The 62,935-nt window shown below is 38.4% G+C and overlaps 2 protein-coding genes across 2 annotated transcripts; both read left to right on the top strand.

The window, feature by feature from the left end:
* The first annotated feature begins 13,697 nt into the window (after positions 1–13,697).
* Positions 13,698–36,314, top strand: LOC136262293 (neogenin-like). Its single transcript, XM_066056518.1, has 5 exons — positions 13,698–13,791; positions 20,710–21,006; positions 26,337–26,470; positions 26,779–26,935; positions 35,943–36,314. Exons 1-5 carry the CDS (start codon positions 13,698–13,700, stop codon positions 36,275–36,277), a joined length of 1,017 nt encoding a protein of 338 aa, XP_065912590.1. The 3' UTR covers positions 36,278–36,314.
* Positions 36,315–36,324: 10 nt separating this feature from the next.
* On the top strand, positions 36,325–44,612 carry LOC136262287 (serine-rich adhesin for platelets-like). The gene is made up of 8 exons (XM_066056507.1): positions 36,325–36,666; positions 36,747–36,916; positions 36,970–37,123; positions 37,298–37,441; positions 38,917–39,018; positions 39,162–39,267; positions 41,076–41,130; positions 42,717–44,612. The coding sequence occupies exons 1-8, from the start codon at positions 36,363–36,365 to the stop codon at positions 44,472–44,474; spliced, it is 2,793 nt and encodes a 930-aa protein (XP_065912579.1). The 5' UTR covers positions 36,325–36,362; the 3' UTR covers positions 44,475–44,612.
* The last annotated feature ends 18,323 nt before the right edge of the window (positions 44,613–62,935 follow it).

Below are 62,935 nucleotides of genomic sequence, written 5' to 3'. Positions count from 1 at the left end.
TTTTACGTATGAGTCGTTTTAAAGCAGAAGACAGCCAGGGAAGGTGAATTCTTGTACTTAATTTCTTGGTAGGAGTATGAGTGTTTATTATTTCTTGTAAATTTTGTAAGAAGAAGGACCAATTTTCATCTAAGCTATGGGAAGATGCCTTGATTTATTTCAAAGTAATTATGTGACAAGTCTGATACTTCCTCTCTTATTTTCCAGTCAGCTAGCTTGTAAAGGTAAACAGTTCTGGGATGCTGTTTAATTACACATTTAGGAATTTTGATGGATACTAAAACAGCGTCATGGGCACTCAAGCCTGGAAGTGGTTCACATGATATAGGATTAGTAGTAAAGTATAAGTCTAAGACATTTCGAGCTCTTGTAGGGAAGGTGACTAGCTGAGACAGTTGGTAGTTGGGCGATAAGTCAATAAGTTTTTCACGAAAGAGACATGATACATATGAATTTATTAGAGTACTATTTCCCAGTTGATACCTGGACAATTAAAGTCACCTCCAAGAATGATTTGAGTGTGAGGGTACTTTTGCTTAATGTGTCTATGGAAGACTGTAAGTCATCAAGTATTGTATCACTTGAGTGAGGAGGACAATAAAAGGAGCCAGCAATAAAGTCATTGTTCTTGTCAAGATGAACGTGAGTCCACACTATTTCAATAGTTGAATTGTCATTAATTTGGGTACACAGTATAGAGCTCTGTATGGAAATAAACACACCACCACTGTCTTTTCTGTATGTTTGATAATTACTTGGAAAAACCTCAGAGTTTAGAATAGATTCATTCAAATGTGATTCTGTCCCTATAAAGATGTCAATTGTATGGGTAACCAGAAAAATAGTTATCAAGAGTATACAAATAGCCAATTACTAGCATCATTGCATTAAGCCAATTACAAAATCCCGACTAAGTAAACCATGTAAGCTAGCCCATACAATGCTGCAAATATTTATATGCAAAGTTTAAGAAAAAATGCATGCAATTGCCTATATACACATATAAAAATGATTTATTTATCCCAATTAAATGAGATAATCTATCAATCATCAGATAATCCATCAATCATCAGATAATCCACCATGTCATCGGATTCTGTATGTCAGTAAATTTCTCAGGGCTGAAATTCAGAATGATGCCGGCTTAATCTATGGCCAGTGACAAAAAAAAATTAAAGCTACAACTAGCCCTAATCTGAGATGGAGGAAGGGGGGGTACATGTATAATGTGTGATGTAAGTACATTTTGCGCTGTACATTGCCATGATTGTCCAAACAGCTAGAGTAAAGGGAGGGCTTGTGTGACAAAGTGCCATAGTAAAGAGGAAAACTGTATGGATTTCTGACTAATCAGTTGGGTCTGGGGCACACTCAGACATAAGTGTGCCAAGATTAAATCTGGAAGCAATTTTAGGGAATTGATTGAGGTCTGGAAGTAAATTAAGAAAATAGCAAGCTGACTGGCTGAAGTGACAAAATTTAAAAATAGGAACTACATTTATCATTACACATATGCAAGCTTTGCTTTATTGGATTTTAAAGCAATTTAATGTTTGAAGTGGTTATTTAGCTGATCACCAGTCACGGTACAAAAATATTTGTTTAGCTGGTCATTTGTACAGTGCTCCTAAGATTAGGAAAAGCACTCCTAGGCTGGGATTAGGAACAACGCTTCTAGGATTAAGAACAGTTCTCTTAGGATTACAAAGACATGCAGCTAGGATTAGGGCACACTTTTAGCCATTAGGTTAGGATTAGGGTATGGATTAGACTATTATAGTATTTGTAATATTTAAATAGTACAAAACAACAAGCATACCCAGTAAGCACCAGTGGTATAGTGGTAGGGCATGGGTATTCTAAACCTGGTTGTCCAGATTTGAATCTCAATTGTGTCAATCTTTTTTTCTTCATTTCTTATACTTTTCATGTCACAAGCTTTTTAAAATAGCAATGATCAGCTAAATCAGGGCCGGAGCCCAGAGATTCTGAGTGGTCAGGCCATGGACTGCAATGGAGGTCATAGTCATGCACACTACATTTTATTGATTTGAAATTTAAATCAGATTATCTACTGTAATTTTGTTTGTGTGTGCTAGCTACAGCATGCATTAACATGCTAAGCTAAGGAAGTCTGGGGGCATGCTCCCTGGGAAAAATTTTGAAAATACATGTTCTGGAATGGCATCTGGAAGCTATTTTACATACATGGTCTCTTTCTGCTTTTAACACCAAGAATATATCCAGGTAATTTTGTGCTACTGTATACCAATTTGTTCAATTTAATATATAGCTAGTAGCTAATTTTACTTTCATGATACAAAGTGAGTTTAGTTCTTGAGATACTGAAGCAATTTTGATTGTAATTGTTAATACATAACATGCATTATCAATTAGCCTATTGTGCAATTCTATGCAGATGGTTCACTGGAAAGTAATTTAAAGACAATTAAAATGGATATAATGGCTTAGATCAACCAGACTGAACCAGTGTAATAAGAGTATTGATGAATGCTCTATTAGACTATCACGATGACTGTTCTATTAGAGTATAATGTGATGACTGCTCTATTAGAGTATCTCGATCTTTTTGCAAATTTAAGTGACTGAAAAGTGGTCCGGCCAATGCCGGACCGGCCGGACCGTGGGCTCCGGCCCTGAGCTAAATATCCACAACTTTTAATTTTTTTAATTTTACTGTGGACTCTGTAAGAAAGAAAAATTAAAACTAGTTGGATAAATTGGATTGCAAGACAATTTTCAATTAAATAGTATATAGACCATGTAATAAAAATCTAATCAAAAACAGCCAAGTGGTAAAAAAAGGTGCGGCCCCCAAAAAGGCCATGGTGAAAAAAGATGTAAAATCCAAGGTGGCGGCCAAGAAATGGCTGTGATGGTAGGTTAATGGTTACATTTTAATAACGACAATTCAGGTGAATTTGGTGCCAAGACCAAGCGGCACAAAATTCACTTGAATTGTCGTTATTAAAATGTAACCATTAACCTACCATCACAGCCATTTCTTGGCCGCCACCTTGGATTTCACATCTTTTTTCACCATGGCCTTTTTGGGGGCCACACCTTTTTTTTACAGCTTGGCTGTTTTTGATTAGATATCACTTCTTTTTGTATTTGTATACTGCAAAGCTGGCCTATGGCTGGCTTTGGAGCTTTTTTAACCCATGTGTTTTTTTCTTTACCACAGGAAGAAGAAAAGAACTTAAAGAAGATTTGTAATACTTCAATTATTTTTGATTTTATTAGTAATTATACAAATTATATACATATATTTATTACATGCCCATTATTCCCCACAGGATATTTTTTGCAGCTGATCTCTCTACTGGGTGACTTGAAATGTAGCTGAACTATATACAGGATGGTTTCTTTGTAGCTGAACTCTCTACAAGGTGACCTCTTCTAACTGGTCTCTCTACAGGGTGATTTGTTTGTAGCTTAAACTCTCCACATGGTGGTTTCTTTGTAGCTGAACTCTCTACATGATGGTTTCTTTGTAGCTGAACTCTCTATAAGGTGACTTCGTCTAGCTGAACTCTCTACAAGGTGACTTCGTCCAGCTGATCTCTCTACGGGGTGATTTGTTTCTAGCTGAACTCTCTACAAGTTGATTTGTTTGCAGCTAAACTCTCTACATGGTGGTTTCTTTGTAGCTGAACTCCCTACATGATGGTTTCTTTGTAGCTGAACTCTCTACAAGGTAACTTCTTCTCTACAGGGTGATTTGTTGCAGTTGAATTCTCTACAAGGTGGTTTGTTTGAGGCTGAACTCTCTACATGGCGGTTTCTTTGTAGCTGAACTCTCTACAGAGTGATTTGTTTGCAGCTGAACTCTCTACATAATGGTTTCTTTGTAACTGAACACTCTACAAGGTGACTTCTTCTAGCTGAACTTTCTACAGGGTGAATTGTTGTAGCTGAACTATCTACAAGGTAACTTCTTCTAGCTGATCTCTCTACAAGTGATTTATTTGCAGCTGAACTCTTTATGTGGTGGTTTCTTTGTAGCTGAACTCTCTACAAGGTGACGTCTTCTAGCTGATCTCTCTACAGGGTGATTTGTTTCTAGCTGAACTCTCTACAGGTGATTTTTTGCAGCTAAACACTCTACATGGTGGTTTCTTTGTAGCTGAACTCTGTACATGATGGTTTCTTTGTAGCTGAACTCTTTACAAGGTGACTTCTTCTAGCTGATCTTTCTACTGGGTGATTTGTTTGCAGCTGAACTCTCTACATGGTGGTTTCTTTGTTGCTGAACTCTCTACAAGGTGAATTCTTTTACTTAATCTCTCTACAGGGTAATTTGTTTGTAACTGAACTCTGTACAAGGTGCGTTTTTGTGGGTGATCTCACTGCAGGTTGATTTGTTTGTAGCTGAACTCACTAAAGGGTGATTTGCTTGTAGCTGAACTCCTTGCATTGTGTCTAGTTTCTAGCTGATCTCTCTACAGGGTGATTTGTTTGTAGCTGATCTCTCTACAAGTTGATTTGTGTGTAGCTGATCTTTCTACAGGTTGATTTGTTTGTAGCCGATCTCTCTACAGGGTAATTTGTTTGTAGCTGAACTCTGTACAAGGTGCTTTTTTGTAGGTGATCTCACTGCAGGTTGATTTGTTTGTAGCTGAACTCACTAAAGGGTGATTTGCCAGTAGCTGAACTCCTTACATTGTGTCTAGTTTCTAGCTGATGTCTCTACGGGGTGATTTTTTTATAGCTGATCTCTCTATAAGTTGATTTGTGTGTAGCTGATCTCTCTGCAGGTTGATTTGTTTTAGCTGAACTCTCTACAGGCTGATTTACTTGTAGCTGAACTTACATTGTGTCTAGTTTTTAGCTGATTTCTCTACAGGTTGATTTGTTTGTAGCCGATCTCTCTACAGGATAATTTGTTTGTAGCTGAACTCTCTATATGGTGATTTGTTTGCAGCTGAACTCTCTACATGGTGGTTACTTTGTTGCTGAACTCTCTACAGGGTGTTTTGCTTGTAACTGAACTCTCTGCAGGGTGATTTATTTCTAGCTTATCTCTCTACAGGTTGATTTGTGTGTAACTGGTCTCTCTACAAGCTGATTTGTTTGTAGCTGATCTCTCTGCAGGTTGATTTGTTTGTAGCTGATCTCTCTACAAGTTGATTTGTTTGTTGCTGATCACTCTAAAAGTTGATTTGTTTGTAACTGAACTCTCTGCAAAGTGATTTGTTTGTAGCTGAACTCTCTACAGGGTGATTTGTTTCTAGCTTATCTCTCTACAGGTAGATTTGTGTTGATTTGTTCATTGCTGATCGCTCTAAAGGTTGATTTTTTGTAGCTGAACACTCTGCAAAGTGTTTTATTTGTAGCTGATCTCTCTAAAGGGTAATTTGTTTGTAGCTGAACTCTCTCCACAGTGACTTGTGTGTAGCTGAATTCTGTGTAGCTGAATTCTCTAGAGAGTGACTTAATTGTAGCTGAATTCTCTACACAGTGCATGACTTCTTTATAGCTGAACTTTCTTCAGTGTGACTTGTAATGTTCTGAATCTCTATAGTGATATATTTGCTTAACTCTCCACATGGTGACTGTCTTCTTGCTGAACTGTCTATAAGATTAACTGTTTGCAGCTGAACTCCCTACAGAATAACTTGTGATGTAATAAAATTCTATAACGGAGTAAATAAATTAGCCGAATGCTCTATTAGGGTGACTGTTCTATTAGAGTATCTCGATCTCGCATTTGCTACACGGAGTTGGCTTTAGAATCATAACTCAGTGGTTTGTAGTCCGATTCTTCTGTACTACTGTAAGGACTTTCTATGAAGATTATTCCAGCTATACACCGATTTTCAGCTCATTGCTCTAAGCGGTTTGCCTAGTAGGCGTGAAAACTAATACTTTTTTATTCATAAAAATCGATCGCGTAATTGTGACACAGGTTGGGTTTTGTGTCATATCTCCGTGGTCTTTATCTCGATTCCTTTCAAACCACCAAAAGGCACTCCTACGATGGTTACTCCATCTACATAGCAATTTTCAACTCATTCCATGAAGCGGTTTACCCTGTAGGCGTGACAACAAATCGATCTTGTTTTACGCGAATAATCGGTCATAACTCCTGAACCATTCATCGGATTTGTACCAAATTTGATGCTATGATTCGCCGTTGGACTCCCTTTCTGTGTACCAAATTTCATGGCGATCGGAGTACGCGTTTGCTTGTTATAGCAATTTTTGCAAGTGTGCGAAAAGACGAAGAAGAAAAAAAACGAAACTTTGGCAGCTCGTATCTCGGAAATGGCTGGAGCGATTTCCTTTAAATTTGGAATGTAGACTCCCCTGGCTGGCGGACAACTGTGTAGCAAATTTGGTTGCAATCGGATAAGTGATCACTGAGATACAAAGGTGTGAAAATGACGTTTTCATTCTTCCTGTCAATATACTCACGGGTGTGGCGCGCCGGCTTCTTGGGCCGCACGACACACTACCGTGTGTCTTGATATGTGAAAATGGCTATCCTCAACATTGGATCTTGAATTACTTTTAGTAGAGATTTCCAACTAAATTAAATAATTAACATTCCATGCATTCATTGGTATGACAAATATTGTGCTATTTTTCAGGGTCATTTTAGTACAAACCTCACCTCAATTGGTGGTTCCTATCAAAAGATATGAGCAAAAGAAGTTGACAGTGTGATGATTTTTGTGTACAGAATTTTCAATGCTTTTTATGTATATTGCATGGCACCAAACACAATATTCAAAGTGTCATAAATCTAGATAGGAAACTAATTACGACATGAAATTTTCACCACATATCTATTTTATGAAAAACAGCATATGAACTAGGTAAAACCTCTCAAAAGTGACCACTTCTTTGTAGACTGACCACTCAGAATATTACATGAATAAAGCAAGTGATTCACAAGTAAAACTGTGTGTAATGTGTAACACTAAGTATACCCAGGTACCTAATGCATTTTCAGGGATAACTAACTAGAAAAATCAGTATTATTATATAACATGATAAGTAATGGCATCACAAGTCACAATTAACAAATACTTTGGTAACATGACAATCAGATAACAAAATATTAGACCAATATTATTATTAAAATAGATTTGTTTAGACACTGTTCGACTTTATTTGTCACACTGTAAGCACTAAGGATAATAATTATTATATAACACAATGACATCGCTATACAACAAAGAGAAATTATAAATAGTTTCTGACCAAAATTACAATCACTGAAGCTGCTATAAAATGGATCAAAACAGCAGTAAATACACCAGAATATAACATCAGGTAAGTGTGAAACCATGTAAGGTTGGTATCACATGCCAGTCTCCACTTTTGAAAAGATGATGCTCAACTTTGAACCTTATATTGCAATTCCGCGCAAGACAACAAACTGCTCACCTTCAAACTATACTTGCATCGATGCAGAGGGATGCCTTGAAGTCCAGGGTGATTGTAATGCTGAATTCTGAGCAGTGTTAGATGGCGATTTACCTTTAAAAGGGCCATATTTTCGTCGTAATCCAACATCAATCGTCCTCCAATCAAAAAACACACGGAAAAATCGAAATCAGCATATACAGTTTGCCCAGGAACACTTTCTTCGTCCTCATCTGCCACAGATTCACGCGGAAACACTCAGAAACTTTCTCTATCACCGGTGCCGTATTCCTCCAATTAGAATTACGTACGCAATTATTTGTATGGGATTCCTATGGGGATTTTTATTTCTCAAACTTTGATTTGACATATTTCAATAAATACCGCATGGATTTTAATCCAGTAAGGTGCATTACGAAGTACGAAGCACTGGCTACCATTATCTGGAACGGCAGCTTGTGAAACATTTTATTGAAGGTGTGTAATTTAAGTAGCAACAATATGTGTGAAAAATTGGTTGGTTGGAAATCGCTACTTTTAGTCAAACCCCTGCAGCAAATTGTAAAAGAGTAAAATGTACAACACCAGGAGCTTATAAGCGCCAAAGTGCGCCTTCGGCGCTTATGAACTCCTGACAACACATAAATACGTGTATATATAACTTTACTTTTGTGTGGTGCAGCTGGCTAATTTTGTCTGAGTTTTACAACTAGCCAAATCACCAAGTAGCCAAAAGTCATTTACAATTAACTTTTTGGCCACAACTAGCCCTTTTTTAGCCCCTAGCTTAATCCCTAATTCAGTCATGGGTAGACTGAATTAGGGATTAACTGTCCACTGGTAGCTATATCTGCAGGTGTATAGGTAACTTTTTTGCTACATTTTATAGTGATGATCCCAAATCAAACCTATTGTATTACTTGTATTCTTAAATTCAAAGATGGAAGAGGTGCAATGCACAAAGAGTTTGCAAAGCAGCGGTGGAATACTGTGAATATTGTTGTTGGTAATGTGGAGCTGTTACCTTAGTTAAATGAGGATAAATTTTTTGTCAAAATATTTTCATCACTGAATTAAAATGGCATGAAAAGTTTCTACGCTGAAATTTAAGCATTTTGCTGGATTGATAGTTAGGTCCTCGAGCCTATGAATATATACGTGTAGCACTACAAAAAAACTAGTCGTGGGAGGCAAATAGTTACTGCAATGTATTTCAGACTTACTGACAAAGAAGTAGCATTAATCGTAAATGGTAAACATAGCAATGTAATGTAGCAATGTGTTGTATTTGAAGATAGTATGTATATACAAATACACACAGCTATTCTCCAAAGATATTTTCCTAGTATCACTACATCAGACCAAGTAAATCATGTAGCTATGCCCATGCATACAATGCTAAAAATATTCACATGCAAAGTTTAAGTATGCACATACAAAAATGCCAAATCTTTTTTTCTTGGGCCAAGTACAGAGTTGGTAGATTGGTAAAATTATTAATATTTACTAGATGAAGAGTGATTTTTGCAAGTCAAACAGTAGCTAAGCTGCATTATGATTGCCGCACCACTAGTCGGTAAGCAGATAGCTATATGGTGAAATATTGAGTATTCCTTACTTTGTGATGAGTTAAAAAGGTAACTTGCAACTTCTTCATGTCGTATCTCTGATCAAGTGTGAAGGTAAATATCATGTTTTGTACTGAAACTATCAGTCAGGACCGAGAAACAAAAGATTTGGTTGAATTTTCCTAACTGAACAAATCCCAGTTAAATGAGACAATCCATCAATCATCACCATGTATGTCACCAGGATTCTGTAAGTAAGTCAATTCCTCAAGGATAGTTGGTGTTTCATCCCTAATTCAGTCATCAGTATAGACTTAATTAGGGATTGAATATCCACTAGTAGCTTTATCTGTAGGTATATCTGACCTCTCTTAATTGTTTCACTACTTTTTATGGTTACTATCCCTATTACTTGTATTCTTAAATTCAAAGATGGAAGAGGCTCAATGCACAATGATTACTTTTGTCTCATGCCTTACTTCATATAGTAGATGCGGGTTGTTTGAAGTATATAATTATGTTAACTATGGCTTCTTTTCCAGGGGAAACTATAGAAAGGTTTAAGGAAAGTACAAGGAAATTACCTGATAGCTATATACTAGCTATACTTCATGAATATATTTAGATATCACTTTACACTTAACAACAAACATACTACTCACCATCCAGCCTTGAGGAATTGACTTACTTACAGAATCCCAATTACATGTTGGATTACATGTATCTTATGCTGATTGTCTTATTTAACTGGAATATTTGTTCAGTTGTCATGTATGTGGCAATTGCGCATGCATGTTTTCTTGAACTTTGCATATGAATTAGTATCAGCATGTGTGGGCTTTACTTAATTGGAATTTTTGGTTTGATGTAATGACAGTAGCAAAAATTAATACCAATTATTGATTTATTTTGATAATAGCTTTGTATATTTACATGTACGTGGATATCGGTATTACATAGTATTCAACTAATACCAACGTATAGCATTGCTATGCACTACTACCATCCACCATTTACAGTCAGTGTTACTTCTTTGTCAACATCATTACAAGTCTGGCAATAACCATTTGCCTCCCACAGCTAGTTCTTTGTAGTGGTATATATATACATTCATATAGGCTTGAGGGCCCGACTATGAATCTGGTAATAGCAAAGTAACCATTTACTTAACTTAATGATATTACGGTATAACCCACACTACCAATAACAATATTCACAGCATTCCTTAGCATTATTGTTGGAGCACTGCTTTGCAAACTCTTCTAGGCACAGTGTAGCTACTTGTCTAGCCTACTTAGGTTAAGTAACATTGCAACCATGGATCAAGTAAATAACTATACTGCTATAGTGTCTTACACATCAATCACTTTAGGACATGTTTACCGCTATTGGTATGAATACAGTTTTCTCTTATACAAGCTGTGTCATGTGTATATCCAGTGTTCCTGGACCCAGCAGAATGTCATTTAGGCTGAAAAATAAAAATTAAGTGTTTTGACTGCGGTATGTTGAATGCTATAGATTAGAGTGATCACATAATTAGTTCATTATGTGTGAGTGATTAAGGTCATGATTTGCATGCTTTCTGCCTTTAAGTATAAACTTGTATAGTAGGGCCTGCATGTTCTTACTTTGTGTGATATGTTGATAAGTACCCCAAATATAGTTTTTAAAACTCTAGCAGATGGTTTTGTAGGCAGTGCAGACAGCCTATATTATTGGTAACAATAATATTAATTTTGGTGCTCAATATACAGTAGGTATCATGATGCACTTATTGGCCGAGTACATATGAGATGTGATCATCTGGTACAGTATAATCTAACCCATATAAACAAAAAAAATCACTATTATAGTCAGTACGCGTTCACCTGATCCCTGCCAAATACAGTAATATTAAAGAGGTGAACATGTGTTCACTCCCAATGGTTTTGTACTGGAATAAGCATGTTTTCATGTTGTAAACATGTTTGTACACCTGAATCGTAATGTATGGGATATTTTTAAGCTTCATAACTCACTTTTTCTTGCCTATATCAAAGCACTTTTTTGATAAACAGTTCCAGTGTTTGTATGGCTTCACAGCGTACTAAATATTTGGGCAGCTGGCCAATGTAACAACAAAATACGAGAGCTCAGGTGAATGCAAACAGACTACAGCTGCACATGCACTGTACATTTCAGAACTCAGGCCGGGGTACCATTACCTTACCCCTGTGGATGTTGGTCACATCTCTCATGCTCAAGGTCAGTCACCAGACCAACTGAACATGTCCACCAAGTTCAGTGTCAATAGACCAAAAGCGTATGTGTAGGAACTGTGGCTTGCACAGACACATGTACGCACATGCAAACACACTATTACTCAAGATAGCTGATAGCACTGGCATACAAAGGAATAAGGATTTTATCAAGGGTGTAAGTTTGCATTTGTAGCACCATGTCGCTTGCTTGAAAGAATTGTAAATTCTTTTATTACAGTGCATGTTGCAAGCAGTGACTACTCTATTTGAGTGTCTGACTGCTAAGTGTTGGCTAAGTGTTGGCTTGTAATCCTTTGATTTGAATGATGAGGGGACCAGTACATGTACGTACTCTCAGTTTGTTCCACTCTTGGTAGCACTATTGAACATCAATGTGATATGTATTAGTTAAAACTGATAAGTGATGTGAATTTCTGAAGCAAGACAACCCTCCCCCCAGATCTACATCAGAGTACCAATGCAAGTACACCATATACGTATATAACATAACAGGCAATGTGGAGACACTACAGCAGAGCCAACACAAGATAATAGCGTAAGTGCTTCTCCACTTGATAGATCCAATTCAGTGCAAGCATTTATACAAATGCATGCAGTGTCAATTGGTATAAAAGAGATACATAATTAACTCTACTAAACTATACAAAACAAAGACCAATGTGTATGCTGAAATCGAACCTCTTTTTTTTGACCTGTGCACTGCTATATCTCACCATTGTAAACTGGCATCTATAAAGTTAACAGGGCTACAGTATCAAGGGGTGTACCTTTACTTGATCAAATTACCCAATTTAAGTAGCTTTAGAACAAACAAAATGTGATCACTGTATATACATATCACTTGTACTTTTATCATTTTACATTTCAAAATATGATCACTGTTTGTACATAACATGTGTACAATGTCATGCAGACTACAGAGACTTATTAGAGAGGTTTCACTGTATACAGAGCTATGTGTCAGATTGCTGAATTGCAGCTCTGTTTGTACAACAGTGAGATTTCTGGTGCCGTCATTGGGCCATAGTACCCTTTACCAAACAGAAGACTCTGAGAAGAGCATAGTATACATGCATGGCTATACTGAAAAAGCAGCACAATTCCGGTCATTTATGGTCAACTTTTCAGTAACACAATAGCTATCCATACCAAGACAGAACCATATATAATGACTAGCTAGCTAGTTTTCGGTCATCTTAAGCACAAGCTGCAGCATGGTGAAGGGAGTGATATATACATTACAAGTTGCATACACTCCCATGCAGTACAAGATGGTTAGTTCAGCTAAACCAAGACCACCTCAGCGAGCTGGAAGAGACTACAACAGAGCTTGCAAACCAATTAAAAAATATGCAGACACTGACCTGTAGCAGGGGCGGATCCAGACTTTTTAAAAAGGGGGGTTCTCTACTCTGGAATTGCAACTTCAGCCTAGCTGTAAGGCGAGGACAAAAATAAAGGTCATCATCACCTGCTGACAATAGCTGCCACCATATATACCCTCACCAACTATATTTCCTTATTTATAACTCCACATGTAGCTTGCTACACTGTTCCTCTTAAGAATACTGTGACTGCTCTATTAGAGTATCTCGATTTTGATAGAGTATCTCGAGTAAGAGAGGCTCTTTCAAAAAGAGGGTTCTATCATCTATGGTTCTGTGGAACCCTTTGAACTCCACTGGATCCGCCCCTGTGTAGAGTGAGATTGTGATCCAGTGGTTGAGACAGGAGGACACATGCATAAAGAGTGTGCAATGATAGTTTTCTTCTGAACGTTTTGACTATACAATTACACTGGAATGCATTACCATCATCTGTAACTGACTGTATTAATTCTCCATTTTATGAGTATGTGGATGTCCTTAAGCGGCACCGTGACTCACTCCTTTGATAACATTAATATGATTGTAACTACAGGCTTGTCCTTTTGTGTGTGTGTGTGTGCGTGCGTGCGTGCGCGCGTGCGTGCGTGCGCGCGTGCGTGCGTGCGTGCGTGCGTGTGTATGTGTGTGTGGTAAGTTGTTCACCTTGGTTGTCTTTGTATCGGTTATACCTTGCTTTGTTTAGTTTTGTGTGTATTATATATGTATTGTAATGTGTCCCTCCGAGCAAGGAAGAACGGCTGTAGCCGATTGCTTGGAGGTTAAATATATAAATCAAATCAACTGAATTACAAAAGCATCAGCAGGCCTAACACGCAGGGGCTTCTTCAGTGACCCCAGATCAGTTGCTCCAGTCTAGATTACAGCTAGTCACTAGCAGTCATATTAATTAGTCTGTCGGCGCCCGCTACTTTGTAGTGGCGGGCGCCGCCAGACTAGTCACAAATGGCATAGATCAAAGGTATACATACAGCTTGGTATACGGAAACGTCGTCACTCAAAACCTGCCGGTTGTTCAGCGGGAAGTCAGTCGGTTCTAGCTCGTGTTTCAGACTGTAACTGCTACACAGACTCGGATTATTATGAGTGCCAATTTCTGTTCCATGGCGGCACACAAACTGTCGTTAGTGAGAATTTTGTTAGTGATGGAGCTAGCTACCTTTCTCCACGGATTCAGTAAGTGTTCTCGATTGTCACAAGCGATCGCTTAATTGCATGCTGTTGTATATAGCGACTCCATTGTATAGTACTAAAGCTAAGCTTTAGCTTAGTACTAGCTAAGACCTCAATTTAAATTTTATTACTGTGCAGGCCTCCCTGGGGGAGCATGTATGCACAAAGTAATTACATTACAAAAATTATGAATTAAAACTTTATTCAAAGTGATATCAAGATTGCTAAATCTTCCTGCGGACACATTTTTGACTTGGCTGCCGCTGCTTCAATCTCTTCTTCAAGAAGAATATTTTTGGCAAGAGGTTGCCCAGAATGGTTGGGAGAATCTTGAACGCTGACCACTTTAGTTCTTTTTTTTTACTTAAGTTTTTTGTGTTGTTATCCTTGCCACACCCACTTGTGAGGCATTTTATTGCCTTTTCCGTGGTCATGTGTGTCCAAGGACTTACTCACTAGTCAGTTATTTATTTTGTAACATAACTTTGTTATTCATCAATATTGATTGTTTCTCTCTGATAACAGTCTTGTTATTCCTTGTTTGAAATGATTGAGGTCTGAAACAATCACAACATCATCTGGTAAAGAGTTTCACAGCTTGATACTGCTTGGAAAAAAGAGTTTGAGTAGGCATTAATTTTTGCTGGTAATTGTAAGAATCTCATTGAGTGTCCACGTATAGAGGGCGAGGTGGGAGTAAAAGTCAGCATTAATGTCTTCAAGGTAATGAATTATTTTGAATAGCATTATTAATCTACGTTCATTTCGCCTATCAGCAAGTGAACTCAAGCCAAGATTAGTAAGCATGTTGGATACACTGTCATAACGTGAGTAGTTGTTGAATACAGACCTCTTTTGCACAGACTCTAGGGTTTGAATGTTTTTCTGCGTGTATGGTGATCAAATGATTGATGCGTAGTCAAGAATTGATCTTACCGTACTTTGGTCTTTGGTAACAGGTGACTTTGATGTTGACAAGGCATGACCTATACATAGAAAAGTGGTAGCTTTTGACTGCTGCTATGCCAGAAGCTAGAATTATTGATGCAGGCATAAATAGTATTACTTAAAGTTGCGGAAGAACAATTGTGCATTAGTATCCGATTCAGTGCATGAGCCATTTTTGACATTTTGACTTGGTCTAATGATAATAAGACCCTTAATAGCAAGCTAGATATAATGTAATTCATCTGTTGTACTTAGTCTCGCGTGCCAGACGGTTTGTGTGGGGGCGGCAAATAAACCGTCTGGTCACTGTTGCACACTTTCCGTGAACTCACTGGAATGCAATTAGATTACATCACGGCATTGTTTTGTGCCAAGGATGATGCAATAATCTTTCCAATCACCTCTTTGAGCAGACTAAGACAATAATTGTACTGGTAATGTCCTGGTGACGTATTCGAAACATTGCTGAACGTATTCCTCGACAATTCTGTCGTTTCACAAATCCGTAGCGAACCACGATCGTTCTTATACGAACGCTTTTAAGAGCCCTGTACTAGGGAAACAAAGATCCTAAGCTCATGGCGTTGTTAAACTTCCGAAAAAGTGATCTGTAGCCGAGATTCAGTTCTTTATTACACTAAGAATTTGAATTATTAGTGGTTGTTTCGTCACAGAGTGCGAAGCGATCTGATTGGCTCTGCCAACATTCCGGCAGTGGTCCAGGAATGTGTGCAACAGTAACCAGACGGTTTATTTGCCGCCCCCACACAAACCGTCTGGCACGCGAGACTATGTTGTACTATGCAATGACATTGGCAAGTGGCAAGACACTTGCTAGCTAGCTAGCTAGCTAGCTAACAGTGAAATGCTGAGAAGTTTTGTGTTTTTATATAGGAGTTTTGTTTACCTAAATGTTTCCTTGTGGCTATATGTGTGTGGGTATGAAGCCACGGAATATTAATTGGATAATAAATTAGCTATTGCATAATCACTGGAGTACTATGGCGGATGGATTACCTCTTGAAAAATGCTATTATTTGGCCTATGCTTTGCCACAAGTCTATGAAACTAGTTTCATTGGGGCGAGCCTGAGCGAGCCCCACACTAGTGAGTCAGCGGTGTAATGGACACGTTTACAATAAATTACGATATAACGCGGATACCTTACACGTGCTTCCAGACATTCTCCTTATACGGTGTGCGTAGTCCATACAAGTGCGTGTAATCGTCCATTCCATGGAGGACTTAACGCGTAGATTACTGCTTAGCCATATTTGGTATGTGTAATGGTTCATTTCACGGAGGAGTTAACGGCGTAGATTACTACTTGCCATATTTTTTTTTTTACAATTACAAACAACTATTGCAACTACATAAACTACAGCTAGCTACAGGGGGAAAACTATTACTAGGGGAAAAAGGGATTGTCATCATCATCCGAGCCCTGAAGGGCCCAGTACCTCAAGATCATCTTAGCATTGTTGGACACAGTTGCACAGACGGTTGTTGTAGCAAGTTCTTTCTAGCAACTTTCCGAGGGACACCGCTGCGAGGAGTGGTACGGTCAGCTATATTCTGTAAAGTTTTTAGAGCAAAAAGTGTCCAAACTCCAAATGTTTCCACAGCTAAAGGAATGAAATCTGACCCCACCTTCTCCACAGCTGCCAAATACTTCTTATCCTTGGCAACCTCTCCAGCAGCAGCAGCCACCCCAGCACATGAAGCACAGGAGGAGATAAAAGCAGGCTGAATGGTGCAGCATATGGAGACATCGAAGTAAGCTGGACGACCATGCTGGAAGTCAGGATGAAAAACATTGCCAGGGCGCAACCCATCATCATACGAAGCTCTCTGTTCCTTAAGAACCCCAGGGTGATCCTGTGAAAGGGCATTATAAATGATGTTTACCAGAGCATCATGTCGACGAATTCTCATTGGGCCTTGAGAGCAACCTAACAGATGGTCACCATAGTTATCGATGGTAGAAAGACAGGTACACGAAGGAGAGAGCGGAAACAAAGAAACACCCAACCATATACGTAATCCAATAACAAATTCAGGCCCAGGGATAGCCAAACCCAGACTGACTAGAGGAATAGCTTTGAGCCAGCCACTACTTGTGCCAGAAGGGTGTGACAAAGCAGTCAAACGAGCTTGATCGTGAATGCCAAAGGATGCAAATAAGTCATCAAATAAATGTTTGTATAATGTAGCTTGCAGGTCCTTCTGAGAGGCTGAGAAAAGCAAATGACCACTGGAAATACCTGATTCAGAAAGTAAGGTAGCAGCATCCTCCTCATTAAGGAAACTGAGCTGATTAATATCAACAGAAAGAAGGGTGGAGGCTAATTCACAAACACTGTTACATGAACCCAAAAATGCAGGTGAAGCAGAAAAAGCAGATTCACGTAACCCCAGGCCTCCTAATCGAAAAGGCAAAGATGCATGTCTCCAAGAAGTGTCAAAAAGACTGCACTGCATAATCCTACCAAGGTAAGAACGAAGATTATGATCAAATTGAAGAAGAAAGGGCTTCAGGATGATGAAAGGCACAGTGCGAAGGAGGTGAATAATTTTACAACTACTGAGGCAACTACGTAAAAGATGGAGCTCTACCTGAGGGTCATCTAACAGAGAAAATTTCTCCTGAGTTAATGCTACTTTGTCCATTCGAGAAGAAGCTTGCCATATTTGGTATGTGTACTCTCTAAGAAACATGGCACACCTTACATCAAGACACTTTCACTAATGCGATGTTCCATCTCTTTTTCTTTACTCCGTTCTGCCATCTTGGCTATCCGGGGCAGTAGGACCATGAGACATGTACATGTGGAGCGCCCCACTACCTCTGCTGAACTGCGCCTGGCAGAGGTTCAGCTTGACTCATCTGTTTAATGTGTTTATTTCTGTTTAATGTGTTCGTGTACGATTACCATTGTGGGATTGAGTTTAAAAAAATAATAATAATTTGGTATGTGTAATGGTTCATTCACGGAGGAGTTAACGGTGTAGATTACTGCTTAGCCATATTTGGTATGTGTAATGGTTCATTTCACGAGAGCTATCGGTGTAGATTACTGTTATGCCATGTGAGTGATGTCTGGCCACGTGTAATTATTCAGTGGATACGGAGAAACGTCTTCGACGTAGGAGGAAGCAGTACAGGCTCAGAAGGGATGCAGAAACTCCTGAAGAGGCAGAAAGGAGAAGGCATAGAAACCGTGAATATATGTGGCGTCGAAGAGCTGCAATGACGTGAAAAGAGGTGGTTAAAGTAGCAGATCAAAGACTTGACCTTATCAACACCTATCATACCATCAATGAAAGGTTTGCAGATGTGTACATAGTGATTTTGCACAGGCTATATTGATTCTTAGACACTCTCCGCCATAAACTCTTTATGCAATTCCAGAATTCCTCACATTGTTTCAGTAGCCATCAGTACTTCAAAAATATACACTCAGGCTCGCCCCACAATGCTGTTAGCATCTGTCTAGTTAATGCAGTTATGGTCTAGGGATAACTGACAAGGTCAATCAGAGCCTTGCTCATTATTTGTATGGGTGCACACAGTGGTAATAATTTGTAGCATGGTAATAAACACTCCTTTATCACCCTGTTAAAGCATTCTGAAGCATTGCAAATGCCATTTTACATCAGTAAGGGAAACCACTGAACACATAACTGCAGTGTAGTCATAATGCTTGCTGTACTATGCTCATTTTGATATGAAAACTAGTTGTCGAGTACCTATAGTTCATCTTACACTATGACTTTTGATAAAATTCAACTTTATTACTACCGACACTCACATTAGCATTGCCTCAGACCACACAGGATAGCAGTTTAAACCAAAATCAATTATAACAGTAAGTTACAGACCCCAGCAAGGCATCTAGTAACAAGACAAAGTATCTAGTACACAATGGGAGTATAGCATTATTTGACCTTTACTGCACTGTCATTAAGGATTGATTATGGCTTGTAGGACTGACATTAGGATCTTTTCAGCAAGTGTTTCTGTCTTATCTTCACCACAACATGTACTACATTCTTGAAGCCATATCTTTACCTATGAACATGTTATTTTCACTCTGTTTGCGCCAGTTGGTAGTTCTATAGGTGGTAAACCCTGTGTCCAAGTTTCATTTTAATCCAAAGTCTTACACAAATTTGTATGGGAACCAATGTGTAGTTTAGAAAATATGTACTCCAGACATTACCAACCCTTAATTAAATTCCTTATTCCTTTGGTCTCGCGTTTACTGTATGCCATTTGCTTTTATTATTGTTTACTATATAAACAAAAATAGTATGTATTAATGATAATCCAGAAACTTGAGCAAGTGATAAGGTCATTGGGTAAATTATTTCAGATTTTTCTAGTCGATAGGAAGAAAGAAAATATGAATCTGTTCTTGTGTGCGATTGTAGCAACTTCATTGAGTGTACCTTGTAAACAATAGTTGGATAGAATAAGTTATACCCAGTTATGAGAGTTATATTGCATGAATCAATCTGAGACAGAGGAAGGGACAAATATGTTAACAATGATATCATCTGAGTATATGGGATATGACACCTGGTGCACAGAAGTTTATGGATATTAAATAAGTTTCCATATTTGCCAGCTGTTTACTCCATTGGTAAACAATACTATTTGCAGTTGTTATGATGTCACGAATCGGTTACAACTTATTACACTGCAGTAGCAGAGCCACTCTCTCTATTAGTTACCACCCAGCGCAGCATTTTGACACTCCGCGTATCAGTCAGTATTATCTATTATTTGGTGTATAAACTTTAACATCATGATAGCTATCATAGTTTTAAGCTGGTTTCTGCAGTGAGCTAGAGGTGGCCATGCAATTTATATATCATATTTGTGATACTATGCATTTAGAAGTGTTGACATTGTTGGAAATCAATGAAAAACTCAGTTTAGATTTCTTCAGCAGTATATAGTGTAGACTGTTTTACATGTGGATAAGTTCTGATACTACACATGTTGCTATTTATGTGGCCAAGGAGTGTGAGTTGTGAATTACCAATTGTTTAGTATTTATAAATGGTATGTATTAAAGCATGTATTAAAGCAAGAGTTCATAATAAATATATTTAGGAAAGTATCCAACGCTGTATCAAGAGTACATGGCTGTATTATGGCTGTATTGCCCCTTCAAAAATGCACTGTGTAATAATAATGTTATGCAATAGTCATCATCACCAAAGGTGTTAAGTTGCTTCAAGAACTACAAGGGCCTTGAAGTGCTTGCAGGTCTTCACTTTGGTATATCAACACCTATCAACAAGTCTTTCATGGCGAAGCCATGTGTTGGAATTTACTGAAATTATACTACAATATTTGGATATGTTACACAATGTTGCACAATTATTTTTGCAGTGCAATTTTGAAGGGGCAATACATGCAGCAATACATGAGTGGATACTCTCCTAAATATATATATTATGAACTCTTGATATAAGGCGTTCATTGTTTCAAGTGTAATCAAACCAGCTGTAAAAGTTTACACAGTTGTGTTGATAGTGCAGAAAATTTTGTGCATTCTTGTGTCCCGAAAAAAGCTTTTTTCACACTGATGTGTTACAAATCATCTTTTTAGTGGCTGACTGCCATCTTATTCTAACCTAAGTTAATAACTAACTACTGAACCTCAGTGATAATGTACAGTAGCAAATTAAATTCATCTTATCTGCAAGAGAATGATATCAGTTTTTCTGAGAATTAAAGACACTTTAGTGGCTTTGTTATGGATGTGTCAAATTATTATCAGTATAACATTTAGCAAACTGCTTAAACAGCTGACTTGAACCACTTGCAAATTTGCACAATGTATGTGGTGCATGCATGTGGTGCAGACCTCTGTGAATTATTAATCTACTTTGCTCCTTCCATGTTCCATGTTTTTGAGGTAAGTTATGTCTTGTCTTCATCTGTGTATATATTTGTAGGCTATAGTGGATTCCATGTTCATCCGCAACCAATCCAATTTGTGGAGGAGCCTACCGATCATCTAACAGTGCCTGGGACAGATGTCACTTTTGTTTGTACCAGCAGCCAGAATAACACCACCTGGCTTCATAACAATACAATAATTGAACCAGGACCACATTATAACATCACCAGTGATGATCATGGAACTAGTATATTAACAGTGAGAAATGTTACCACTGATGATCAAGGAGAATATCACTGTTGTGTTAGTGAATGGAGGAACAAAGTCCGAAGCAGATATAGTCATTTGACAGGTAAATTAGAAAACTGTCTAAATGGTATGGTGGTAATGGTAGGAACCAATATATGGCGAAGCAATATATGGCTTGCCACATTCTTTTTTACATGGTGATCTGCTAGGCACTCAAAATGTAATTAGTACTGTTATACAAACAATTATAATTTGTATGATGAGGCTATAAATATAATTAATACTGTTATATAAACAGTCTAGTGAAACCTCTCTAATCCAACACCTCTGTAATCAAGAATTACCTCTATAATCTAACATCGTTTTATGTACCAGAATGACTTTTTCTATGTAATGCTGCTTCAATAATCCAACATCCTCACTAATCTGACACAATTTTCTTGATCCAATGAGCATCAGATTATAAAGGTTTCACTGTACTATGAGATTATATACAGAGCTTATGATAACATCTGACAAAATCTGGTCAAATTGCATAGACAATACAATTTGTCTGGATCATCAAAGTACAAGGAGGGAGCCTAAGGGCTGAGCTGGCATGTCTATAGATTTTATCAATAACTTAGTGTAGGTTAGAAATCTAGTACGGGATCTTTGTGGATTTAAAAACCAAAGCGAAGCCGAGGTTTTTAAAACATGAATATCCGAGGGCATGAACAACTTAGAAATGAAAGGGTTTTATATGGGCACATCGGTGGAGTTATTATGGGATTGGATTAGATGTTGTTTTAAAATTGTCACACAATCTTAACTTGAATGCGGAAGATGGAACATCTTTTCAGTGAAGAGCTGAAGAGAAATCAAAGCTAACACCTCATCGCTGCTTCCTGAAGATGGATGCTAGTGAAAATAATCGTCTCGACAAGGAAACTGACCAGTTGCTGCCATTGAATATGTCATGGCTTTATAGCAGTGTGAAGAACAGGTGAATTAATGCAACAGTTGGCTTGAGTGCTTACGATGATTGCTTAGGAGAGCATAGCAAATCAATGATCAAAAGTGAGATTTGTGCAATCCTTGAGGTAGGTAATCCATATCCGAGATTTTTTAATAAAAAAATTCTCCATATATTCCCCAATAGAAACCTGGCACAAAAATAACGTTAGAATTGCTCTGTCATTTGAGCTCCAAAATGCCTCCAATGGGGATGAAATCATGTTGGGGTTTGTCCACATGCTGATCATGATGGAAACCTTAATTTTATCGTGTACATTACATCTAAGTGAGTTTTGTGTCATTTTTTAAATCTTTTAAAGCCTTGTAATATATAAAGAATACTTTGAAACTTTAAAAAACGTACTGTCGTATGGAAGGTATTCACTGGCGCTTACTTTAAAATGCGTAGTCACTTTGCAATTTTCAGCCACACAACAATTGTGTGATGGTTGTGTCATGAACTCAAAAGTATGAACTGCTTCAAAGTTGGCATAACAATGCCATACGATTCCACCTTAGGTATTGTTGTATCATTTGTGACACCTCCACTTTAGTTGTTTACCTTTAAGCTTAATTTTTTTACTTACTTGAGATAGTCACTTGCCTATGGATATACACCATTGTATGGACAAGTGTGCAGTAGGTGAAACATATTTGCTCACCATAAGGCACACAAAGATCGCTGAGATCCAATAAACTCTGAAGTTACTCTCATTACATATACAAACTTGCAGCTAGAAGCAACTGTGTTTCAAGACAGTCCAGATTGCTAGATGGCTTCCTAATTCAATTGTGCCATTTTTTCCTTTAAAATGTATGGGAAACCCTGGAGAAAAAATGTACCTTTTTTCAGTTTCAAAGCACTTTGTGTGCCAAAGTAGCTAATTCCATCCCAACAAACTATATCTGAAATTGGCAATCAATACTCTATCTAATTAGCATATAAAAGCCCATTTTTTCAAAACTTAAAATCGGGCTGGAATGTCTACTTGAGGTCTTTTCTGCTAGCAGGTTTTTAACCATTTTAAGAACCCGCTAGACTTTTAGTGGATTTTTAAAGACCTTATTATCTCCCAAAGATCAAAGCATTCTATGCATACCATTTTCTAATGTAGTTTGCCTTTGCCTATTTTTCCAGTCTATAGTACAACTTAGTAATCGACTTTGTAGAAACTTGATGATATTGTGTAATAATTTAGTCAGTAAAATCCAATGAATTCATTATTGTTTTGTGTCACATAATTACCTGGTCAGGTTACATTGCAGTTTCTATGCCATTTCGTACATAGCTAACTACATACGTACACACCTTATAATTGCAAGATGTGTATGCTCCCAACAACACAATGGATTAGTAAACAAACACATTACTATATGTAGCTTGTATGATTATTGTAATAGTGGTGGGAGGATATAGCCAAGTGCATACACTGTATATTTATATAATTGTTTGTGGTATATTGTGTCACTTTGTATTTGTGCTTGTGCTCAAGAGCATTTTAATTATTAAAGTGTATCTTCAATTACTTGGAATAGCCAGATGTAGGATTTTATAGCAATCTAGTCTTATCGCATAGTTATTTGCAAAGACAGTGATGAGTAGCTACCAGTTGGTAGACATTCTGCAATGTACATATTCTCACTGCAAATATTAAATGTGTCTGTTGTCTGTGTGTGTGTCTGTGTGCGTGTGTGTGAGCATATCAGATTTATATCAACACAAAGGAGCATGACATACAAATACTGTATAAATGTTACACACCAGTTAGTATCTCATAAAATCATAGTTGACAAGGGTTGGGCAATATTGAAAATTTCCTCCCATGGTTATTGTGGAGCTCATTATCACGATTATTGCAAATATCACGGTATTGAAATGAACTATAGCAAGTACACTCAAAAACAGTTTACGTATATATATACTTGCATGAGTGAAGCAGGTATGTTTACTACCACAGCAGATAATTTACTAAGACTTACTAATGTGAGGCCAGAATTTTTATACAGTAGTGCTGCATCTGGTATACGTGCCTACAGTGTGTGTCGCTTCATGTAGTAGTGCATGGGTTAGTCTTGTTTGCTAGTACAGGGAGGCTGAAATACCAATTGACAAGTACAATATGCATTGTTAACACGTGTAAGTGTGTAGTTGCAACAAGAAGCAGCTGTATTCCGCTATGATATCGCAATAACCATTCATACTGGTGTAGCGGTTTTTCAAAAAACAAGGCAGTATCAGTTATTTCCAGCTGTAATATCGCCTTGTTGCCGTCATACTGGTATATCGCCCAACCCCAAGGTTGACAGGCTAGAGTTACACATACAGTGCATAGGTATAAAGCAGTTGTGGCTTACATGGTTTGTATGGCTATCACTTAGATGATATAATGGTTGTGATGCATATTAAAGATTAGGTGGGTTATATAGGCTTTATCATACAGTACAAAAGCAATCAGGGCCACCCAGAGAAATTAAGGGGCCCAGGGCAAAGAGTTAAAGTGGGGCCCCAGGGGGCAAGGAGGGTTCCACTCTGAATCACTTCAGCCTAGCTGTAAGTCAAAGACCAAAAAATAAAAATAAAGTCGTTACCTGCTGACAATGACAATAGCTGCCCCTTATCAACTATATCTCCTTACATACATAGCTTGCTACACTGCTCCTCTGAAGAATACTGTCTGTGACTGCTCTATTAGAGTATCTAGATTTTGACTGCTCTATTAGAGTATATCGATCTTTTTAGCAGGTATTCAAGGAGCCCTTGATTTCAGGCTGGGGCCCAGGGAAAAATGCCCCAATTCCCACCCCCACCCCCTTTGGGCAGCCCTGCAAGTAAGCAAGGTAAATTCATCACAGCTATGGGGCTTGCCCTACTTGGTTACTAGGAGATAGTGTACATTCTTAAAACCCAAGGGGGTGACCACGAACGTACCATTGCCAACCCTCCCAACCACTGCCATGAAATGATTTAATGATAGTGGTTTCCTGTAGAGTATATTTTGGGTTACTTGTGAAATGCAATTGAACAATTCTCACACGTGACAGGTTGCAAACATGATCATGCAAATGTTACATGCAATGAAGTGTTCCACTAACACCTACTGATTTGATACCCTGCAGTGAATGTTACCAATACAGATACCAATCAGCTCAGCATTGAAACCTGCTGACCCAGGTGACCCGGATAGCAATCAGAATCAGACCCGGATTTGACCCTGATGTGACCCGGATTAAATAAAAGTGAGGCGTGCACCAAGAGCTACGTTTTGGGTGCTTGACTAGCACATTAAGCACAAGGTTGTCTATAATTAACGATGTTAGTCGGGCATGGTTCCACGTAAATTTACAGAAGCAAGATGTGTCCTGCAAGTGGGTGTGGCTTTGCACATACTTAACTCGCCATAATTACAAACAGTCCCAATATAAAGTGGGCATGGCTCACAAAAGCTGGCCTATATACCATATCTCGTACACCAACAATCAATTAGTGGGCGTGGCTCCACATAAGCCTGCAGGAAGCTATGAGCATGGTTTTGTAATACCTATAGACTTTAATATCACCGAATGACTGCACGTATGGCTGCAGACAGTTGTCCAATAAGTGGGTGTAGCCCACGAAAGAAGCTGAGTTGCATCAAGACTGACTAGGACACGTTTATACACTTCCATACCGTCCAACTAATTAATTTGGTTCACATGTGATCACATCTGGGGCAGACCCAGATAATTTCTAAAGTGGGTCAGACCCGGATGACCCAGACAAAATGTGACCCAGATGACCTGACCTGGTTTCAACGCTGGTACCAATACGTATCACACTAATGCAATGTTTAAATGTGCTGAATATCTATGCCCCCTGGCATTGTCTAACGAACTAAGGTGACAGGTAATTTAGTTGTCCTGTTACAAGGAACTTGTTAATGTAAAGAAATAACTATTTCACATGTGCAAATTGTTTGATTGCATTTTGCAAGCAATCTAAGATCGACAATATGCCATAGTGGACACTATGGACATTAATCACTTGTAACTGCCCTAGTTTTCCAAGGATATTGCAACTGTAAAATTCTCTCACAAGCTCTGGTTATATGTGGTATTGCTAATACAGTAATCATTCAATGCCTATTAGAGAGCCGATTGATAGGATAATTCAATGGTAGCAAGAGTAATGACATGAGAAGGACTGTACTGGTAAAAACCTATTGTCAGTGAAATAACAAAAACTCAAAAGCAAATTGTTGTGAAATACTTAACTTGTGGTTGATCAAAGTGCTGAACTGTGCTGTATTTCCCATACAGTACTGTACCCCTCATTCATGTGTGCACACACACATGCACACACAGATATGCACACACAGATATGCACACACGCATGGCGATTCTGTAAGTGACAATTGCAAGTTCAGTAATCAAATTTTATTGCATTGTTCGTTTGTTTAGTTGTGAATAATGAAGATTTAGACATTGTCTTCTTCAATACAACACTGTACTCAACAATAACCTTACTATGTCAAGTATCTGCACACGGAACAGAAATAATTTGGTTGAAGAACCACAAAGTCACTATTAATGAGGTATAGCAAAATTAGCACATATAATATGACCAGATCTGCAAAACGTCTTCAACACACATCCAATTCTATGAACTTGGAAGACCATAACCTGGTGTTCAAGAAACATACAATTCTGAAAATTTCTCCATCCATTATGCTATGTTGTGACTCACTACTGACCAAATTTCAACTCAATATAGCCTTTTCCAGTTCAAGTTTTGAATTGCCAAAGTTGGTAAATTGCAGACCCTTTTTTGCAAATCTGGTTATATTTATTATTTGACAATATTGTACACACATATCGAATAAGTTATTTATTTTCAATATAGGAATGGCTAGTATATAATGGTACAGAGTTAGTACTTAGCAATATCACTGAAGATGATGATGGGGAATATCATTGTCAAGTTAATGATTCTGGTGTGATTAGAAATGGATCATCATATTTTTTTAAAGTGCAAATTCCATTACAAAATACAAGCAAAGGTAAGTTATAATCTTTTAGGTGCAAATGTGGTCAGTGTATGTGTAGATCTTAGTTATAGTTATATCGTGTAATGAGGGTGATATCACTGTATCATTGTTAATACACAAGAGTTGAGGACAAGTGATATCATCTGCGATATGATACAACTACAGTGGAACCTGTCTAAGACGGTCACCTTCCGGCCAGAAATGTCTGGCCTTTTAATAGAGGTGGCTGCCCAACTCAATATCCTGTCTAAAGCAGCCACAAGCAATATGCTAGTGTTTGGCCACCGAATAGAGGTGTAGCAGCTGGCCACTGATGAGAAACTATCATAATGAAGAAGCCATGTTATAAGTGCTAACAGACTATCGATTGCGCACACATTGGTCTATTATCACATCTGTTTGTTGTCACACTCATGAATTAGTGTAACCATTGTATGCTCATGTTCAGTTTTTAGTGATTGTCTAAGTCATCATAAACCAAACACGCAACCTTCCAGCAATCCTACATGCTGGGTGGTGCACTTCTACAGAAATTTAATGTAACTTATGCATTAACTGTAATAGCTTTATTTTAAGGTACACACAGAATGTATGTACAATATAGTTGTATGCAATTATTTTTACAACAATATCATAACTGATCAATGTTATTATACCCCAGTTGAAGTAGATTGAGTAGAAAAAAACTGTAATAAATTAGTTTGTTTACCAGCTTGTTTAAGTTTATAGTCTTCAAGGGCTAACAATACTCTGTGAATATCTTCACTGACTTCTTTGTGGCCTTTTTCTGTAGAAAACTGCAACAGATCTCTGGCTGCTTTAAGGGCATCTGAATATGTCAATATACTGCAATCCGGCGGCAAAATCTCAAGTTCATCACTGCTATCATCAGAATCCGCAAGAGGTACACACTCTGCTTCTGGGCTGACAGAGCAAATCTCTTCCCGTAGCTCATCTCTCCACTCACTGGGGTTGGTGAAAGTAAAAGTCATCGTCAGCAGAGCCATATTCATTAGCAGTGATTTCTCCTTGCATTCGACTCACAAGTTGTCCTAGTGCTGCTGTGTCTGCTGCAATATCTGCAAACTGATCTTGTTCATCTTCAGTAGCACCCCCAGGAATGGCTCCACAGTGTTTAAAGCAATTTTGAATTACAGACGATTTCACCTGCTCCCATGCAACTTTTATCCACCTGATAGCCATTAAAACATCAATGGTTTGTGTAATTCCAGAAGCACTCAATTGAGTGGAATCTAATTGTGAAACAACATGACGAAGTAGGGCTCCTCTGTACAAGACCTTGAAATTCTTGATAATTCCTGCATCTAGTGGCTGTAATTTTGAAGTAGTGTTGGCTGTAAAAAAAACAATTTTTATGTTGGAAAACTGCCCAACAAACTCTGGATCGTGTGGTGTAGCATTGTCGAGGAACAGTAAAATTTTTCTTTTTTCTCTGACCAACCTTTGTTTAACTTCCTCAGAATATCCTCCATAATTTCACTTTACATCCACACTTTTGGTTGAGAATAATAAGGAATTCCCAGAGGATTTGAAAGATCTCGTATTCCCTTGAAACATCTAGGCTTTGCTGCCTTCCCGATAACAATAGGAACTTCCTTCTCACCAGCTGCATTCGCTATAAAAGCAATTGTCAATCGTTGTTTTGCTTTTTTCCCACCTTTACAATTACTTTTCTTCTGAGCTAAGGTCTTTTCAGGAAGTGCCCTATAAAAGCAACCTGTTTCATCAAGATTCCAAATATCCCTTGCTTCATATCCCTCCATAATTGTTTCGAGTCGCTCTTTCCAACTGTCAACTGTTTCTTCGGAAACATCAGCTGCCTCACCACTTACAGCAAATTGCTTAATATTGTGGTGCTTTTTGAAGCTAGACAGCCAACCATTTGATGCCTTAAAATCAGTATTGCCCATCCTTTCAGCCAGGACTTTAGCCTCTTCTTGCAGCATTGGATCACTTACTGGAATGTTCCTATGTCTTGCTAGATTGAACCAGCGAAGCATTGCTTCATTGACTTCTTCATTGCTGGATGTTTTCGTGACAATGGTGCATTATCTTCGAAAGATCTCACTACGCTATCCTTGTTTTTCAGAATACCTTGAATCTGAGTTCTTCCACAACTGAATTTCCCAGCTAGTTGTCTTGCACTTTCCTTGGGGTGCTTCTTGGCGTACTTTAATACCTTCCAACTTCTCTTTAAGGGATAGCGCATTTCTGGAACCCGAGTTCGAGCCTGAAGCCATCTTCACAATTAGCACCTCGCCAATAGACAAATTTCATAATAATGAAAAAATCAACTGTTGCCCCTAGCAACCTAAATTTTACATTATTTGTAGGTGTCAATGTTTTAAGTCACATCTCCAAGTTTTAAAAGGATAGCATATATAAGTCATGAGATATGAAATTTTGAAGATACAATTTTCCCATACATTGTCAATGAGAGGGGGAACAGTTGCCCCTTCTCAGTAATCACATAAATCGTGGGATTTAAAGGATGTCATATCTTATGACCTATATACACTATCCATTTAAAACTTGGAGAGATTATTGTTGACATTGACACCTACAAATTATGTAATATTGAGATATATGTACTTTTGAATTTTTGGTTTTTACATACGTTGAAATACCTGATTTTTGTGATTGCCCAGAAGGGGTAACTGTAGCCCCCTCACATAGATATGTGTGAGAAAATCACAAATTTCAAAATGTCATATCTTATGAAATATATATGCTATCCTTTCAAAATTTGGAGAAATTACTTCAGACATTATCACCTAAAAATAATGGGAAATTCAGGTTGCTAGGGGCAACAATTATTATACACTATAAAGCCTTATTATGGAATTTGTCCATTTCAATTAGCTCTAGTGTTTAGCACCTGGCCGATTTCAATTAGTTACTATAGCACTCAGCCGATTTCACATGAGCGTGACAGCAATATGGCAAGCCAAGTAGTAGGAGACACTGACTGCTTTACCATTGGTTCTTTTGTTTGTGGTCACCACGTTTATCAATCACAGTGGACACCTTTTATTGGTGAATGTTTGGTGATCAAAAGGGAGCCCGATAATCGACACGATAAATTTCAGTGCAGTAGCCATAATTCATGAAGGTGATGTTGTTGGACACTTACCTCGAGGTATATCAAAGAACATATCCTACTTTCTCAACCATGATGGACTGAAATGTGGGATTCTGTGAGGTAACATGCAATCGGGGAGCTGGACTGGGCATTGAAATTCCATGCCGATATAAGTTTTATGGGAGATCTTCATTCATTACAAGACTAAAAGAATTGCTGCATTAAACATTGTTAGCTAGCTTTATTCAATATTATCTGTTAACCGCTTAATGCGAGGAAATTTGTACAGTAACGTATCATTCAGCGCAGCGGTGGCTGGCAGTTTACGTAATACAGAGGTGGCTGCCTAATGCGAACTATTTCTATACAAATGTATCGGGAATCGGTCGGAACCTTGACCTCATGGCCGCCGTATTGAGGTTACCGGCCAATTCAGGTGGCCGTTAAGGGAGGTTCCATTGTATTTATATCCCAGTGTATGGGAGTTTATACAATTATTTTTTAAGTTCTTGTTCAAGTTCCTGTTATATAGTGCATGCACAAGACAGATTGTGTGGAAATTTAGCCTTGTAGCTACAATATAGATGCTTAAACTATGGAGATATCAAGACACACGGTAGTGTGTCGTGCGGCCCAAGAAGCCGGCGCGCCACACCGTGAGTATATTGACAGGAAGAACGAAAACGTCATTTTCACACCTTTGTATCTCGGTGATCACTTATCTGATTGGAACCAAATTTGCTACACAGTTGCCCGCCAGCCACGGGAGTCTACATTCCAAATGTGAAGGAAATCGCTCCAGCCATTTCCGAGATACGAGCTGCCAAAGTTTCGTTTTTTTTTCTTCGTTTTTTTTTCTTCGTCTTTTCGCACACTTGCAAAAATTGCTATAACAAGCAAACGCGTGCTCCGATCGCCTTGAAATTTGGCACACAGAAAGGGAGTCCAAAGGCGAATCCTAGCATAAAATTTGGTACAAATCCGATGAATGGTTCAGGAGTTATGACCGATTATTCGCGTAAAACAAGATCGATTTGTTGTCACGCCTACAGGGTAAACCGCTTCATGGAATGAGTTGAAAATTGCTATGTAGATGCATTAACCATCGTAGGAGTGCCTTTTGGTGGTTTGAAAGGAATCGAGATAAAGACCATGGAGATATGACACAAAACCCAACCTGTGTCACAATTACGCGATCGATTTTTATGAATAAAAAAGTATTAGTTTTCACGCCTACTAGGCAAACCGCTTAGAGCAATGAGCTGAAAATCGGTGTATAGCTGGAATAATCTTCATAGAAAGTCCTTGCAGTAGTACAGTAGAATCGGATTACAAACCACTGAGTTATGATTCGAAAGCCAACTCCGTGTAGCAAATGCGAGATCGAGATACTCTAATAGAACAGTCACCCTAATAGAGCATTCGGCTAATTTATTTACTCCATTATAGAATTTTATTACTTCACAAGTTATTCTGTAGGGAGTTCAGCTGCAAACAGTTAATCTTATAGACAGTTCAGCAAGAAGACAGTCACCATGTGGAGAGTTAAGCAAATATACCACTATAGAGATTCAGAACATTACAAGTCACACTGAAGAAAGTTCAGCTATAAACAAGTCATGCACTGTGTAGAGAATTCAGCTACAATTAAGTCACTCTCTAGAGAATTCAGTTACACAGAATTCAGCTACACACAAGTCACTGTGGAGAGAGTTCAGCTACAAACAAATTACCCTTTAGAGTGATCAGTTACAAACAAAACACTTTGCAGGGTGTTGAACTGCAACAAATCAATTACCTTTAGAGCGATCAGCAATGAACAAATCAACACAAATCAACCTGCAGAGAGATCAACTACAAACAAATCACCTTATAGAGAGTTCAGCTACAAACAAATTACCCTATAGAGAGATCGGCTACAAACAAATCAACCTGCAGAGAGATCAACTACACACAAATCAACTTGTAGAGAGATCATTTACAAACAAATCACCCTGTAGAGAGATCAGCTAGAAACTACACACAATGTAAGGAGTTCAGCTACAAATAAATCACCTTATAGAGAGTTCAGCTACAAACAAATCACTCTGTAGAGAGATCAGCTAGAAACTGGACACAATGTAAGGAGTTCAGCTACAAGCAAATCACCCTTTAGTGAGTTCAGCTACAAACAAATCAACCTGCAGTGAGATCACCTACAAAAAAGCGCCTTGTACAGAGTTCAGCTACAAACAAATTACCCTGTAGAGAGATCGGCTACAAACAAATCAACCAGTAGAAAGATCAGCTACACACAAATCAACTTGTAGAGAGATCAGCTACAAACAAATCACCCTGTAGAGAGATCAGCTAGAAACTAGTCACAATGTAAGGAGTTCAGCTACAAGTAAATCAACCTGTAGAGAGTTCAGCTACAAACAAATCACTCTGTAGAGAGATCAGCTAGAAACTGGACACAATGTAAGGAGTTCAGCTACAAGCAAATCACCCTTTAGTGAGTTCAGCTACAAACAAATCAACCTGCAGTGAGATCACCTACAAAAAAGCGCCTTGTACAGAGTTCAGCTACAAACAAATTACCCTGTAGAGAGATCGGCTACAAACAAATCAACCAGTAGAAAGATCAGCTACACACAAATCAACTTGTAGAGAGATCAGCTACAAACAAATCACCCTGTAGAGAGATCAGCTAGAAACTAGTCACAATGTAAGGAGTTCAGCTACAAGTAAATCAACCTGTAGAGAGTTCAGCTAAAACAAATCAACCTGCAGAGAGATCATCTACAAATAAATCACTTTATAGACAGTTCAGCTACAAACAAATTACCTTGTAGAGAGATCGGCTGCAAATTAATCAACCTGCAGAGAGATCAGCTACACACAAATCAACTTGTAGAGAGATCAGCTACAAACAAATCACCCTGTAGAGAGATCAGCTAGAAACTAGATACAATGCAAGGAGTTCAGCTACAAGCAGAATCACCCTTTAGTGAGTTCAGCTACAAACAAATCAACCTGCAGTGAGATCACCCACAAAAATGCACTTGTACAGAGTTCAGTTACAAACAAATCACCCTGTAGAGAGATCAGGTAGAAGAATTCACCTTGTAGAGAGTTCAGCAACAAAGAAACCACCATGTAGAGAGTTCAGCTGCAAACAAATCACCCAGTAGAAAGATCAGCTAGAAGAAGTTACCATGTACAGAGTTCAGTTACAAAGAAACCATCATATAGAGAGTTCAGCTACAAAGAAATTACCCCGTAGAGAGTTCAGCTAGAAGAAGTCACCTTGTAAAGAGTTTAGCTACAAAGAAACCATCATGTACAGAGTTCAGCTACAAAGAAACCACCTGTACAGAATTCAACTACAAACAAATCACCCTGTATAGAGATCAGCTAGAAGAAGTTACCTTGTAGATAGTTCAGCTACAACAATTCACCCTGTAGAAAGATCAGCTAGAAGAAGTCACCTTGTAGAGTGTTCAGTTACAAAGAAACCATCATGTAGAGAGTTCAGCTGCAAATAAATCACTCTGTAGAGAGTTCAGCTACAAAGAAACCGCCATGTGGAGAGTTCAGCCTCATACAAACCACCTTGTAGAGAATTCAACTACAACAAATCACCCTGTAGAGAATAAGTTACCTTGTAGAGAGTTCGGCTACAAAGAAACCACCATGTAGAGAGTTTAGCTGCAAACAATTCACCTGTAGAGAGTTCAGCTAGAAACAAATCACCCCGTAGAGAGATCAGCTGGACGAAGTCACCTTGTAGAGAGTTCAGCTACAAAGAAACCATCATGTAGAGAGTTCAGCTGCAAACAAATCACCCTGCAGAGAGTTCAGCTACAAAAAAATCACCCTGTAGAGAGTTCAGCTAGACGAAGTCACCTTATAGAGAGTTCAGCTACAAAGAAACCATCATGTAGAGAGTTCGGCTATAAAGACACCACCATGTAGAGAGTTTAGCTGCAAACAAATCACCTGTAGAGAGTTCAGCTAGAAACAAAATATCCTGTAGAGAGACCAGCTAGAAGAGGTTACCTTGTAGAGAGTTCAGCTACAAAGAAACCATCCTGTATATAGTTCAGCTACATTTCAAGTCACCCAGTAGAGAGATCAGCTGCAAAAAAATCCTGTGGGGAATAATGAGCATGTAATAAATATATGTATATAATTTGTATAATTACTAATAAAATCAAAAATAATTGAAGTACTAAAATTCTTCTTTAAGTTCTTTTCTTCTTCCTGTAGTAAAGAAAAAAACACATGGGTTAAAAAAGCCCCAAAGCCAGCCATAGGCCGGCTTTGCAGTATACAAATACAAAAAGAAGTGATATCTAATCAAAAACAGCCAAGCTGTAATAAAAGGTGCGGCCCCCAAAAAGGCCATGGTGAAAAAGATGTGAAATCCAAGGTGGCGGCCAAGAAATGGCTGTGATGGTAGGTTAATGGTTACATTTTAATAACGGCAATTCAGGTGAATTTTGTGCCACTTGGTCTTGGCACCAAATTCACCTGAATTGTTGTTATTAAAATGTAACCATTAACCTACCATCACAGCCATTTCTTGGCCGCCACCTTGGATTTCACATCTTTTTTCACCATGGCCTTTATGGGGGCCGCACCTTTTTTTACAGCTTGGCTGTTTTTGATTAGATATAATTAGCAGCAGTGTCCAGGTATGATTTTCCTTTTTGTGGGATTGGAATGATGTCACATGATATGCATGGGCAAAAAATACTCAACATATTATGAAGATTACTATAGAACGATGAGGTTATTAGGAAAAGTTGGCTGTTCACTGTACACTGCAGTTTAATGTATGGATAAAAGTTGACACAGACTTCAATCACAATAGTAAAGTATGACTGAGTAAAGGATTAGCCATGTTGTTGCAAGTATAAGTGTTGTATTGATTTTATGTCACAGCATTTCCATACTTGGCATTTGCTTTTGGTAAGTAAAATTCTAGGGAGAATGGGATGGAATAGAAAGTAGGAATGGAATGGCGAACAGAAAATACCTGATAAAGGTCATCATCAATATACAGGATGGGTTCTTTACAGGATCCTTCCACTAAAACCATTGAAACACTCTAATAGAGCAGTCACCTGCATTAAAATACTCTAATAAAGCAGTCAAGAATGTTTTGTTGACTATTCCCACGAAGATCTGCATTGAAAGCCTATGAATTCATTTGATAGACTGTAGACTAGTTTAAATCATCAACGCTAAAAGTTAGCTACTCTTTTTGGTCATTCCCATTTCTACTTTCTGTTTCCGTTTCTACTTAACCATTTGCTCCATTGGTAAACAATACCACTCACAGTTGTTATGATGTCATGAACTGGCTCCACTCAAGGCAATAAGTTACTTATCACTGAGTGATAACTAGTGATGTGCGATATGTGATATATATCGAAATATCATTATTTTTTTTTATATCGTGATATGATATAGAATCTTTGTATTGTGATATAAGCCAAAGTATAGATTTTAGCTATAAATATAGAAAAATGTACCCAAGATGTCATTGTACACTGTACTTTTTGTGATAAAAGAGCTTGCAATGTTGTATGCTAGTTATGTACTATATTGTATTGTACTTCTAGTACATCACTGTTACAAGTGTCATCAGTGTAAATACATTATCTGAGCGTTGAGTTGTATATCGTGATTTACATCGTATCGTGATGCGTTGTGTACAACAATCGTGATAGGAAAATATCCTATATCGCACACCACTAGTGATAACTAACTGATTGTACAATAGCAAAGCCACTCTGTCTAGCTGAATGGTAGTTATCACCCACCGCAGCACTTTGACTATCCCATGCACTGAGATTTAATTATATACGTACAGTCATTGTAGATACAATTTCATTCACATGTATATTGTTTGATTTTAACCTTCAGGCCTGGAAATTTACAACCCATCACCTTCACAATATTTAGATATTAAACCTGATGGTGATAACAATTGTGATCAGTCACCTCACAATCAGATAGTCACACTACAATGTCAAGTTACTGGTCATCCTAGTCCAGTAATCAGTTGGTACCATAATGGAGAACTGGTAAACTTTACTGACTATTTTGACAACACCACTATTATTATTGTTGAGAACAATACATGGACAATTCAAGGTGGAGATCCATGTAATTTAATAGGATACTGGCAGTGTTTTGCTACTAACAATGTGGGAACTGTTCATAGTACAACCAGAGTTCTTCCTTTTGGTAAGACATAATAATAGATAATGTATATTGAAATGTATTGTACTTGTAGGATGGAGTAACTTACCTGGAAAGCCAAAGTTAAATATTATTGATCTCATGGAAACGAATGATGAGGCATATGCATTATTTAATGTTTCATGGCAAGCACCTTCATATTTAGGTGGTCTTGATGATGTGGAGTACAAAATTACTAGAAAAGATGAACTTCATAAGAACACAAATTACAAAACTACTGATACATATTTGCCAATACGCACAAAAGTGAATTTTTACAATGAATTGACTATTGATGTTACTGTGCAAGATATTAACAGTCAATATGTACCTAGCAGTCAATATGTACCTAGCAGTCACATCAGCAAGACATTTTCTGTGGAAGATTTGTTTGAAACTTCAATTGGTAAGAAGCCTGCAGTCACTTGTTATCTGTACGCCATCAACCCTGATTATCAGTTGCTTACTCGCTATTTGTATTCACAGATTTCCTACCACCTATAGTTAATGCTTATTGCTTAACAGATGGTCATGTTTACTTTAACTGGACACTGCAACAACCCTTTGGAAATCTATCAGTTTCCTATTTTGAAGAACTCTTTCTGAATTGGGATGTTAACATAACCTGTACAGATCAAAATAATGATGTCATCAAGGTAGTGTGTTTGTAGTACAACTGACTGATTACTATTTGCATACCCATACTCAGTTTCATGAAGGAAATTATGGAGATTATGAATACATGTTTGAAGTGAACAGCCAGAACTATATATTTTGTAATTGTGCAGTCTCCTATCAGTATATGATCACTAGGAGATCTCAGTCACCATGGGCCAGTGCTAGCTGTAATGTCACTATGAATGGTAATTTTGTGTAGCACGTATGTATGTAGTGGGTATTCCCAAGATAGTTTAGGAGATAGGTAGGTTTTTAAACTTATATTAAAACTTTTGAAAGAAACAATAGTGTATGAATTCTCCTTATTATTGATATGACTAGCTTAAAGTATGTTTAGAACTGATGTGATCTTGCCACAGTACCACCATTATCTGATGATCAAAGGAGTACCTCAGCATATACAACTAAACCATCAGAGACCACAATGCTCACCAGTGCTACAAGAGCTGTTGACATGCTTAATGCCACATCCACTGTACAGTCTGCTAGTAGCTATAATACAGGTGTGTGTGTGTGTTGTGCGTGCGTGCGTGCGTGCGTGCGTGCGTGCGTGCGTGTGTGTGTGCTGTAATCATCTAGTGCACAGTATGGTAGTAGTGTATAGTAGAATCCTTTAAAAAAGGCAATCTCCAAAATGCTTCCATTAAGGTGGCAGTCAAGCAGAAAGCAAGCACCCTGGCTACTAGAAACCTTATAACTCATGTATGAAGTCACTGTTATGTAATAATAACCCACAATGTGCATGGTTAGATTTGCAATGCAGGCGCACCTTGTACTAGCGCAATCATGACAGTGGTAATAATCCTTGCTAAGGTGTTTTGCATGTTGAGAATACATTGTAACAACCCCTCAGCACAAGCTCTTGTAGAATAGAAACTCTCACAGAATGTTGAACATGCCACTGTGAAATCCGCATTGATTATGTAGCGAGATGTAACTCCCACAATTGATTGCCTGTTCTACCACTACACTTGCTAAGCAGGATTTTTCGACAATGGCTTATCGTAACAATTAAGCCAACATTTTGCACTAGTCATTGACAGGTTAAGGAATGTTACCTCGTATAACCATCACACTGCGGTTTAGCATTTTAGCAGTAGAGCTGCTTTTTCTGGCCTTAGTGTGAGTTTTGTGCATTCTGTAATGCAAGTGTTGACGATGATATGTAGGAACATGAACACTGTTAAGAATTACTGGTTGCCAAAAGTAAGAACGATAATCACTTCGCGTTTGTTTATAAGCTTATTCAAGTATATTATGAAACAGTCTTATAACATAACATCAAAGATGAAATGTTCTTCTGCACACAGCAGGAACATAGGTCCATGCCTCCTTGTTGTTAACTCTGGTAGAATTCCCCTGAACTCTGAGTAGAGAGAACAACACAGCATTTCAAAAAAAGTTAATAACAATACCAGGCGAGCACTGACAACTACTTGACTGCCACCTTAAATACAATCAAAAGTATTTTACATGATTAACAGTACCTTAACATAAGAGTCAAAGTGTATCTAACATCTCATCTAGCTTTAACACCACACTGAGGAATTAATTTTTGCATCAACACTTTTGTATGTAAATGGATGCCACTACTATGGCATGTACTGCTCAAAGGCAACATCGTCTTGTGAGAGTGTGAGCGATTAAAAAACCAGCTAATTAAAAGGCGTGACACCCATTTTGTTTGCGAGTATTCATCCCAAACGAAACAGAATGAATACTTGTGAATGAGATGGGTGCCACGCCCTTTAATTAGTGGGTTTTTTAATTGCTTGCACACTCATGAGATGATGTTGCATTTGAGTGGTACTGTATTATAAAGAAAAGTAGATCTCCATGATCCCTAATATACAGTACACTGTATGATACATCACTGCCCTTAATTTAATAACTTTAGTGGATTAACTAGTATTGAATTTGTAACATTTCAAATAACTGATGTACAGCGGTGTTATGTATTTATACAATATTGCCATAGTACCATCAACAACTAAACTATCAGAAATCACCAACATTACAAGAACTGTTGGCATACTCAGCACCACATCCACAGTAAAGTCTGCTGCTAGCAACAAATCAGGTATGTGTGTGGGCTTTTGTGTAGTAAACCCAGCTATAATGAACCGCTTGTGCGTAAAACAAACCTTAATTTGTAATAGAGTGTTGTTAAAATAACATTGGATGTATGTTGTGGATGTTTTTACTATCTGCATAATATTTTAGGCTCGTCGTCTGCTGCACTACTGGGAACAATGATAGGGTTAATCTTACTACTGGGATTAACTGGAGCTATCATTTGCACAGTAGTCATGATCCACAAAAGGAAAAGGTATTTGTGCTTATAGTTAAGTCTAAGAAGTAAGGATTGCGTGAATTAAGAAGTAATGAAGCAAGGGAGGTCATCTACACCAGCAGCTATACTAGTGGATGTTTATTTTCTACTTTAGTCATATACAGAGTATAGCCATGACCAGTGTAGTATAGCTGCAAGTGTAGATGACCTCCCTTGTTCAATTCCTTTCATTTTAATGATCCATGTTCAAATATTAAATTTCTCTGTCATATGATTTATGACAATGCATACCACATCAAAAAGGTGCCAGCCAGATATATTATAAAAATCAATTGAGCAACTTAACACACACCCTGACTATCAATTACTGAAATGAAATGTGGCCATTCTGCTTCATTTTCAGCTTTGTTCCACTTGTTATATGCAGCATTACAAATGGAGATCAGTACAAGAAGTACATCTGCAATGAATCCAGTCACTATGGAAATATACTGAGAAGTGAAGGCAGCCATTCTGCCTCATTTCAGTGCCCATTATATAGCATTAAAGAACAGTATGAAGGCATCAAGTAGTTAGTATAGTTAGTCAGATAGTAGAAAATTTAATTAAATAGGAAATATTAAAATTCCATAAAGCTTATTGAAAAGGTAGTATGGTTACAGGATCCAATTGGTATGCATTTATTTTTACATTGAACACATTCAAATGTATTTATTTCATCAAAAATGTAAGCTCACTGGCCAGCAAATGGTAAGATTATTGGTTACCCACAACAATCAAGGAAATTAATCTGCTGTATAATGGGTGGAACAAAGCTGAAATTGAAGCCAAATAGCTGCCAGTAGTTGATAGTTGGGGTGTGCATTATGTTGTTCAATTGATTTTTAAATATATATCCGGCCAGCGCTATTCTTTCCTTTGATGCAGTATGCCACTCATAAATTGTTTCACAAAAAAGGTAAACAAACAAATGTAAGGAAATGTAGAAACTTTATATTTGAGTAGGATCATAAAAATAAAAAAAAGCAATGAGACAAGGCAAGTCATCTATACCTGCGTGTGCAGATACCTGCGTGTGCAGATACCTGCGTGTGCAGCTATTCTCTAGCTACTTTGATCACAGCTATACTCTGTATAGTGACATGGCTATACTCTGTATATGCCTGAAGTAGGAATTAAATGTCAACTAGTATAGTTGCAGGTAGGGACCCACCGATTATGTTCTTTATTTTACCTATTATGCTATGCTGCACTGCTCAAAATTTTTCCTGCTATGCTTAATTTAATGCTCAATATTTACCTATTATGCTCAATATTTATACCTCAGCTCCCATGTTTTTCTAGTGAATTTGCACTTTATGGGAAAACAGTAAGTAGCTAAAGCACAGACTCTAAATCCTTGCTTGTCAAAATGCATGTCACAGAAAAGATCGATATACTCTAATAGAACAGTCAGCTGTCTGATTATTCTTTGACTGTTCTATTAGAGTATATCAATCTTATGTATTTAGATAAGCAAGAATTTATGGTAATGCACAAGTGTTCTGCCTATTATGCTAGCATTATGCTCAATGCTTTCAGGCACCTATTATGCTCATTATTATGCCAGCATAATCAGCGGGTCCCTAGTTGTAGGTACATAATTTATGACTTCCCTTGTTTCATTGCTTTTTTATTTCTACGATCCTTGTGTATTTAAATTAGGCAGATACGCAAGGCTGCATTGCATGCTATGCTAGCACATCACTTAGTGAGAGCAATCAATCATCATGCTATCAAGAGTCCTCGGACTCTTGGCATATAAATATGTCCATTTACATCTGTTTCTTTTTATATGGTTATAGTGCTGCACAATATGAAGATGTGAAGTTTTTAAAATTTAGCCAGTATTTGAAAGCTGTAAGTTGCTATATACTCATTTTGTATTACATATTATTAGTTTAAATGTTTGGCAATGTTTTAAATGTTTTGGGTTTGTAGGAGGTTGGGGATAGTAGGGGATAAGACCATTCTCATGGGTTCAAAATAAGAATTTTCATTCTAGAGATAAGTAAATCCCGGAATGCCTTTAACTCACGTTTTAAAGCTTGGGTTGGCTTTATTTCACACTACTGCATATGACGTGAGCTCAATAGTAAAAATGAGCTTAAACAAATGTGCAATAATTAGTAGACTTTTAATTATTACTGTAGGTGCCTAATAAAAGGGTACTAGAATTGTAGCATAAAACCAGCTGAAATAAGCTATACAATTTATATCCACCAAATTTAAGCTGGTGGATGCTCAGGAATACCAACATGTCACCAGAGAGTAACTGTCTTGGGGTCTACCAGAAGCATGGCACGTAGACTGCTTTTAGTGAGTAGAAAATCCTGGCTGAGATCCAACAAACTTGGGTTATTATTAACCCAAGTTTGGGGTCCCGAAATACGTTCACATTGCATCCTATCCCCGCCTTGTCTTGTCATACTGAGCTGGGCTGGCTTGGCATGGCACTATTGCTTCACACTGGAATTTATTTCGAACCATGCTATGCTGTACCCGGGTTAGAAGAACAAGGTATAATAGAACATTCTTTAAAAATTTCCTTAGTTTGCTTGTCTTCTCCAATTTGTAATTCTGTATGCTTCAGATATACTATTTCAAGTGTGTAGTAACTACAAAAACTTGAGGACCACACACACAGCAAGAGCGGATTTAAGAGGGGGGGGGCTAAAGCACCCCCCTACAAATTTTTACCATGTGCTAGCTAGAAAGATAGTAGAAGCTACAGTACACATCTAAAGCATGAAAACATGAAAAGGGTGAGAAGAGAAGAGCTAATCTCTTCTAGGACTCAACAAGAAAGGGGTAAAACTGCTAAAAAGCTGCTAAAGATCAAAATACTCTAATAGAACAGTCTAATAGAACATCCATCATTAAAATTCTTTAAACTATAAAGAACAAACCCACTTTGAACTTATACTGCAACATTTATGTTGTGCTCTTTATATGTTACCACTGCTAGAGAATAATGATTTCACTTAGTTAAAGTGGCTCACAATTGCTTCTTTGATAAGGTTCAGTCAATATTATTGCCAAATTCAATCTCAGAAAGCTAAATTTGCAAAATTTTCTGTGAGGGTATGCTCCAAGACCTCTTACATAAAGCAAGCTCCTTGTGCTGAGTGTTCTTCTCATACTGCATTACTAGATGTATCAACCAGATGCCACATTTTTAGCCCATTTTATAAAAGCCCCTAGCTTAGCACCCCTCCTTGGGAAATCCTAGATCCGCCCTTGACACACACCCAGATTACTTCATTCCAACCCCCCTTACATAACTGGTGCTCAAACATTAATTAAGTGGAGCCAAAGTTTCAGACATTTTATACTCCCATTCAAATTTGAGACCACTTAGATAAGTATTGTACATGTGCTAAGTATTGTACATAAGTATGTCTATGTATGTTCCTATTTAGATATATAATTGATCTGTTTTGTAGATGAAGGCACCCCTCTCTGAAGACTATAGCTCTACAATACACATTGCTGATGTCAGTGTTTGTGAAGCACCAGTCTACAAAGTGACAAATTGGATTGATAATAATGACTTTACACCCATTGGTGATGTACTGCGATCAGAAAGTTTACATTCTATTACAACTTCAGAAATGATCACATATATCTGTGAAAAGGGAAAGAGAAGCAATCATACCATTTCCCATCTATCTCGTGGCAATAGTGACACTAACCTACTTGAAGTCATACTATCAAAACTGGTTGCTGTTGATAGTGATCAAATGAGTGAAGACGGTAGTGAAGTCCCATCTCACTATTTATGTGATGTTGATCATGGTAATACAGTGAAGAAACCAGATAAGCCAAATACCGATGATGAAACATGTTCTGAAATCAGTGAAAACAGTGATGTTCCATCTCATTATTTGTGTGAACGAAAACAGTGTGTTCCAAAAATTGACAGTGATATTGACATTGATGACATTTCTTCTGAATTGAGTGAAGAAAATGGAGTACCATCACACTATTTATGTGAAGCTGGTCACCACCGCAATAGAAAAACTTCATCATTTAGTGTGACCACTCCCAGCAATGACAGCATTTCTCTGTACAGTGACTCAATGTTTCTCCCGGAGGAAGATTCTGCTTCAAATAACAGTGTTACATTACAAAATGACTTCCAAAAATTAAACAGAAAGCCTCCAAATTTATTTATATTAAGAGAAAGTTTAAGTGTACCATTGTTGACTCCAAAAACAGTCAATCCTCTTTTTGTTAAGCCAACTTTAGGAGATTCACTAAGTTTTACACCACTAATTCCATCTGCAAGCAAAACCAAACTAATACAAAAATCATTGAAAATGTCAAATCATCAGTCAAGTGGAAACAATGATACACAATCTCACTATTTCTGTGAAGATAAATGCTGTAAAAGAAAAGCACCATTGTCTCCACATTTCACACAGTTTCAAACTGATTGTGATGGTAGTACCTCTCAATGTAGTAATGTGCTCCTTTCTGATAATGATAGGGTGTCTGATGCTGATGCCTCACTGTTGTCCGTCAGTAACGAAGACTCTTTGAATTTATTCATAACTAGTGTAGATCCAGAAGTACTTTCTACTCCGTTGACCACCAATCCTCCTTTTGGAGATGACATAAGACCAGACTCCTTCAGGTTTATGCCACTTGTAACACAACCTGTCAGTGAAATTGAACCAGTAGAGAGGGACGTACAAAACTTGGATCAAGCCACAGAAACTGATGATGTTTTTTCTCAACAAAGTGGAAGCATTGACTGGTTATCTTCTGATATCAATGAAATTGATAGTTCTAAAGTGAAACACTCATTATCTCCCTATTATGGGAAAGCCACAGATATTCACTGTAGTTCAAATATGGACAATTCTCACAACAAAGACACACCTATAAATGATAACCTGTCCCATGCTAAGTTTACTCCACAAACATCTGCTGCTGCAAATAAGGCTTTAGACTTGTCACTGCATGATACAAGTAATCTAGAAGTGCTTTACACTCCCAAAATCACCAACCCAATATTCATAGACAATTGTAAACTGAATTTGACAGATTTACCAACCACTGTAGTATGCAAAGAAACAAACAATGCTCTAGAATTAGATTTTGAAGAAAACGAGTTTGAAACTTATGACACAGATTCACAAGCAGACACCTGTGCTGGTTCTGATGCTGACAGTTCTGATCTAGGATATTGGAAATAACCAGCTGTAGCTAGTTGTCAAACAAGCAATTCATCTATGTAGTTTTATTGTATAAATCATTATACAAGCATTTGCGTACACTGTGTAGGTCATACTGTGATGTATTATATCTGTATAACTACAGAGTTAATATTGTTATATTATTCTGACCATGAACCAGCCAAGTCCATGCAGAGAAGTGACTGTTGAGATATAAGTGCACATAAAGTCATCTACTAAAATGTTGATCAGTTTGTACCACTGATATTTTATACTAAATCAAAAAATATGACTCAGATATGTATGTATGCTGGCTTGTGGAATTCTGAATGTTGAGGAAGATGGTACTGTTATGAAATGTGACTATAGTTCACAGAAAGTATACTGATGGCCAGTTGAATGGTGGTAACTATTCCATATCATTGCACAATGCAGCTCAGTAGAGAGCTCAGCTGCAAACAAATCATCTTTTGGAGAGTTCAGCTGTACCCTGTAGAAAGATCAGGTCACCTGTAGGGAGTTCAGCTACAAACAAATCACCCTGTCGGTGGAGAGTTCAGCTATAACCAAATCATCCGGTAGATAGTTCACCAATCATCCTGCGGAAAGTTCAGCTACATACAAACAAGTCATCATGTAGAGAGATTAGCTAGAAACAAGTTAACTCTAGAGTTAAGCTACAAAGAGGTTACCCACTGGAGAGAGTTATGTAGGCTACAAACAAGTCACCCAATAGAGAGCTCAGTTACAAAGAAGTCCCCTGGTGAGAGTTCAGCTTGATCTAGATGGGTAATAATGGTGTCACCCATTGTCTAAAGCTACTGTATAGATCATATTATTTCTGGTAAAACTGTACCAGCTTTTTGTCTAGATCTATTATATTAAACTCATTTATGAGGTTTGCAATTAATTAATAATAATAATGGTATTTTGCATGCTATATATTGTTTTGGTACCAGAGGTGTAGGGAAACGTCTAGCTATACCAATGACAAACAAATCATCTTTTGGAGAGTTCAGCTACAAACAAGCGGTTACAAGCCACCCTGTAGAGAGATTAGCTACAAAACTTTACCTGTAGAAAGTTCAACTACAAACAGGTCACCCTGTAGAGAGTTCAGGTCACCCTGTAGAGAATTCAGCTACAAACAGGTCACCCTGTAGAGAGTTCAGCTACAAGGTATTCACCCGGTAGAGAATCCAGCTACAAACAAGTCACCCTGTGGAGAGTTTAGCTACAAACAAGCTACCCTGTAGAGTAGAAACAAGTCACCTGTAGAAAGAGTTCAAGTCACTCAGTAAAGTCAGGGCGGGTTTAGGGGGGTTTCCTCTGAAATTAGTACATACCGTATTATATTAGGACTTTTTCTACTGATGAAACTTCATACTTTTGCCCAAAATCACCATTACGGCGTTCAATAGCATGTGGCTAGTGACCTTTCTTTCTTTTTTTTTTTTTTTTTTTTTTTTTTCTTTTTTTTTGATCTTCGGCCTACAGCTAGGCTGAAGTTGCAATTCCAGAGAACCTGAAACCCCCTCTGAAAATTTCTAGATCTGCCCCTGAAAGTGTTCAGCTACAAACAAATCACACTGTGAAGAGCTCAGCTACAAACAGGCTACCCTGTAGAAAGATCAGTTAATAGAAGCAGCAGTAGAGTGTTAAGCTATACAAACAGGTCTCCCAGTAGAGTGTTGAGCTACAAACAAATCACCCTTTGGAGAGTTCAGTTACAAACAAACCACCCTGTAGAGAAGTCAGCTACAAAAAAAGTCACCCTGTAGAGAGCTTGGCTACAAACAAGTCACCTGTTGTGAGTTCAGCTACAAACGCTCACCCAGTAGAGCTAGAGTTCAGCTACCAACAAATCATCCTTTGAAGAGTTCAGCTTTACAGACAAGCCACCCTGTAGAGAGATCGGCTAGAAACAAGTTACCTGTAGAGCCGAAGTTCAGCTACAAATAGGTCACTCAGTAGAGAGTTCAGCTGCAAACAAGTCACCCTGTAGAGAGTTCAGCTGCACTTGGTAGAGAATTCAGCTTCTAACAAGCCACCGATCAGCTACAAACAAGTCACCCAGTAATTTAGCTACAAGCAAGTCACCCAGTACAGAGATCAGCTACAAAACATTACCCTGTAGAGAGTTCGGCTTACCTGTAGAGACTTTAGCTACAAACAGGTCACTCAGTAGAGAGTTCAACCACAAACAAGTCACCCAGTAGAGAGTTCAGCTATACAAATAAATCAACCCTGTAAAGAGTTCAGCTACAAGGTAGTCACTGGTAAAGAATCCAGCTACAAAAATGCACCCAGTAAATACTTGTAGAGACTTCAGCTACAAACAGTAGAGAGTTCAGCTACAAACAAGTCACCCTGTAGAGAGCTCAGCTACAAAAAAAATCACACTGTGCTGAGTTCAGCTACAAACAAATCCCCCTGAAGAGAGTTCAGCTACAAGCTAGTCACCCAGTAGTGAATTCAACTTTTAAAAATTCACTTATGCAGTAGAGAATTGAGCTAAAACTAGCCCGGTCACCTGTAGAGTTCAGCTCCTTTTGGAACTAAGTTACTGTATGTAATAGATCTACTATAGTAATAATATACAAAGTAATTTGTAATGAGGAATAACTGTTCAAAATTGTAACAAGTTGGAATCATTGCACAGTTACATGATGTGTCTGCCTGTTCATTTATGTAAAATTTGTATAATTACAGAAAATGTACAACATTAATCCACAACTGCTCCTTGTATAGTAAAGAAAAAAACAAACAGGCAAAAAGAAGCCCCAAAGCTGGCCTATTTGGAGTATACAAATGCAAAAAGAACCCAAAACAGCTAAGCTGTAAAAAAGGGTGTGACCCCCAAAAAACCATGGTGAAGAAAGACTTGAAATCCAAGTTGGCAAGCAAGAAACGGCTGTGACGGAAGGTAAACACAAAATAATTTTAATAATGACAATTCAGGTGAATTTTTTGCTAAGTCCTAGTGAAACTTGGAGGAGGCAAATTTGCTTGAATTGTTGTTATTAAAATTATTGCCACCTTAGCCATTTGTTGGCCGCCAACATGGATTTCCCAACTTTTTTCACCATGGCTTTTTGGAGGCCATACCCTTTTTTACAGCTTGGCTGCTATCTACAGCTGATTTAAAGAGGACTTTCTACAATAAGATTGTTATACAGTCATTATATACCCTAGTATCCATAACAATCTATTATGTGCTCTGATACTAGAATTATTTAAGCTTGCCTGTACATGCAAAACAAAAAAGTATCAATGATTTATGTACTTTTCCTACATACATAACATCATAGTAGTTTGCCTTGGCAAAAGAAGGAATAAACTCTGCAAACTATTTAGTTAAGTGGTTGTAATTTTATTTTTAGTTGATTGGCTTTAAATGGAGACAAAATAAACTGTACCCACAGCCAAAATGCATATACGTACATGTGACTTATACCAATAGCTTAACTTATATAATTAAAGCATCCCAATTAACTGAAGGGTTTGACAAAATTTAACTGATAACTATTGGTGTATGCATATTTCTATTATTTTCTATTATTTTCATATTTCTATTGGTGTAGAAAGTCAGACCACCACCACCAACAACAGAGTGCATGCATATAGTCTTACTAGCATTTTAAGCAATAGTTAGACCCTTTTTGTGGTGGATTTGGTGGATTTTGGAGGTGTCTAAGTTACTTAGGCCCTTTTCATGTTTACTCGTATGGGGTAGCGTACGGGGCAAAATATGTGTATGGTTCATAACATGTGCTTGTTCAAAATGTAAAAAAAACACATGATGCTTTTGCGTCCGCATCTAACTTGAAGCATGCACGTGCACCCACACCATTTCCGGCCTGGTCCGTAAGGCCAATGAAACTTGATTAGCAGTTCGCGTCATCGCCCGCATGCTTTTGATACACCCGCATGGAATTTCATTATTGGCATTTCAGATTGAAATACTCTAATAGAGCAGTCACTTTTACTCTAATGGAGCAATCAGCTATACTCTAATGGAAAAATCATTTGTTATATGGATTAGTAACATACTTTAGCTGTTTAATCAATGTAAATCCCACTTTTTTTTGGCAGAAATCTTCATGATTGGGATGTGTGTTGTGCTTTTGGAAAATAATGAATAATGAATAATAACCGCCCGCCCTCATCAAATTTTCAAAAATCTGAGCGAGAAACTGGTAATCAAGTTTCATTGGCCTAAAATAGACTTTCTAAACCGGAACTTCCGGTCCGACTGGTCCGGTTGGGTCCGTAAAATAGATCATAGATACACCCCATAATATTATATAACTTCCCGTCGTGGATCGCCGCTAATTTTTACGAGCGCCGCCAAATTCATGAAAATTCAGAGCGGCCAGAAGTCCTCGCGAGGTTGCATGAGGTTGGTTGTGCGAGGTTGAATCCAAGTGCCGGATCTAGTCTAGTCTAGCCACGTGAAATTGGTCCGGCGATAGACCTGTATGCTACTCAATCTAGCTACAATGTGTAAGAAAATTGTGATACTTCTTATCCTCGTCGCTTCTTCACAAGCAATTAGTGGTACGTTGAAGTGTATTAGATGCATATGGTCTGTAGACATTGTATCAGTGATGTAGGAAGTATAGCTAAGTATGTGACTAGCTAACTATGTGATCATAGATACTCACCCGTCAATGTCACACCCAATTGAGCTGGGCCAGGATCGAGGCCGGGATTCAGTTTGCAAATGATGCATAGCTATACTGATAGCTACAACTTTCCGGCCCTATATATATATATATAGAGAGAGAGAGAGCTTCGTGGCACAAATGCCATCCTTCTACATGTATAGCTACTACCAATTTCCATGCGCACTTGCATGCATGCATGCTTATTATAATTATTATATTTGTTACTGTGCAGCAATCAAAAGATTATAACGCACAGGTGCGATTATAAAAGTTACTTAAGTTATTGCAAAACTCACTTAGGGGTAGAGGAATTAATTACATCAGCAGGGAGTTGGTACCATAATTTGATGGTTGATGGGAAAAAGGAAAATTTGTATGTACCAGTTAGCTACAGTAATTGGTTGGTGATAGTAGCCACTCCTTAAACTTGAAAGTTTGGGGGGAAGATCATCTGTAGGCACAATCAAATATCCGTTTATTATTGTAAAAAGTACTTAATTTAGCTTGGGTTCTTCTTGCCTGTAACAATGGTAGATTAAGAGAAGACAACATGTTAGTCATAGGCGGCGGAAAAGGGGGGGGGGGGTCTAGCCCCCCCTCAGAGAGATATCACGCCGAAATTATCCTTGGGGCTGAAAACCGTGATAAAGATCAAGATACTCTAATAGAGCAGTCACAGTAAGAAAGCAGTCAGTGTGTAGCGAGCTATGTAAGGATTTTAATGTAGTTTATCAGCTATAAATGCGTAGCTAGTGAAGTGGTTGTCAGCTGGCTGTGACCTCTTTTTTTTGTCTCACTTTACCAAACGAGAGACAATGTAGTGCCTCATTTCCATAAGTCTGGGTCAGTCCAGCCCCCCCCCCTTATATCAACTACTTCCTCCGCCCCTGATATTAGTAAAACTTGCATACCTTGAAAGTCATTAAAGCAAAATCTAGCAGCAGTTCTCTGGATTGATTCTAGCTTGCTTATATTCAACAAGGTGACATTTAATGTGAGTAGGACATTCACGTAAGTTACGGTAGCCTTGCTGGTAATCTTTTGAACATGCTCATTCCATGAAAGGTTGCTTGAAATTGCTACACCAAGGTATTTGGTATGAGCAACTTGGACAAATAGTACAGCTTCAATGCAGTAATTGAAGACAATAGGGTTTTTCTTATTGGTAATTCTCAAGATTTCACATTTGCTGAGGTTAAACTCCATCTGCCAAATGCGTGCCCATGCATTGTGCAAGAGGATCTAAGTCTTCTTATAATGCATGACAGTCAGTTTCAGATTTTATGTAGGAGTAGAGTAATACATCATCAGCACACAACTTTACTTTAGAGCGTACTCGAGAAGGTAAATCATTTATATACTATAGCTACCAGCCCTGTGTGAGACAATTTCGGAGGTGACAAATCTCCACCACCACAAGCATTTTGATGTACTATACTGTCCTGCATGGCTGTGTACTGATTACATACATGCTTCTGCTAGCTAGCTATAGGCTATCATAAATCATTTAGTGTCAGCTGATGCGTCCAGGGGACCAGCCCAAAACTGAGAATACAATCATAGTATACATGCAGGGGCCCATGTAGGTACACACAATGCATAACAATTGTCAATCAAGAGTTGGGAAAATTGTTTGCAACTCTGGGGTAGCTAGAGCCGGTGTGTTTTCAATCAAGTCATTCTTGACCATTCTGGGAATCTCTTGCCATCAGGCATTCTTCTTTAAGAAAAGATTGTAGCTAACTGGCAGTGTAGCTGTTAATTCAAAAATTCATTTACAGGTTGATTTATATATTATACTCTTCCAATTTTAATATGTTAATGAATATTTTTAACACAGTTCTAAAAACAATGACAAAGATGTCAATAAGTCAAATAGAAAAATCTGAGGTTGGAATGATCTAGAGTCTTGAACGTTGACCACTTTCACTCTATTTTTGCATTTAATTGCTTATACTTTCATTATAGATTTGTTTGTTTTTGTTTGTTTGTCTTTCTTCCATTTCCTTGCCACACCCACTCGTGAGGTATTTATTGCCCTATCCGTGGCTGTGTGTGCTCGAGGACTCACTTATTACTGTACTACACTTTATTCATCAAAATATTGATGGTTTCTCTCTTGGTTATTGAACATGTATGACTAGGTGTATACTGTGTTAATAGAGTTGACATGATCATTAAAGTTTGCCAATGTTTTCTCAGTTATCCAGTTTACTGATGCATAGTTTTGATTATATCTGTAGCGTGTTTGTACTGTCCCACCATTCATTACTTAATGTACCATGCAGTGTTCTTGTATTAAGTGCTGCTAGCTATTGGCATGCATCAATACAAGTCAAAGCTGCTAATGATTACACAATGGAAGGCCTGAAACTGTCATTATTTGGTTGGGGCACAGCTTGTGGTTACCACTAACCATCATCAAATTACCCAATAATATTCATGATCAACATGTAGAGACTTTGACACCTGGCACTGGGTGGCAGCAAGTGTAGCTGAATTATCTATGATTATGGTGAAACAACTAATCACAGCAATTATAATGTGAGATATACAAACTCTATGTACATAGGTAAGCTTGATTCACCCACAAATATATCCATGCAACTTTTAAAGGCATATATAAGATCTAATTTTTGTCTGCTTAGCAATGATAATACTAATCAACTTGCTTTCCTCACTACAAGCTTGCATGTGCATCAGTTGTTATCAATTAACAAAGTGGCAGCCAATTTGTTGTACATATTCATTTCCAAAAATCCAAACAGCAGCTATAATTGACTGCATGCCTAAATGCACATAATATTGTATACATTTAAAATGTTAAGAAATAGGGTATAAGCACAAAATTCTGGCAAGCATGGCTGTAGTTTACACTATTTTCATGCTTGGAGTGGCAAAGCTGTTACATATGTTGGTAAAGCTGCCCAAGCATGAGGGTGGGATACAGATCAGTTGACTAGCTAAGTATACATCACACATATGTACTGATATTTATGTAACATTATATTATTGTCTGTTGATTCCAGGAAATTTACACATTTACATGCAAACTAGATGTGTATATGAAACTCCTTTCCTTATTCTGGATTCATGATTCTTTAGAATTCTGTATATATGGTTACAGTAAACTCCATGAAGTGTATAACTGCTTTCATTGTATTTCAGGAAATGGTTAAGAAAGTATGTATGTTCCAGCTTTTGTATATTAAGGAAATTCAAACTTGATGTCTGTATATATATATATAACCAGGCCTATGAGAGCATGTATAACAGTGTACATTGTGCTTTGTACACATGCTTAACCCATGTGCAAGACCTATACAAGGATATAGAGTGGTACGTGTTTTATTACTTGATTAACAAGTTCAGCCTGCTCAGCCATGCATAGATAATGTAATAGAATAGCGGAAACATAATTACTAAAACAGTCCACCCATGACATGCCATAATAACAACCAACTTTAACAAATTATAACTTCTTGAAACTACAGATTATGAGCTGCCATTAATTTATTTTATTGGAGTTCTTTTGCCATAACATATTTAACCATTCTCTTATATAATTATAGAATTACATGAAAATGGATTCATAACAAATGTATTATCCCATCGTGTAGTTGTGACTAACACAGTAGTTATGTGCATGTGAGTCTCTCATACATCAAATATACAATTATTTAATGGACTAATAATAATTTAAAGTGATATTTAATTATTTTCATCTTTTTGTTGATATAGTCACAACCAATGCTATCATTTCAAGCTTAGTAGAGCCAACTAATGCAGTTTCTGTGATTGAATCAAGGTCATTGATATTCATAGAGAGTATTAAAAGCTCCAGTATTAGTGCTGCTTCAAGTACAATAGTGTTTATGACTGCTTCAGCAGCACATGACAATATTGCCATGTATACTACTGTTGTGTCTACAATATCCCCAACAGTGAGAAGTAGAGAGAGCAAAGGTGATTACATAGTAATGCAAACTATAATACAATGTGTAGTTTTGTTTGTTTAATTGTTTTAGGTTCACCGACATATTCTACTACTCTCTATGCAACAATCACAGTTGTTGCTGTATTGCTTGTTGTGTTTGGGATCATCACTTGTATAGTGATGTATGTGTATAGACAAAGTAACTATGTTGTTGTGTTACGTGTCAGATAGTGTGTACAATTGCATGGTTATATATTGCTGAAGATCACTGTTTACTTTTATGTATCATTTCATTACATGTGTGGGAAGCGTAGCCTTGGGAAAATGTTCAGACCTCCTGCTTTAGTCTCATTTGACCAAAGCACTTTTCTTTGTCATGATTAGGTCTACTCCGAGTAGGTGCTTATAATTTCAGAAAGTGCCTCGACATAGAAAAAGTGATCTAGCCATATGAGACTACGTATACGGTTCTGAAAGATCAGGTTTACCTCTCTAACACTGCCTGGTGATAAGCTAACAAAATTTTTGTCTAAGTAACTTACCCATATCTTTCCTGCTTATAAATGTGCTTTAACACTTTCAAAAAGTTCAAGTGGTGTTATGACTGTTATCTGGGTAGTGCTAAAAGCCGGAACAAAACCAATTGGGGGGCGCGCCAAGTTTGAGACGGATTTTGTTTCGTTTCCAACTGCCACACAGTGACTAGAATTGTGCTAGAGTTCATTTCCTCCTACTTATATGCAAGCTAGAAATCGCGCTCTGGAAGTTTCTATTTGATGCCCGCCATGTAGCATGTTTTGCTCTTACCAATCCATCAAATTCTGTTTAATCCTGATGTAGAATTGCTTCCTTGTCATTCTAAAAGGTAAACTACTGTAGTATTTTCATGTTATAGTCGTGTCCAACTCTTTAGTAACAGCGAGGATGGTTTTCTGAAGTCTGCCAGCATTGGCTATAATTTACGAGAGTTAACCACAGTGTATGTTGGTGGCTGTGAATCATATGCTTACAGTGCTTACAAAATAATAGTTTAGCAGGTTAAATGATAGTTTTTCAGCGTAGGTAATTGCAAAACGCTTTCGTGTAGTGGGCATTAAATAGAAACTTCGAGCGAGCGATTTCTAGCATACCTACAAGTAGAAGAAAACTAACTTCAGCACAATTCTAGTCACTATGTAATGGTAAGAAACGGTGTACAATCTGCAAAAACGATTTATTAAGTTGGCGCGCGCCCCGTTCCATTCCGTTCCGGCTTTTAGCACTACCCCTGTTATCTAGTATATTGATACGCTGGACAACATGAAACAAAACAATGATGTACGTAGGTCATACTGAAAATTTAATTCACTGCATGGTTGAACAATCATCTCTTGTGAAAGTCCCTAACTTACCTGATCTCAGTACAATAATACTACCAGGTAAGCGGTGCATGGTATACTGTGTGAATCATTTGAAAGGTCGAGTAGAAATAAACCAGTCAGAGTTTTGTGCATGTCCATGGTTTTCTCTAGTCATCCAACAAATGTCTATACCAATAATTTGACATCAAATTTAATGTAGTATGAAGCATTTTTCTTACTCTAGAATTGCTACATAATGAATATCCATGATTTCAAGTTTCACTATTAGAAAACGGTCTTGAATTTTACTATATCAAGACACACGGTAGTGTGTCGTGCGGCCCAAGAAGCCGGCGCGTAACACCCGTGAGTATATTGACAGGAAGAAAGAAAATGCAATTTTCGCACCTCCGTAGCTCTGTGTTGCCTTGACGAAACAAGACGATTTTTGCTGTGGACACTCCCTCCAACTTCAGCACTCCACATTCCAAATTTGAGCGAAATCGCTTTAAGCGTTCCCGAGATATGCGACTTCAGAAATTGGCTTAGTTTCTTCGTTTTTTTTCTTCTTGTCGCACACTTACAAAAACTGCTATAAAATGCGAACGACATATCCGATTGCCTTGAAATTTGGCACACAGAAGGGGGTATAAAGGCGCATCTCGGTACCAACCTTAGCTGGAATACGATAAACAGGCAAGAGTTATGAGCGATTATTCACGAAAAATAACACCAGTATGTTGTCACGCCTACAGGTTAAACCGCGTATGGGAAGAAGCTGAAAATCGGTGGGTGAATAGGTTAACTATTGAACCTCAAACCTTTTGTGGTTTGAAAGAAATTGAGCTAAAAACCAGGAAGATACAACGAAAAAACCAACAGTGTGTAACAATTATGCAATCGAGATTAGCTAATAAAAAGCGACTGCTTGCCACGCCTACCAGATAAATTGCTTGGGGTAATGCTTGGAAAATCGTTGTACAGATGGAGTAATCATCTTAGAAAGGCTCATCAATGGTGTAGAAGAATCAGACTTAAAGCCACGGAGTTATAACAGGAAATCCAACTTGGTGCAGCAAGTGCGAGATCGAGATACTCTAATAGAGCAGTCACCCTGAAGAGAATTCAAGAGATCAGTTAAAAACAAGAAACCTGTATAGAGATCAGCTACACACAAGTCATCCTGTAGAGAGATCAGCTAGAAGAAGTTACCTTGTAGGGAGTTCATGCAACTATGGAAAGAGATAGTTCAACTAGAAGAAATCACCTTGTAGAGTTCAGCTACAAAGAAACCACCATGTAGAGATTTCAGTTACAAACAAATCACCCTGTAGAGAGATCAATAGAAGAATTTACCTTGCAGAGAGTTCAGCTACAAAGAAACCATCATGTAGAGAGCTCAGCTACAAACAGATCTCCCTGTAGAGAGCTTAGCTAGAAGAAGTTACCTTGTAGAGAGTTCAGCTACAAAGAAACCATCATGTAGAGAGTTCAGCTACAAACAAATCTCCCTGTAGAGAGATCAGCTAGAAGAAGTTACCTTGTAGAGAGTTCAGCTTCAAACAAATCACCCTGTAGAAAGATCAGCTAGAAGAAGTCACCTTGTAGAGAGTTCAGTTACAAAGAAACCACCATGTAGAGAGCTCAGCTACAAACTAGTGACCTTGTAGAGACATCAGCTATAGAAGAAGTTACCTTGTAGAGAGTTCAGCTACAAAGAAACCATTCTTTAAAGAGCTCAGCTGCAAACAAATCACCTATACAGAATTCAGCTACAAACAAATCACCCTGTAGAAAGATCAGCTAGAAGAAGTTACTTTGTAGAGAGTTCAGTTACAAAGAAACCACCATGTAGAGAGTTCAGCTTCAAACAAATCACCCTGTAGAAAGATCAGCTAGAAGAAGTCACCTTGTAGAGAGTTCAGTTACAAAGAAACCACCATGTAGAGAGCTCAGCTACAAACTAGTGACCTTGTAGAGACATCAGCTATAGAAGAAGTTACCTTGTAGAGAGTTCAGCTACAAAGAAACCATTCTTTAAAGAGCTCAGCTGCAAACAAATCACCTATACAGAATTCAGCTACAAACAAATCACCCTGTAGAAAGATCAGCTAGAAGAAGTTACTTTGTAGAGAGTTCAGTTACAAAGAAACCACCATGTAGAGAATTCAGCTACAAACAAATCACCCTGTAGAGAGATCAGCTAGAAGAAGTTACCTTGTAGAGAGTTCAGCTACAAAGAAACCATCATTTAGAGAGTTCAGCTTCAAACAAATCACCTGTGGAGAGTTCAGCTACAAACAAATCACCCTGTAGAAAGATCAGCTAGAAGAAGTCACCTTGTAGAAAGTTCAGTTACAAAGAAACCACCATGTAGAGAGTTCAGCTACAAACTAGTGACCTTGTAGAGATATCAGCTAGAAAAGTTACCTTGTAGAGAGTTCAGGTACAAAGAAACCATTCTGTAAAGAATTCAGCTGCAAACAAATCACCTGTACAGAATTCAGCTACAAACAAATCACCCTGTAGAGACATCAGCTAGAAGAAATTACCTTGTAGATAGTTCAGCTACAAACAAATCACCCTGTAGAAAGATCAGTTAGAAGAAGTTACCTTGTAGAGAGTTCAACTACAAAGAAACCATTTTGTAAAGAGCTCAGCTGCAAACAAATCACCTGTACAGAATTCAGCTGCGAACAAATCACCCTGTAGAGAGATCAGCTAGAATAAGTTACCTTGTAGATAATTCAGCTACAAACAAATCTCCCTGTAGAGAGATCAGCTAGAAGAAATTACCTTGTAAAGAGTTCAGCTACAAAGAAACCACCATGTAGAGAGTTCAGCTGCAAAGAAATCGCCCTGTATAAAATTCTGCCACGAACAAATTGCCCTGTAGAAAGATCAGTTAGAAGAAGTTACTGTTACAGCGAAACTTAACATGTCACAGACAACTCATCATTATCATTGTGGTCATTCCTATATAGTGTATGCATTTACAAGTCAAAGTGTTAATACCTTCAAAGTCCTAATAACTTGTTATAAAAATATAGTTACATATCTCAGTTAGGATAATCTCTGTTATTACACTTTAATAATATAAACTTTATTACACTACTCCCCTCTCCAAGAGGACTGCCTGCAGTCCCAGAGCTAATTAATGTTGGACATAATCATCATAGCGTGTTGGTGGATGCCTTGTTCTTTCAGGATAACGCCTTGCTGGTTGTGATGGGGCAGTCACTGTTTGCTCCTGTTGTACATCATCATCATCGTCTTCATCAACAAGCTGTAGGTTCCTCCCAATGGTAGAGTCAGGGCTGGGTGGTTGTATATCCATTTGCGGAGTGCTCAGTTGTGTTGAATTGTTCAGTCTCATGTTACTTGGACATGGCTTCAACCGATCAAAGTGGACCACCTTTCTCTGATTCCTGTTTAGGGTGTGCTGAATCCGGTAAGTAACATCTGACAGTTTCTTAACTATCTTGAAGGGTCCCATCCTTGGATGATTGAGCTTTTGTCTAGGGCCTTTCTTTGCAACTGCTGAATGAAGCCAGACTAAGTCACCTGGTTTGTAGGGTTGGCCATGGACTTTCTGATCATAAAACTGTTTCTGGCGGACGTGAGAGTTGGATAATCGTGCTCTCACCAGGTCGTAGGCAGTTCTCAGCTGCTTCTGAAGTGCCATTGCATATTCTCCTGGAGTAGAACTTGGTGGAGGTGGTGTGTTAGTCTCGTACATTACATCCAAGGGTAGTCGTGCCTGTCTGCCAAACATCAAGTAGAATGGCGTATAGCCGGTCGAGGATTGCACACTAGTGTTGTATGCCATACACACCTTACGGATGTACTGCTCCCAATCAAAGGGATGGTCTCTGGCAAAAGTTGATAGCATGTCAAGCAAGGTTCTGTTGAACCGTTCCACAAGCCCGTCGCTTTGCGGATGGTATGGCGTGGTTCTGGTCTTGTTAATGTTTAGCAGTCGGCATATCTCTGTGATTAGTTTAGACTCAAATTGACGTCCTTGATCAGAGTGTAATTGTTCTGGTATTGAAAACCTAAGGAATACTTCTTCTACAAGTTTTTCTGCTACTGTGGTTGCCTCCTTGTTTGGTACTGGAAAAGCCTCCATCCATCGACTAAAGTAATCCCCAACCACCATAATATAGGAATTGCCCTTCTCACTCTCAGTTAGTGGGCCTACTAGGTCAACTGCCATAATCTGAGTGGGATAACCAGCTGAAATGGTTCCCAGGGAAGCACGCTGTCTTTGGGATGGATTCTTTCTTGTGGCACACTGAGAACATGTTTGGCACCAGTTTTGCACATCAGTGTAGTGCCCTGGCCAATAGAACCGTTCCTTCAGTTTGTTAAGTGTTTTTTCTTGGCCTAAATGTCCACCACTGGTTCCTTCGTGTGCCTCACATAGGATCTCACTTCGCAAATTGTTTGGAACAATCAGCTGGAATGATCTAGAGTTGCTCGTAGGCTGCACATAAACCCTATACAACACTCCATTATGAACGGTGAGTTGGTCCCACTGTTGGAGGAGACGTCAATATTCAACACTATGACCTTTGGCTAGGTCTGATATTGGCTTCTGGTCTGTTTCTTTGGCTTTGAGTATTAACCCAACACAGTTATCAGTCAGTTGAAAACCACGCATGTCCTCGGAAGAGTATCCCCCTGTTATGTTACTAGATGAGATGGTCATAATTGGCTGCTCCATCAGGTGAGTCTCTCTGCCGCATTGCCGGCATGGGTAACGGGACAACGCATCCGCGTTACTATGTTTGCGGCCTGGACGGTGGATAATTGTAAAATCATAGTCCTGCAGTTTCTCCAACCATCTTGCAAGCTGTCCTTCAGGCTCTTTGAATTCCTGAAGCCATGTCAATGCACCGTGATCTGTTCTAATGATGAATGGAGCACTGAGGAGATACTGTCTGAAGTGTTGAAGATATGTAACCATGGCCAGGAGTTCTTTCCGAGTCACACAATAGTTTCTCTCAGACTTGGTAAGAATCCTGCTTGCATAACATATTACGTGCTCTGTGCCATCAGACTGACATTGAGATAACACTGCGCCTATCCCTGTATCACTTGCGTCAGTATTCAAAATAAACTGCTGTGACCAATCTGGTAGGGCCAGAATTGGTGCTGAAGTAAGAAACAATTTCAGGGAAGCAAAAGCATTCTCACATTGTTCTGTCCATTTAAATGGAGTTTTCTTCTCAGTTAGCTGGTGTAGTGGTTTCGCAATGGAGGCAAAGTCCTTCACAAAACGTCTATAGTAATTGGCGAGTCCAAGGAACTGCTGGGTTTCCTGGACTGAAATAGGCCTAGGCCATTCCTTCACCTTTAAAGTTTTGGATGGATCTGGCGAGATTCCTGTAGAAGAAACAATATGGCCAAGGAAGTTTACTTCATGTTGTAAAAACTGACATTTTTTGGGTTGTAGTTTTAACCCAGCCTGCTTTAGTCGCTCAAATACTTGCTGAAGGTTTGCTAAATGTTTTTCAAAAGTTCTCCCCATAATAATTATGTCGTCGAGGTATACGAGACAGGTAGACCATTGAAGTCCAGCCAGCACAAAGTCCATTAGACGCTGAAAAGTGGCAGGCGCGTTACAAAGTCCAAAAGGCATTACATTAAACTCAAAAAGGCCCTCTTGAGTGGAGAATGCAGTTTTGGCCCGATCCTCCTGTGCCACCTCAACTTGCCAATAACCACTTTTCAGGTCTAATGTAGTGAACCAAACTGATCCTGCTAAAGTGTCCAAAGTATCATCCACCCTAGGAAGTGGGTATGCATCTTTTACTGTCAAACTGTTCACTTTTCTGTAGTCAATACAAAAGCGAATTGTGCCATCTTTTTTCTTCACTAGGACGATTGGCGATGCCCAGGGACTTTTGGATGGTGATATAATACCTTTTGTAGCCATTTCATCTAGTAACTGACGCACTGTATCACGACGTGGTAGTGGTATTCGCCTAGCTGCTTGACGGATTGGAGGAGAGGTACCAGTATTAATGCAGTGCTGTAATACATTCGTTCGCCCTAAATCTTTATCACTACCATTAATCACATCAGAGTAGAGGGAACACAAAGCTAGGAACTGTTTTCTCTGAGCCTCAGTGATGTCATCAGGTAAGGGGTGTGCTGTTAATAGGTCATTATGTACATCATCTGTTAATGGTGTCCCATCTTCTCTTGCAGTGCAAATTGTGTGTTCATTGATGTGCTTTGTGGTAGCAATTTTGCTATTCTTGTACAATGTTGTTGGTGTCAAACTTGTATTCATTACTCTTACTGGTACCATTTCACTTGGAGTACTCACTAATGCTCTAGCAACACACACAGGTAATTGATTAGGCTCATCACACTCTACCAACCATGTTCCCATAACAGTTGAGTCTACATGGGCCATGACTTCCATTTCACTACTAGCAGGGACTGTCACTGTGTCCGTAAGAATAACTTTGGTGGACCTCACTGCAGTTCTTGTTGAATGTGATGTAAGTATAACAGTGTTCCCACTAACTGACATTTCTCCCTTGGCAAGGTCTAGTGTGCAGCTTTTGGCTTCAAGGAAATCTAATCCTAAAATAGCATCCACTGTGATTTGGTCAGCTATAATAAATTCATGTTCAAACTCTACTCCTGCAATGGTCAAACAAACTGTGGCTGACCCTTGAACTTTAATCGGGACACCATCAACCCCCACTAGTCGGTGTGCCGTGTTGGTACACTCTGCTTGAGGTTGCTATCTGTAGTGTTCTGCTCCTTGGATACTTGTTCAGGTGGATTGATCATGGCACAACCTCTGGAAAAGTGCCCAACTTTTCCACATCGGTAGCATATCACTGGTTGACGGGTTATATCTTCTGGTTTCCTTAGCTGTGTTTGCTTGCTGCGTGGTCCTGGCTGCCCACATCTTTTTAAGCTTGTTTCTAGCTGTTCCACTCGGTCAAGTAGCTTCTGGATTGCTATGAGCATATCTGTTTGAGTTTCATCCTCTATTCGTTTTGGCACGTGTAAGACAGGTGACGTCACCAGGTAAGATTGTTATTATTATTATTATTATTAATGCTTTACAATGCAACATACAATTACAATTATACATGTGTAGGTGGGTATAGATGAAAAAAAAGTTGCATTGATGGTCTGCCAGCAACCTGTGCTGGCAGCCGGGAGTTAATTAAACTTATGTAGTAAAGTTATTGTAATTCTACAGTAGCGCTAACAGCTTCTGCTATGTTCTTGGGGCGACGTTGATGTACTGCAAGCGAAATACGTGGGTCTGTTAACTGTTTCATGTAGTAATTCAAGGCTAGTTGCTCTTGATCTACGTCTCGGAAATCTGGAAACGCCCTACTGACCAGTTGAGCCAGGGAATTCCCGTAGTCAGCCCAGCTTTCATTATCTAATTTCTTTCGATTCTCTAACTCTGCTTTGTACAATTCTCTCTTGCTGTCTGGTTCGAACCGGTTGTATAACAGCGTGTTTACACTAGACGTAGAATTCGAGCTATTGTGGGGTAATTCGATCCGGGCCGATTAGCGCTTCAGTGTAAACACATGCCGAATCGAGCCATGCAAATTCGAATGGGGCTACCTACCTGAGGTGGTCCAGTTCGATTCAATTCGACTGACATCTGCGTGTAAACAGTTGTGACCTTGCAGTTCGATTTAACTCTAATAAACGGAATAAAAGTACGGACAGTTACAGCTAAAATGGCGACTGTAATGATGAAATGAAGCAACAGTAAAGTATTTAGGCGACGATAAGGAAACACAGCTTCAAGAACAGCACAAGGGCTCAAAGCAAACATGTACGCGTGCGAATCAATAGTTAACTAACTACACGGAGTTGAGAGTAGTCGCCAACATCGAAGCCAACACTTTAGACTTTATCATGCTTACTAACCTGGCGATTCAGAGAGCACAAATCCTTTTTAACTCTCAACAACCTTTACTTCGATGCAAATTATGATTGTGGGTTTAGGTTGTTTTTACAGATTGGAGCGAGCTCACTTTCATAGTATAAACGGGGCTCACAAATCGATCTGGATCGCACTGAATCGATCTCATCCAGAGCGATCTGCAGTATAAACACGCGGTAAAAGCTGTTCGTGCGGTCGCGAATGATCGTAGTGTCACGTGAGGTAATCTCATTAACGCCACATGTGCTTTATTTGTAAGCCTGACCTTTAACCAACGTAGCTTATCTCCGTCGCTCCATCCATTGAAGTCAGCAACATCTTCGAAATGATGAATCCACGCATCAAAATCTCCTTTTCCATCAAATGTCTCTGGCAGTAGTAGTGGGCGACGCAGGCTCCCCTCAGTCTCTGCTTGAGACATCTCCGGTTCTGAAAAATATTACGCAACAACGCGATCTCACAGCAGTGAACGTCACCTTCTTGGGTACCGTTAAATGAACAATTTGCCACGGTACCACAGCTTTATCGCCTGAGGTTAATAGGTTCACTCGCTCCGGCGCCGATATATCAGTAGGGTATATCAGTAGCTACGT

This window comes from Dysidea avara, chromosome 7 (genome assembly GCF_963678975.1).
Source record: "Dysidea avara chromosome 7, odDysAvar1.4, whole genome shotgun sequence".
In the NCBI taxonomy this organism is placed as follows: Eukaryota; Metazoa; Porifera; class Demospongiae; order Dictyoceratida; family Dysideidae; genus Dysidea; species Dysidea avara.
The sequence above is the reverse complement of the archived record's forward strand: the minus strand, read 5'-3'. Positions and strand labels throughout refer to the sequence as shown.

Bases quoted from the DNA above. Each gene is read 5' to 3' on its own strand.
- LOC136262293 (XM_066056518.1), top strand. From the start codon at position 13,698: ATGAGTGCCAATTTCTGTTCCATGGCGGCACACAAACTGTCGTTAGTG. The intron at 13,792-20,709 runs GTAAGTGTTCTC...ATATATTTGTAG, and splicing joins TACCTTTCTCCACGGATTCA to GCTATAGTGGATTCCATGTT. The intron at 26,471-26,778 runs GTATAGCAAAAT...TTTTCAATATAG, and splicing joins ACAAAGTCACTATTAATGAG to GAATGGCTAGTATATAATGG.
- LOC136262287 (XM_066056507.1), top strand. From the start codon at position 36,363: ATGGAAACGAATGATGAGGCATATGCATTATTTAATGTTTCATGGCAA. The intron at 36,667-36,746 runs GTAAGAAGCCTG...TTGTATTCACAG, and splicing joins TTTGTTTGAAACTTCAATTG to ATTTCCTACCACCTATAGTT. The intron at 39,268-41,075 runs GTATTTGTGCTT...ATATGGTTATAG, and splicing joins ATGATCCACAAAAGGAAAAG to TGCTGCACAATATGAAGATG.